The sequence below is a fragment of the Cibotium barometz genome, chromosome 55 (genome assembly GCF_041138505.1).
Source record: "Cibotium barometz isolate CiBa-2024 chromosome 55, ASM4113850v1, whole genome shotgun sequence".
Taxonomy (NCBI): Eukaryota; Viridiplantae; Streptophyta; class Polypodiopsida; order Cyatheales; family Cibotiaceae; genus Cibotium; species Cibotium barometz.
In genome coordinates, this window is record NC_141100.1 from 7,138,986 (window position 1) to 7,211,074 (window position 72,089).

General features: G+C 41.9%; 1 protein-coding gene across 1 annotated transcript; it reads left to right on the plus strand.

The window, feature by feature from the left end:
- Positions 1–17,975: 17,975 nt before the first annotated feature.
- On the plus strand, positions 17,976–54,615 carry LOC147607310 (B3 domain-containing protein Os03g0184500-like). The gene is made up of 8 exons (XM_086790514.1): positions 17,976–18,106; positions 18,920–18,999; positions 19,126–19,182; positions 19,412–19,510; positions 19,627–19,658; positions 19,744–19,903; positions 53,364–53,570; positions 53,745–54,615. Exons 2-8 carry the CDS (start codon positions 18,922–18,924, stop codon positions 54,006–54,008), a joined length of 897 nt encoding a protein of 298 aa, XP_086646640.1. The 5' UTR covers positions 17,976–18,106; positions 18,920–18,921; the 3' UTR covers positions 54,009–54,615.
- Positions 54,616–72,089: the final 17,474 nt, after the last annotated feature.

Below are 72,089 nucleotides of genomic sequence, written 5' to 3' on the forward strand. Positions count from 1 at the left end.
GCTCATGTAATTTGAGTTCCTCCCACGGAGATTGTCACCCTTGGGCTTCGGTGATTGGCCACTCCTAGGACAGTGACTTGCTGCCTCTTGGGCCGTCGCCCACTACTACTAGATGTGGCTTCACCCCTAGTTGCCTTCGGATCCATCCAATGGTGGACCAAGCCTAACAGTTGCTCTCCTATTTCCTGGCTCAAACCACATAACCGAGGAAGGGTGATTTCCACCTTTACTCCTGCCAACTTTTCCTCCCAACTTAAATTACTAACCTTGGGTTGGGTAGACTCCTCATCCGCCTTTGGAGGTGTGGGGGTTGGGGGGATGACCAAGATAGGTGCTGCTTCCTTCTCCATGGGTGGTGTTTGAATGAATTCCTCCACTGCCTCCTTATAAGCTTGGTCCACAATGGATGGGTAGATTGCACCATTAGGGAGAGGAGTTGGTGTCTTTGGGGCTCCTTGGGACCGGGTGACAGCCACCACTATTGGAGTGCCAGTGGTGGGAGGTGGCACCACAACCACTATTGGAGTGTCAACCTTGGGAGATGGCACCACGACTTCCACCATGTTAACCAATGGGGTTCTAGGACAACCTTGGGAGATGGCACCACGGTTTCCACCATGTTAACCAATCCCGGGTGTAGTGGTCTCGGCTCTCCGGGCAATGGAGGCATGGGGGCGAGCCCTTTGGTATAGTTGAGCTTGCATGTGGCCGCTCCCCCCACAATGGTAGCATATAAGAGGTCAGGTGGGGTTGTTGGGAGGATGGCGATTGGAGTACCTTTGGTTAGGCCGAGCCCCATATGTGTTGTTAGCGGCCGGAGGTACTGGAGGGGCTGTCGCATAGACCACTGGAGGTGGGTTTTGATAGACTTGAGGTGTTTGTGGGACAGGCACTGGTGGGAGGTACTGCTGATAGGTTGGGAGAGTGCTTGTGTTGCATGACGAATGAAGATCAATACAAGGATGCAACAAAAAAGACACTTAGGGCTCTTAAAAAGAGTTCCAAGTTGTAGATGAATATGGGAGAGGGCTTGACAATAATCCCACATGGGAACTTTTGGGAGTTCTAGAGTTTTTGTATAAAAGGTGGCCCATTTGAGAGCTAGAGAGGACTCTTTGGTCATTTGGTTGAGAGGCTCATAGAGAGAGCTTGCTCCATAGCTCCTTCTCATGTGCTCTCCCAAGGCTCTCTATCTCCATTCTTGCTTCAATCTTGTACTCTCTATTCTCTACATTTTCAATGAGATGAGGTTATGGTCTACACACTTGCTAATCTAGATTTCTTAATGATGTTTTGATGCTAAAATCTGATTTGTAGAGTGCATGTGATGAAGCTTGTGCATGAAATGATGTGTAGTTGAGGCTTGTGTGATAGCTCTTTGCATGTTAGATTCTTTGCATAAGTTGCATTTTTGTGCTTAAGTGTAGCCTAATCTTGATGCTTTGATTATGTTAGATTGATTGCTTGAGTGTTGAAGAAGGATTGAGTAGGACTAGAAGTCATTAGTGTGTGGTTAACTAATCTTCTCCCATTCGGGATAGCCTCTATGCGGTAACCGGTTTGCATTCACGGATTGACAAAGTGTGTGGGTTGGAGTGTAGCCTCCGCTATGCTATGATGCCCCAAACAATGGCGCCGCTGCCGGGGAACGCACAACTAAGTTAGTGAAGGGTGTTAACCATTACTTCTTACTAAGTGCTCCATTGATTGCAAAATCGTGGATTAGGGTAGATTGGAGTAGAGTTTGCAAGGGCATTGAGTGTGTGATCTCAAGGGCGCCTTGTGTGATTTCTGTTTTTTGATTAAAAGCAAAAAAAAAATTAAAACCCCATTGCGGTTGAGTAATCCTGCCATTAATTAGGATTAAGTGTTTTCTATTTTTGTATTTTTTGGCATACCTTTTGTCACTAATCAACTAACACATTAACATTTGTGTTTTTTGTGTTGCGGTTGGGAGGGCGTAAGAAGAGCGTGGAGAGGTAGCTGGGAAGTGTTGAGGCGCAGCAAAGAAAATATATATATATATATATATATATATTTATATATATACGCTGAAAGCCAAGGCTTTGGAGGTGGAAGAGGTGGAGAAGCCGGCGTGGAGACTGTGTAGAGAGGCCGAAAGAGAAGGGCGGCTGTTGGCGTGGGGAGGCACAGCACTTGTGAAGGCAGCTGCTGCTGCTGCAGGCAGTGTAGGCAGGCCGCCCGTCAGGCTCAAGGCGGTTTTTTTTTAAACGCTGAAGGCGTAGCAGTGGCTGCGCCGGCAGGCAGTGAAGGTGGGCGCAAGCGAGGAAAAGGGTGGCGGCCGTAGAAGAAGGTGAGGCGGCATCGAAAAGAAGCTGCTGGCCAAGGAAGCGGGTAGCTGGTCGCTGACTGGCCGACTGGAGGCGAATGCGAAGAAGAGGCTGGCTGGCAAGAAGGCAGTATTGCGAATGAGGTGAAGTGAAGAGCTGCCAACCGACGAAGGCCAGAGAGTGGCCGACTGCAGTGAGCGAAGGCCAGAGAAAGCGGTGGTGAGAGGCCTGGAGTAGCAAAAGAAAGCGAAGGAGGCAAAGAAGAGTGGCCGGCTAGGAGAAAGGCGGTACTGCAGCTGTGAGGCGGTGAAGAAGCTGGCGGGGGACCAGCCGAGCCCGCCGAAGAGAAGGTAGTGAGGCGATGGAGGCGTGGAGAGGTCGTCGAAGTGGAGGATGTGTGGAGGGCGCCTAAGAGCGAAGGTGCGGAGGATGGTGCTGCGAAGGTGTGAAGGCCGAAGAGGTGTGGTTGCGTGGAGTAGCAGATGAAGGCGGCAGCCAACTAGTGGTGAGGCGAGCGAAGAAGGAGTCGTGCGAAGCATTGAAGGCGACGAGCAGTTGCAGGGAAATCCGGGAACGGCGCGCAGAGACGAAGTAGGCAGAAAGATAAGGTTAGTTCCTTTTTCTTTTTTTAAATTTTTTTCTTTCATGCATTTTTTTAATTTTCATGTTTTTGCATTTTTTTAAAAAAATAATAAAAAATAAATAAAAACAACAAAACAATAAAATATATATATATATATAATTTTAAAAAATAAAAAAAAAAGAGAAAAAGAGATAGAAAGAAAAAAAAAGAAAAAAAACCATAAAACAATAAATTTTTTTTTAAAAAAATGAGAAAAAAAACAATTTTTATTTTTGTATTTTGAGTCCATTGTTCATTTTTTAAATTTTTGTAAAATTTTACATAATTAAAGTAGCTTGTATTTTTTATTTTTATTTTTAATTGCGTGCATAATTAGTAGATTCATATTTTTTGTAATTGGTACGAAATTTATTGGTTTAAAAAAACAAACAAACAAACAAACAAACAAATCAAAAAAAAAACAACAACAAAAGGAGAAGAAAACAAAAGAAAATAAAAGAAAAGAAATAGAAATTTAAAAAAAATAAAAAATTTTCTATAAATTAAGTGTTTTTTAGGAGTCTACTTTTTTGTATATTTTGTAATTTTTTATTTTTTTTAAATTTTTTGCATAATTAGTGTAACTTGCATTTTTTTAATTTTTGTAACTTTGTGCATAATTAGTATTTTTTTAGCGTGATCCATAATTTTTGTAATTTAAAAAAAAAGTAAAAACATAAAATCATTAAAAAAACATTTTAAAAAAAATATAATAATAAAAAATATGATAGATAGTTACACCACACATACTCATTTTAGTTGCATTTAGTGATTAGGTAGGTTAAAATATATATATATATATACATATATATATATACATATACATATATATATATACATATATATATATATATACATATATATATATATATACATATATATATATATATATATATATATATATATATATATAAACAAAAACAAAACAAAACAAAAACACATAAAAAACCAAAAAAAAATTGACCTTATGCACTTGCGGTCGGGGCGTCTTATAGATTCTGCCATAGGGCCTAGGGCACCTTCTAGAGTACCTACGCAAGAAAGTGGGACCCAATCGGTAGGAAATTTGGCAGATATTGCTGAAACCCTTTCTGAATCCCAATCCGATACCCTTTCCTCCAGAACAACTAGTTCATTGTCCATGGACAATCTAGGGCCGACAAATAGTCGGTCCGTAGCCCCAAATAGGACACCCACAAGATCCTTTAATCCATTTGAAGCCGACACCATGGGGTTAACACTCAATGTGAGACTCCAATATGTCTACACAAATGCTCAAGGAGCTGAGATCTTTAGGGATCCACAACAACGGTATCTTGTTAAGATCGCAGACATTTTCTCAGAACTTGATAGAGCACCTCTAGTCAATGACCAGGGTAACATGTACATGGGTGGAGATGGTGTTCGCTACGAAGTCACCTACCATCCAGAAAATGTAGACAAATTAGGGGAGCTCACTAAAACCGAGTTCTTAGACTTATCAAAACTTTCCAGAGCAAGGGAGTCTAGAGATGATTGGCTCATTGAGCCGGACATGCCTGGACCCTCCAATGCCCAGTCCTCAAAACCATCCATAGATGATTTACTTCTTGTAGATCTAAATTTGGAAAGGGATAGGAAAGGCAAGAGCAAAATGGATCAGGGGGCTGAGAACCAATGGGAGTTTGTACGACAAATTCCAGTGACAAAGGTCTTACAGGATGACCCACTTCAAGAGGTCTATAAGGACTCGTTAGAGGGATATTATGCCACAACTAGATTGCCACAGCTAGATCTTCCTCTAGCACTGGTAGTGGTAGTTGAGAAGCTTGCAGGACACATGAACCGAATAATTGATAAATGGGCCAATGAATACCGAACCTTAGATTGGAAAGAGATTCGGGAACTCACGTGGAAAGGACAACCATTATTCATGGAAGTGTTCTCATCAAATACAGCCAAACCAGGAGAGACAGCCTTTCTTGGAGAAACTGTTGCTCCTCCCCTACGAGAGTTCACTAGAGAGGAACCTTCAACATCCAAGTGGACCACTGCTAGTAGCCCAACTCTAGCACCAAGATATCGTCCTACACCAAATGTGCGACCACAGGTCACACCACACCAACATCTTTCTCACTATAACAATCGGAGGGTAGGGGAGCCAACTCGGCCTCCCATAAATGCACCTCCTGAAATGCGGGTGACAAGATCTTTGGAAGGGTTTGGTGAGGCTGGTAATAGGGGACCCACACCAAGTTTGGATGCATGTGGACCATCTTACCAAAGAGAGGAACAATTCCCACTGAGAGTGAGAGGCCGTAGGCCCTATGATGAGTATTCAAGACAAGTAAGGCCATCAACTCTTCAGAAACTGGTAAAGAAGTATGAAGGGTCGGGAGATCCATACGACCATGTAGCAGCATTTAGGCAAGCAGTTCGAGCTGAGCAAGTGGCTGACAAGCATACTCAAATTGAAGGATTTGGACTCACTCTTGAGGGAAAGGCCCTTGCTTGGTTTCAGGCATTAGAGGCTTCAGACAAATCTTCTTTACGAGTTTTGGAAGAGAGATTCATTGCTGCTTTTTCCTTGATGGGAATTCAACATGACACGGTAGCACACATCTACTCTTTCAAGCAAGGTGAGAATGAGAGTGTTAGAGACTGTGTAAATAGAATGAAGCAGTACATTAATCGTTGCCCAGAAGATGAGAAGCCCGCCCAAAGTCGATTAATTTCTCTCTTCTTAAAGGGACTCAAAAATTCAACACTGCATACACATCTCTATGCGAAGAAGCATACAAATTTCAATGAGTGTTGCCATGATGCTATGGATTTCATCGATAACTTCAAATTCCAAGATGGTTCTGGCCCAGAGGTGAAAACTAGAGATCAGTGGGGTGATGACCAAAGTTCAGGGTCTAGCGCGCTAGTAAATCCAGACCAGATAGCTAACCTAGTACTAAGGAGATTGGGACAGACCTATCGTCCACCCATGCAGCCACAACAACAGCAGTAGAGAATGAGGAGTGTACTTCCTACAGGTCCTCATCTTTGTGGAGCATGTGGCGGTAACCATAAAACAGAGGAATGTAATACCTTTTCTCCTCTAGTCACAAACCAACCCACAAAGAAGTGGTGCCAAGCCTGTGCTTGGAACTTTACCCATACCACACAGGAATGTACTCGCATTGCAAGAATGAGACAGGAGCGTGAGCAGCCAAGGGGTGGAGTGGCTCCACAAATGTATCAACAGTATACTAATTTTGAACGTAAACCACCAATGACACAAGAGCAAGCACGACCTGTTCTTGGTGCTCAACCTCCTGCTCCTTGGACTGCTCCTGGAAGGGTTGTGGACTACGACAATTCAAATATGTGTAGAGACTTGGTAAACCCAGGCTATGTGGAGGAGGAATATGCATCATATTCATCCAAAGAAAATATCTTTGAAAGTCCCACATACCCAAGCCCAGCACTGGAGACTCAACTAGGGGAACAAAACTCTTTGATGTTGCTAGGCGGCTACCAACCTAGGACTCCAGGCCCCTCAGGTCAATGGCAGCCAAGGAAAGTAGAGGCCAAACCAATGGGCCCCTGTTATGAGTGCGGAGAACCCCATTGGGCTCGTGATTGTCCACATCGCTCAAGGCAAGCATCTCGATCCAATACAACAGTACAACAGTTTCCACCAATTGAAAGATATTGTCTAGGGTGTTGTGTAGAACACTTCCCAAAGGATTGTTTGCTGAAACCACATGAGGAAGGCACCTCTCAACCAAAGGTCTCACTCAACCTTGTAGGGGCAGTTCCATCACCACCTTCATCAGAGAATGAGGACGTCGTGCCACTTAGAGTCATGACTACATGATTTGTATGCATAAAAGGTTTTTTATATTAAAAGTGAGATTTTCATCATAAATGGATTTTATGCACAAATTAGATGCATAAGAGAAATTCTTTTATTCTAAAAGTGTAATTCCTACTAAATTAGATTTATGCATAGAAAGATGCATAAAGAATTTTATTTTTAATTCAAAAGAGTTATTCTTATCAATTTTGATTTTATGCATAGAAAGATGCCTAAAGAATTTTATTTTTATTTTAAAAGAGTTATTCTTATCAATTTTGATTTTATGCATAGATAGATGCATAAAAGATTTATTTTTATTCTAAAAGTATAAATTTCATTAAGATGGAAATTTATGCATAGAAAGATGTATAAAAGATTTATTTTTATTTCGAAAGTATTATTCTCATTAAATTGGAATTTATGCATAGTAAAATGCATAAAAGGATTATTATAAAAGTGTTATTCCTACTTAAGTTATCTTTATGTCTAATAAGATGCGTATGAGATGTGCTAGGATGTGATAAGATATGTATGAGAAGTGATAGGATGTGATAAGATGCATATGAGATGTGATAAGATGTGATAAGAGGTGTATGAGAAGTGATAAGAGGTGTATGAGATGTGATAGGATGTGATAAGAGGTGTATGAGAAGTGATAGGATGTGATAAGATGTGTATGAGAAGTGATAGGAAGTGATAAGATGCGTATGAGATGTGATAAGATGTGTATGAGATGTGATAGGATGTGATAAGAGGTGTATCAGATGTGATAAGATGTGATAAGAGGTGTATCAGATGTGATAGGATGTGATAAGAGGTGTATCAGATGTGATAGGATGTGATAAGATGCATATGGGTGAGTTAGGATGTGATAAGATGAGTTAAGATGTGATAAGATGTGTATGGGATGAGGTAAGAAGTGTATCTGATGGGATAAGATGTATATGGGTTGTGATAGGGCGAGAACGGATGTGATGTAAAAGAATAAATGTGAAGGCATATGTGGTTATACGAATGGGAATGTAAAAGTAGATGTATGAATGTGGATGTGGATATGGATGTATAAATATGGATGTGTATGTATGGAAGTGGATGTATGAATATAGATATGGACTGTGGATAAGGATATGGATGTAAGAATGTGGTAGAAAGATGCATAAAGAAATTCATTTTTATTTCAAAAGAGTTGTTCTCATTAACTTTGATTTTATGCATAGAAAGATGCATAAAGGAATTTATTTTTATTTCAAAAGTGTTATTTTTCTTAAAATTGAATTTATGCATAAATAGATGTATAAAAGGATTTTTATAAAAGTGTTATTTCCACTGAAGTTGATTTTTATAGAAGAATGGATGGATGGATAGATGTGATGTGAATAGAGGCGATGAGATGTGATGTAAATTGGATAGATATGAATGATATGGGATGTGAATGAATGTGATAACATGTGAATTAGGATGTGAATGAATGATAATGGATGTGAATGAATGTGATAGCCTGTGAATCGGGATGTGAATGAATGATAAGAGATGTGAATGAATGTGATGGCATGTGAATCGGGATGAGAATGAATGGATGTGATGTGATGTGAATCGGGATGAGAAGGAATGGTATGGGATGTGAATGGATGTGATGTGATGTGAATCGGGATGTGAATGAATGAGATGTGATGTGAAATGGATGTGATAAGATGCGATGTAAACTGGATAGATGTTAATGAATGTGATGTGATGAGATGTATGGGTAAATGCGAGTGGATGAGATCTGATGTGATTGGATATGAGATCTGATATGATTGGATATGAGAATGGGAATTTATATGAAATAAATGTGGATTAAGTAATGTTGATTAATGTGGAAAGACGAGAGTTCGTTATAGAAATTATATTTATGGCCTGTTTTTAAATGACTGTTTTATGTCAAGAATGCTGGGGAAGCATTTTGACCGTCTTGTGATTAAGGTCGTGGTGGAGACCTAGCTGATAAAGTTGCAACAGCTGACAGAGAGTCAATGGAGGACGTCTCGCGTAGCAAGGTCGGCCGAGGTCTGACCAGCCTCGGTTTGATGACTTCAGTAAATCACTATGAGATTAGTGAATTGTGCTGACAAAATGTTGCTGTTAACACGACCCAGTGGATCAAGCCAATCCTTAAACTTGTCCTTTCTCAAAACTTTAGACCCAAAAAGATTATGTTCTTGGATGGCTATAATAGACAAATCCTAATCCTTAATCCAGACTCCATAAAGCAACACTCTACTTTTTATCCTTAATTCCCTTAATATTCCACGAACACCCATTAATTTTGATAGAAGAACTCATAAGAGCGCAGTCTCAGGAACCATCTCTACCTCCTCTCTACTACCCCCTTGATCCCCTTCTTTTTGAATCCATTTCCAAGCTTCCTCAACTTGCCAATTAAAATTTTGAATTGATGAAGTCCCACTATCCGCTTCTCCTAATGGGTTACAAGGATTTGAGTACATCACTGGGCTTAAACTTGCAAATTGTTTACCCCCCTGATTATTCCCAACACCAACCCCACTTGCCTTCTTTCTGGCTTCATCTTTAGCCTGCCTCACACTCATTTTCCCCTTTACTGTTTTCCAGCCTCCCTCTCAAACAGAGTCCCTAATGTTCTCTTCAATGTTTTTACCCTTTATCCCTATCACCTTCCTTTTCCCCACTTTTCATCTCTCTCCCCTTGTTTATCCTTGCTTTCAGCCTATGCTCTTACCAGACTCCCTTTAACAGAGTTCCTAGCAATATGCTCAAACCCCCTACATTTGAAACATGCACCAGGAAAAGGTCCAAATTTCAACATCAGCTCCATCTTGCCTAAGTCACCTAAGTCCACCTCTACAGATTTAGGAGTCTCTACAGCTCTATTCCAAGCAATACATACATTGTTACCTTGTTGATTTCCCGCTTCTTCCTAAGGTAAGTATAGCATCGGGCCAATCGCGTAAGCAATCTCCCTCAAAGAAGGACGAAGCCAAGGGGTAGCCCAACAACTTCCACCCACATAGGGCAAGATTCAAACATCTATTAACATCAAATAAGGGATCAAAAGGAATAACATGCATCAGTGTGTGGTCCATGAAAAGGGGGGCTCTCGCAAACAGTTTTGGGATGGCTTGCGCTTCAGTAAACAAGATGTTAAATAAGCCTTTACCTAAATAAAAAACATGAGATACCACACTACCATGAAAAACATCATCATGTAGCCATCTCACTACATCATGTTTGGATGGGATCCTACACCTGAGCAAAACACAATCACACTACACAAAGAAAACAAATCAATCTAGCTTCTCACCAGTTCAGGGGACACTTGCAAACATACCTTCTCTCCTCTAGTTAGGGCTTCTCAACATGCGCAATAAGCCTCTCGGCTACCCTCTCAAGTGAGGACTTCCTGCGGTCCCTTCCCTCATCCTTCATTGCCCGCGACCTCTTCATCTCATCAGATCCTTCATTCCCCAAGTCCCCCCCAACCACTAGCTCCTTCATCTCGGCGATGCTCCTAGAGACAATCCATGCATGCAACCCATCACCCATCACTAGGTATGGGAGCATGCACAAACACATGTGAAGGTGCCCCCCACTCCCCCACGATCGCTGCCACCTAAGACAAGAGTTAATAGCCACTTTTACCTACTCGATCTCTCGCAGGCACTGCCCCTCGACCCTTTCCACCTAAGACAAGAGTTAATAGCCACTTTTACCTACTCGATCTCTCGCAGGCACTCCCCCTCAACCCTTTCCACCTTTATATTTAAAAAGCTTAACAAGCTCTACATTTCAAAGGTTTGCAAAACCTTGCTTTTACCAAGAGCCTATATTAACAACTAGGCTTCATCATTAAAGGACTTCTCGACACTTACAAACAAAAGGATAATCTCAAAGGATTTATCAACAGTTGCTTTTTGGAGATTAAATCAAGGGTTCCAAGTGCAATACATCATCAAGGTTCTCCACCATTCAGGCTTCTTCGAATAAGCAAAAGAAGAATTTCAAAGGTTTTGTTAAGGTTTGTTTTTTATTGATTTCATCAAGGGATACTTTCTACATGATTCAACCATGAAGATGATGACTTCTCTCTCGAGCAAGAGGGTAATTCTAAACATGAAGGTATTTTTAATGATCTAGGTATGCCTAAACCTATTGAAAAGCAAGTGTTACCTCTTATGCTTCTAAAAATGAAACGATAAAAACTAATGAAACTAACCTATAGTTAAGTTAGCTCTTATGCATTTTTCAACATTATTGAAGAAGAACATCTTATGCCCGAGTCTATCATTAACCATGAGACCATCACTACATGCACATGCAACACTTATGTTAAGTATCGTGTGACTTTCAAGAACCATCCTATTCAAAATGCCAAATGAATGCCATAAAAGGTTTTTCGTTCTTACCAAAATCTCATCCACTTATACCATCCATGCAATTGAGGTCAATTATAACCTGAACAAAAGTGAAAGTCATAATCTCTAAGGGGATGCCCATTATTTTATATCGGGATATTTTATTTTGGATACACTTTTTATTTATATCATCTACCATGATTAATATATTTAATCAAATGTGTGCACTGGTACGACATAGTTAGGATAAAAACTAATGAAACTAACCTATGGTTAAGTTAGCTCTTAGATTTTATGCATCTTTCAACAATATTGAAGAAGAACATCTTATGCTTGAGTCTATCATTAACCATGAGACCATCACTACATGCACATGCAACACTTATGTTAAGTATCTTGTGGCTTTCAAGAACCATCCTATTCAAAATCCTAAATGGATGCTGTAAAAGTTTTCTCGTTCTTAGCAAAATCTCATCCACTCATACCATCCATGCAATCGAGTTCAATTGCAACCCGAGCAAGAGAGAATGTTAGTCATAATCTCTATGTGGATGCCCATTATTTTAATTCGAGATATTTTATTTTGGATACGTTTTTTATTTATTATCTACCAAGATTAATATGTTTAATCTTGGTAGGGGATGTCCATTATTTTAATTCGAGATATTTTATTTTGGATACACTTTTTATTTATCATCTACTACCAGGATTAATATGTTTAATCAGATGTGTGCACTGGTATGACATAGTCAGGATTAATGTGTTTAATCAACTATGTGCACTGACTAATATTATTTTAGATGAAGACGATGATTCAATGGTAGATTATGTGTCACAATTGAGGGCAATTGTAGACTCAAGCAAGAAGGAATGTTATGAGAATGCATTTTATGCTCTCTAATAAATATTATTCCACCCTCTTAAATAATTTCACCTCGACTATTTTTGTGTCATGCCAAATTACGTTAATATCATGGTTGATGCCATTATAAATATGAATTCATTTGGTGCATATTGATGTGAGCTTGGGGGCTACAATGTTTGCAACAATTGGTTTATATGGCATAGCGATTCTTGGAGTACTTATGCTTGATGAACATATGTGTGTGGTGATGGTTTGTTTGTCTATGGAATATAGTTAAATTTACCAAATTATTTATTGGATATTTTAAAGTTGAGGGAGGACTTGGAAGATTGAGGCAGATGCACATAAATGATTATTTTGGAAGGCATTCACAATTTTGAGCAAGCTTTGTATATACGTGCAAGGTTGTGCATGTTATTTTATTTATTTTCATAAGATTAGACTCTTAAGCATTGACTTTGGTAATATACTTTTTGATATTTTGCAAAGCTTAAAAGCTTTCCCCTAGCCTCAAGTGATTTGATATAAATAGAACTCTCTATTTTGAGAAAAGAGAGCGTCGTGTGCAAAGTAAAAGCATTTTTGGAGTCTATATTCGGCATTGAATATACATAAATACTCACATGTGGGGATAGGCCACATACTTGAGGGGGGAAGATTATACACATTGCTAGTGTCATATGAGAGTTGCGTATTTTATGTGTTTATTCACAAGTTTGATTTTTGTTGTATATGCAAGTGCTTTATGTTGACCGGTTGATTAAATAATTTGCTTGACAAATTGATTCCACAAATACCTAAATGGAGACTCTGTGTCAGGCTTAGTCATCGCTATCTAATAGACAGGGTCACTCGGATTGCCCCACTAGAAGGGTTAATACACATATGCAATGTTGTCACTACAACTATGCATCGTGAGAAAAGTACATATGAATATGTCCTAAGTACCATTAAAAAAACATAATTATGCTTGCACACATACATGCAACTGTGTAGAGACATTCCTTTAAAATCATAAATTATTATATTTTCTTAATTTTAAATCTTGAAATCATAATTTAAATTAATGCTTTTGATCTCATTCCAAATCATGCTTACGGGTCCTCATTTTAAGGCACGTGGCTCTTAGCTATTCCAATATGTTTCTAGCAAACCTAAGGTCAAAACTTTAGCTTATTAAGTCAAAATCACTTTTTTGTAATGAATCATCATGCCAGTTTCCTAGCACTTTGGAGTAAAGGAGAACTTAATCTCTCAGGCTTTCAACCCTGAAAGATCTTAATTTTCACTCATTTCTACTATTCTAACGATAACAGTGACATAGAAGAATACTGTACTATTGTTACAAACGATAACAGTGACATAGAAGAATACTGTACTATTGTTACAAATACAAAGTTCCACACTGTATACTCCTATGAAGCGTGGTTGATCTAGAATTGCTAAGATGGAGGTTGTATGATGCTAATAGAAATGTGGGAGCAAAACTCGAATTGAAGACTATTGAACTATACGTAGAGAGATTGGTAATGTCTCTAATAGTGGCTTGGATATGTGGGGTGGCCCCATGACTAGAGACTAAAATTGGTCAATTGTCACTATCAATGTCACCATCTGTTCATAGGACCTTTGGTACATGGAGATTTAAATATTTCATAAATTGACAATAATGAAAATACATCAAAATTAAAGCATAGACTTGCATCAAATTGATATGAAAGAGCATACCATAGCACATAAACAAGAGAGAGAGAACAACATCACCATCAAGACAAGATTGGGTGCAATCTCCCCCCTCATGCGTGTAGCTCCACTTCTATGACATGAGTATTTTTGAGAACTGTATTCAATAAATAGACCCAAGGAGCTAACAATAGTTGTGTGTACAAAATTGGGCTTGCTTTTTTCGCTTTTACGAAAAAAGCTCAAACACTAGAGCTTGTTCACACACACTAAGGGTAAATAATCAAAACTCCATGTGCTAACAATATAGCAACGCCACGCACAAGCATGCATAAGTAATATGTACAATCTTTTGGCACGTGGCCAACAACATAATATGAAATAATAATATTCCGTGATGATATAGACAAGATCCTCCTTGTGCGACACACGCACTGCTCTCATCACCTATCTCACAAACATAAGCACATTAGTTGTTTCAATTAATTGTCCTTCTCTGCAATTAATCCCAATAAGAAACATTGATAGGCACAAACACAACATACACTTACTACTTGTTTCAATTAATTATCCTTCTCTACAATTAATCCCAATAAGAAACATTGATAGGCACAAACACAACATACACTTACTACTTGTTTCACTACGATGAGAGTATCATTATACACATCATCTAGCATGGTGTGTATTGCCACTTATTACACTTTTAATTAGAATGGCACATCAATTGTGTAAACCACTTATTACGCTTCGACTATGTCTCGACCATGTGTAATTGTCTAGCATAGTCTACTTGTTTCACTTGACCACAATATAGTTGTCAGGCATGGCACTACTTGTTTCACTTGACCACAATATAGTTGTTAGGCATGGCACTACTTGTTACACCTTAACAACATACACCCGTCAAACCATGGTCTCAAGCTATGCCAATAACACTGGGTAACTAGTATTTAATGTGGGATCACCCACAATACCAATTTACTAGGATGGCACACTACCGTCCGGGCATCCCCATACAACTAAAGGGTGGACATTATGTAACATCCCTCCTACTTGGATAAGCAACTGAACTCATTTGCATGTTTGCTTATTGTGAGCAAGGAGATCAGTTATCATATAATATATAAATTCAAGCATCTTCTCTAATTATAATATATAAATTCAAGCATCTTCTCTAATTATAATAAAAGACATTGTATCAAGGATTTCTATGTGTAATAAATTCTAGTGTCCCATACCACAATAAATTATCCCACACAAATTATCTCTAGATAATTTGTGCATACTTATCTCTAGATAAGTATGCATCAGAATCCTTCACACATGATTAATCTCGTGTCTCATACCACAAGACTAATACATAGTGAAAAAAATTTCATAAAGTATAGTTCAAGATGGAAGGGCCAGTTCCTTCAAAAAGTTCAAACTCTCCTTGAAATTTATAAAAAAAGTCTTAAATAAAATTTATTGTAAGAATAATCAAATGAAGTAAATATGTTTCCTCAAGAGTCGGAGTAATCATCGTGGTATTCTTCTTCTTCTTCATCATCGATCAAATTGAGTCCAAGTGAAATAAACTTTGACTTTCGTGGACAATTTGATGTGATATATCCAATCTCGTTACACCTATAACACTTCTTTGAATCATGTTTATTAGCTTTTTGTGAAACATCTACCTTGGTGTCAATATCTGTATTATGGCCATTAAGAGATGTATCAAATGATTTTGGAGAGGTTTTAGGCTTCAAAAATGTTGATGCCAAGGTTTGGGGTGTCATTGGTTATTAGGAAAACCAATTTTCTTTTCACAATTCAAGGCTAAAGAAATAGCCGAGCTAAGGGAATGCGGTCAAAACATATTCACCTCTGATCGAATTGTAGATTTTAGACCTGTTATGAACTTTCTTCTTTGATCCTTGGTGCAAACCTTCTCGATTACTTGTATTTGTAACAAGGTTTGCCAAACCTATCCATATAAGTTGATATATTCTCTCCATCGAGCTGTTTGAATGTAGACCATCCTTGTCGCGAGCCTTGTGAAGGTAGAAAATCTTTCTTGATGAGTTTCTAAAATCTCTTCCAAGATTTTGGTTTACGCTTGCTGGTTCCAAAGACGTTCCACCATAATGCTACATTGTCCACCAAGTGATTGGTAGCACATTTGATTTTGTCTTTCTTAGAGAATTTCTTCCTTGAAAAGGTTTTCTCCCTTTTGCCTTCTCAAACCAAAGGTTAATAGGTCCCTCAAGTATATGTACTCCTTAAGGTTAATAGATCCCTCAAGTACATGTACTCGTTAAGGTTAATAGATCCCTCAAGTACATGTCCTCCCTCAAGTACATGTCCTCCCTCAAGCTTCCTTGTTCCTATGCAAAAATTTAACAATAGAAGAAAAGCCTTTAAAAATTTGCTCTAAGCCAATAACCTTTGGTAAAAATCAATTTATTGATTTTTCTTCTTCAAACCTCCATGACCCAAATTTAATACTTGAATTTGCCGTGCTCTGATACCCCTGTTACAGGACCTTTGGTACATGGAGATTTAAATTACTCCATAAATTGACAATAATGAAAATACATCAAGATTAAAGCATAGACTTGCATCAAATTGATACGAAAGAGCATAACATAGCATAAACAAGAGATAGAACAACATCACCATCAAGACAAGATTGGGTGTAATCTCCCCCCTTATGCATGTAGTTCCACTTCCACGACATGAGTATTTTTGAGAATTGTATTTAATAAATAGCCCCAAGGAGCTAACAATAGTTGTGCATACAAAATTGGGCTTGCTTTTGCCACTTTTACAAAAATAGCTCAAACACTAGATCTTGTTAACACACTAAGTGTAAATAATCAAAACTCTTATAAAATATGTGCTAACAATATAGCAACACCACGCACAAGGGTGCATAAATAATATGTACAATCTTTTGGCACGTGGCCAACAAAATAATATGAAATAATAATATTCCGTGATGATATAGACAAGATCCTCCATGTGCGACACTATCACTTATCTCACAAATGTACGTACATTACTTGCTTCAATTAATTGCCCTTCTCTACAATTAATCCCAATATGAAACATTGATAGGCACAAATACAACATACACTTACCACTTGTTTCACTACGACGAGAGTATCATTATACACATCATCTAGCATGGTGTGTATTGCCACTTATTAAACTTTCAATTAGCATGGCACATCAATTGCATAAACCACTTATTACGCTTCGACCGTGTGTAGTTGTCAACAACATACACCTGTCAAGCATGGTCTCAAGCTATGCCAATAACAATAGGTAACTATTATTTAATGTGGGGTCACCCACAATACCAATTCACTATAGGATGACACGCTAGCGTCCGGGTGTGCCCGTACAACTAAAGGGTGGACATTATGTAACACCATCTGAGGTATTGAATCAATCAATAAAGAACTAAACACTATTATGCATTAAGCATACCTGCTATGCTAATTCTGGCTCATCCCATTAAGTATACCTCCCATGCCTATCTGGGCTCATCTTGGGTCCCACAAACTCTGGACAAGATACCCAAGAGTAAAGTCTATCTATCCCATGTGTGAACTGTTATGGAATAACAATCCATTCTAGCACGTAGTAGTCTCTCTACCGTATGGCTTCCTAGGCCACCATCCCATGTGAATAAAAGGATGCTGGGTGACCTGTCTACTTCGAATAATGGAGGCCATATAAACATGAGGTAGGTAGTGCTTGGACATTACAATATTAGGGTGGAGCATTGGTATCCAATAATCTAGGCATGCACATATTGTAGATCCAGCATGATGCTTGATAGTAGAGGGAGAGAGAGTGGACGCCTTATAAACATGAGCTAGCCGGTGGAGATCTCCCCACACACATAGACAAGAGAGAGAGAGGGCATATATAGTCAGAAAACATTTGTCGCAAAACAAATCACAAAACTAAGAGCCTTAAACTTTTGAAGGATTTTCTTAAAATTTTACAAATTTTGAGCTAAAATATAACTAGAATGTCTGAAATTTGGCAGGTTTTGAGAGTCCCTAGGTGATGGGTTCAAATCTCTCCCCTGTGCAAGCAATGGCTGTGTGAGTAGTGTACTTTCAAATTTCCAACCAAGCCAAATAAAAAAGAGGAAAGAAAATTAAAAATTGAGAAAATAAAGTTAGAGGTGAACATAAAATGTTGAAGTTTTTGTCACCTAGAGGTAAAGAGAGAAAGGGCTGAATATTACTTTTTTTTTGTTTTTTTTGTGTGGTTCGAGAATCTTACGGTGGAGGGAAAGGACCCCCCGTAATCCAACGGCCAGACTCTTATCGTTCTCTGTGCTAGCGCGCCCTTTTTATGATTTCAAAAACATGTGAGGTTCAAAGCGTTCCTGGGGTGAAGTGGGTTCTCTGCCTCTCGTCCATACTCAGATTGCCATATCAGGTGCAACATCATTCCTTTTCCTCTGCAACAGTTCTCAAATCTAGCTATATGTTGATGGAATTGTATGCCTAGATTACAGAAAGGCTTACATAAAGCATTAGCTAGATGTGGGCACTCAGATGCCATGATCGGTTTTAAGGCTCGAGGGTAGGAGCAGCTTTGGCATATGCTGTCCTCATCCTCATGGTAACTTAGATGATTATAAATTTATATGGAGTCTGGATCATAATCCTACTTATTAAGCTTTCTGCTTCTTTTCAAGCCCTAACCAGGGCTGAAATTTGAAGGACCTTGAATTTGAAGGCCATAAACTAGGTTGAAATAAACCTTCAAAAATTTTAGGTTTATGTCTAAAACTTAGATTTTTTTTCAAAATAGTGGCCTTCTTTTGCAATCTACTTCTAAGAGGCCTTCTCTAGAGAGTTTGAAGCCCTTTGAAGGCTTCAAATTTCAGCACTACAGCCGCCCGCCGCCATTGTCTCTCTCTTCTCTGGCAAACTTGATATATTTGAGCATTAGGGACCTCATGTCAGTGTGTGAAAAGACCATCTTGCTTGCAAGGAGTTTAAACTGAAGATCAAAATTACACTTGATTGACAACTTTCCATCCCAAATACAAAGGGATTTTGTCAACTATTAAACCTTAAGAGTACCTTTAGATCCCCACCTTGTCCTCATTTGGTGTCATGTCCTGAGTCTTCTGATTGGCTTTGTAGTTTTATCATGATTTTGTAGTTGCATACCTGCAAGCATGTAGTGAGCTGAAATCCATGGGGAGAGACCTTATGAGTCTCTTGATTGATGTGTACTTAGGAATGGGACTAGATGATGGCAGTACGGAGTACGAAGAGATCCGCAAGCAACGTCTGGAGGAGAACAAACGACGTATGCAAGTAAGCTCAACTGCTTTCATTCAAGTGCAATGCACCAATTGCAGACTTGAATCCTTCCATAGTCGTGCATTGTTTGTCTAGCTCGGTGATTTTGCTCACAATTCTTATGATTTGACACTTCTTCAGGAGCTCGGGATATCGGAACTTTCCCAAAGCTTGTCAAAGAGCGTACAGACAACTACTGTAATTATTTCAATGGGGGCTTGCTGCCCTTTGATTGCATTAGTCATGATATCAAATTGATTTTTTTGACACGCATATGCATACTCTGCTCCACTTGCAAGCAACTCTTTCAGTTATGCAACAGGTGGTTCGCCATGACATAAATCCATGCATGTACGTGTGCATGCATGTGCCTACACGTTTTCAATTGAATCAAGCAAGTGCTCAGCGGTTGTATTTTTCATCACAGGGTAAAACAAACAAGCCACGGGCCCTGAAGGATGATTTTCCAGTAGAAGTCCGTCGTTCCTCTCGTGTTGTGAGTGGTCCACAGCCTGATTATCGAGAGGTGATGGTCAAAGAAAAGCTCAGATCAATCCTTGCAGCTCATGATCATTTCCTTGACTATTCTTGATTGGCTATAATTAGAATAATAAGAAACTTTCCTTTGGTTTATTTGGGCAGGCTGCTTTTGATTTCCCCTTACTTAGAAGAAGGTAAAGCATGCTGCTTTCTTGTGCTTGCTTGATGTTTGAATCTCATGATTGGGATTTACATGAGTGATGGGAGTGATCTGTGCAGTTATTCGCGCCTTAGTCGCCTTCCTAGACGATATGCATCAGATGTAGAAAGGATAAAGGCTGCCAAGAAAGCACATAAATTACAAGAAGAGCTGCAAACAGGCAATCCTTCATTTGTGAAGTTGATGCTTCAATCTCATGTATCAGGTGGCTTTTGGTTGGTGAGTATCCTGCTCTGTAAATGCCTAACTATCTATCCACGAAAGGAATAAAAAGGATGATGCATGACAAGTAAGATGGAAATGTTTATAAGTCACATGTAAGTTGCATGCTACATGATTGAGCAGTACATCTAGCAACATATTGTTGTGTTCTTCTTGGGGGCTCTCAAATGAGAACAAAGTTTTCTAAATACGAAAAATAATTACATGTTTTGGTTGTGTTTTCCTTTGATTGCCTCCCATAGGACTTTAAAGAACCTGCTCCCACCCTGAGTCTAATGCAATCTTTTGGTGGGGGAACTTTGCTCCTTTCATGACGTGTACCTTTGCTGGATTCTTTGGCAGAATTCCTTGCAACATATCAACATGTGGCCTCCTTTATGACATCCTGTAAGTGGGCCTCATTGAAGAGCGGGATGTGTTACTGATATACTGATATACAACTTCTCAGCCGAGGATACTTCTGGGTAGAGTTTGACTCAACAGTGATTGCATGTGGTGCTCTGAGAGCTGTGGCAGCATTTGTGCAAGCAGCGTGCATCATATCACTCAGGGTCATTGTGTTCAACCCGCAAATGCTCCCTCAGCCTATTTGTTAGCATGTTCGTCCCCAGTTTCTGCCTGGTGTCCCCTTTTGATCCCTTTTATGGCCCTTGGTCATGGGCTGGCCACCCCTATTTTTCTGGTATTTTTCCCAAGTCGGGTGACTTTTCTCCAATCGGCTGTTTGTCCAGTTGGCCAGTAGCTTTGCTCCAATTGGCCAGCCCTCATGACCTATTTATAGGCAGCGGGCTTGCCTCCTCACTTTTTCGTAGCTTAGTCATCTTTTGTATCCCTCATTGATGAGACTAGTTTGTCTCTTGCTCGGGATTGCTTTCATTGCAGTATATTCAGCATAGTTGATTCATATCTCTCTCTCTCTCTCTCTCTCTTGCACTTCTCATGAAACCGGCCTCTGGTAGAAACCAAAGTGCGGTAGACTAGCAGTCACCCTTCCACTTGTAGTCCAGATATAAAAAAAACAAATGTGATTGGAGCTAGAGTGCCCCAAATCTGAAAAGAGAACGACACCTGTTGGCCCCAAAGCTTGGCGCCCCTTTCGGTATTTATTTATTCAATTTCAAAAAGATGTAAAGCTGAGTACAACAAGACCAGCCAGGAGAATACACCTGTATGTCCAATCTGGCAGCCCACAAGACCTCTTAGCACAGAGGATTCACACACAGATCTGTGTCCCACAAAAGCAACACTCTGTGCTTCCCTTTGATCAACCAAGACCATAGCAGGACAGCCTTGAGCACACATCTGGCATATCTCATGTACATGGTTCCACAACTTAGCACAAACATACATTCATTGTCCAGTCTCTGTTTCCACCCTTTCAATCTGCCATACCCCTCCTCTCACAAGGGGCCAGATAGCACAACTCTGCAGAGCAGACATAAGTCAATGGAAAGAAAGATTGATGAACAAGTTCAGAGCTTACCATGTCAGCACGTGGTTCTGCACTCGCGAGGCCAATTGCACCAGTCTGTGCATGCCAGAGACTGTCTGTACTTTTCCTCTTGCAACCACCTGACTTTTGCACCAAATATACTCTGATAGAACACCGCCTGCAGCTGTCCGTACAATCTGTACGTTCAACTACTGCTTGCGTTAGAAGAATTTGCAGCAATTGAATCCATCTGTGTTAGAAAGCTGCTACTGTACCTGCTTGCTCCAGCTAGCAGCGACCGTACTGTTCTGTACAGTATCCACCTGCAGCCCCTATTCCGTACAGGTCAGAACCTGCCAGCAGCTGCCTGAATCTGCAATTGCCTGCTCCGCCTGTTCTTTGATCGCTGGCGCCGCTTGCAACCACAGCTGTCGCTTGCCTTGTACGGCCTGCACTGGCCATGTGGATTGTACGACCAGTTCTGTACGGCCTGGTCTGCTCACAGCAATTTCAACAATCCACCACTATGTAGTCGACTTTGCTCCTCCTCCTCCTCTCCACGCATGAGAACTTCCACGCTTCCCCAAAAAGCTAGAGAGAGATGAGAGAGGCGTGTAACTCCAAAAGTGGAGTTGCCCCCTCTCCAAACTTATCCTAGGGCCCCAACTTTAATAAACATTAAAGTTTCCTAGGAGCCACTAAGGCCTAGGGGCAACCATAAATAAAACATTAAAATATTAATGTTCTAGTTCCCCCCTTCACACCTGGAGATGTCCATACATCATTCTCTCTGTCCGGGTACCCCAAATGTGAATCATTTAATATTTTTGCTCAGCAACCACCATGCCCACACTTGTGCTGTTCCATTTTCACAGGGTCATGACATACCCCCCTCTTGAAAAAAGGCAAGCATCCTCAATTGCATTCTGGTGATACAACAAAATATCCAAAGTGAAATATACAATATGGCAAGATCAGCGTCCCAATCTCTCTAAGCCATGCACATGTAACATCATTCACTGCAAACCAATGGCGTAGTAGTAGTCCAAGTTGTATACCACTGTGAACCATACACAACCACAATATCCAATGTGACTAGTACACATATATCATAGAAGTCCCATAAACAGATGTACTGTCAGCCATCAGTACCTTTGGGTGAGATAAAAACTGTACCAAGCGACCTCTAGATGTCATCTGAGCCTGTCTGTATCAAGGGAGTGGAGGTGCTACCCCCCTCCTGAGCATCAGGTAATGCTCTAGACCCATGCTCTGCTGAACTTGAATGAGCCACAACAAGAGTCGGTTCTAACTCAAAGGCATCGAGATAAAGCTGCAAAACCTGAGGTGAATCTGTTAAGTCACCTTCCTCCATCCACTTCGCATCCATCGGTGAATAGTTCTTGAACTTCACAAGATAGCGACGGGAAACTTTACCTTGTACCTTTCTTTCCTTATGTGCCAGTATCTGCTCTGGAATAAGAACCTCATCAAGTTTCTCAACTTCCAGCTGAGCCTCATCTGATACATCCTCAGGCACATCCCCACGGAAAGCTCTAAGGAGACTCATGTGAAAAGCATTGTGAATCCTCTAGTGATTTGGTAGCTTCAAACGATAGGCTACCTCACCAATCTTTTCCAATATCTGAAAAGGCCCATAATAACGCATGCTCAACTTAGGGAATAAGCGCTCTTTACCCTTTATCTTCTTGAGTCTAGCCTTTTCAAAGCGCAAAAGAACCCAATCACCCAATGCAAACTCTAAAGCACGTCTGTGACGGTCTGCGGCTTTCTTTTGCTTTTGCTGAGTTTTCTGGAGTGCCAACTTAACTCTTCGATAAGCTTTATCCATACTCTCCACATACTGATCAGCCTCAAAAATCTTATCCTTTGTATGCAAAATGGGTGGTACCTTCTTCCCTCCTTCCACAATCTCAAAAGGCGTCTTGCTCGTCGAGGTATGGACAATGTTGTTATATGCAAACTCCACCAAAGGAAGATACTTTTCCCATTGTTGCTTGTGCTCTGACACATAACACTTGAGAAGATCTAACATTGTAGAGTTGGCCTCTTCCGATTGACCATTTGTTTGTGGATGAAATGATGATGAAAACTTGAGAGTTGTACCCATGTTGTCAAACAACTCTCTCCAGAACAAACTCGTCATCCGTGGATCACGGTCACTAATGATAGATGTAGGCAAGCCATGATACTTGAAGATGTTCGCCATGAACAACTTCACCATATGATCCACTTTGATCGTCTTATGCACGGGAATGAAATGAGTCTGCTTATTGAACTTGCATATGATAGTCCAAATGCCATCATTGCCCGTTTGTGTCCGTGGAAGATCAAATATAAAATCCATGGCAATGCTCTCCCAAGGTCTATCTGGAATAGGTAAAGGCTATAGTAACCCTGGTGTCTTTTGACTGTCAAACTTTATCTTTTGACATACGATGCATTACCTAACAAAGGCATCAACATCTCTTCTCAAGGTTGGCCAATAAAAGAAAGTCTCCATTGCTTTTAACGTGGCGTCAATACCTCTATGACCTGCATACGATAAGGCATGACTTTCAATCATAACCTTGACGTGCAATGGCTTGGTAACACACAGTCTGCCATGCATCAATAAAAACCCATCTCTGAGAGTATAATGCTCATGCCGCTGACCCTCAGACATCTGATCATACAACCTTTCAAAGTTCTCATCATGGGCATACTGCTCTTTCATTTCATCAAGCTCATGATGATAAGCAAGTGAAATTGCTCTGAGACCTGTGGCTTGCGTGACAAAGCATCTGCCACTACATTCTTTTTGCCTTCCACATGCACAATTTGGAAGTGAAACATAGACAAAAAGTTTGCCCATCGCATATGCTTCTCTGAAAGCTTAGTTTGCGTGAGGAAATAACGTAAGGTTTGATGATCTGTCTGCACAGTGAAATCAACCCCAAGCAAATAGTGTTTTCATGTAGAAAGAGCATGAATTACAGCCAACATCTCTTTCTCATAAACCTGTAAATGCTTCTCGGCATCTTGCAATATTCTACTCTCATAGGCTATCGCATGTCCCTCCTGCATGAGAACTGCCCAAAGAGGTGCGTGACTATTCTATCAAGACTTGAGTAACGAACATGTCACAGATAATAGAGAATGCTATGACAGCTAATGCGTTACTCACATTGGAGTCTCATCTGGGTTTAAAGGCAGTAAGAACTCGAGCAAGAAAGCTGAAAAATTTGGGCGTGCTTCACGTGATGCTAAAGGGTCTTCAGAGACGCGGTATAAGAAGTTGCCAATGCCCAAGAGAACTTCTGAGGAAAGACAGGCTTTGAGAGATGCTCGGAAATGTTTTTACTGTACAAAAGAGGGACATATGTCATTTAATTGTCCCAAGAGAAAGTCCCAAAAGGACTCTGACAATAAAGGAGAGCCCAAGTCAAAGAAACCAAAACCTTCTGTAGGGTTAGTTCTTGATCTTGTTGGGAAACAACCAGGTGGTGAAGAGACAGAGTTGTGCAGGGCATGGGGCAAAGTGAGAGATCAAAATGCCTTGATATTCTTTGACACAGGGTGCTAGAGCCAACTTCATTTCACCGGATTTGGTTGGCCGATTGGGGATTCGTGTAGAGGAGATGGGGCCGTTATATGAGGCTAACATGGCTTGTCCAGGGTATGCAGAATCCGTTACTCCTATCATTGGGAAGCTCAGGCTTCATTTGCAGGGTTATGTGGACAGCGAAGAGTTTTTCATAATGCCACTTGATGGCTGTGATGTTTTGTTGGGTATGCCATGGTGCCACAGAGTACATGCGGTGGTGGACACATACAATAGAAAGATCACTCTGATTCATAGAGGGAAAGAACATGTTTTGGATGTAAAACTTAAAGGGGAATCTGTTCCTATTGTATCAGCTTCGGCAATTTCATCAGTAATGAAAAAGCATCTTTTCGCGTACTTGATTTATGTAAAGAATGCACAAGATGATGAGTCTAAGTCTAATTTGTCTATGTTAGATAAGGACAGGACTGATTTCTTATGTGGGTTCCAAGATTGTTTTTTTGAGTCATTGCCAGGGAAACTTCCTCCGGAGAGGCCAGAAGATCATGCCATTGATCTAATTCCTGGTAGTACTCCACCAAATAGACCGCCGTACCGTGTTAGTGCAGCTCAACAAGAAGAAATTATGAGTCAGGTACAGGAGCTTTTGAATAAAGGGTTGATACAGCCTAGCTCATCACCCTTTTGCTCACCTGTACTCTTAGTGCAAAAGAAGGATGGTTCTTGGCGCATGTGTATTGACTACAGGGCGTTCAACAAGAATACCATTAAGAATCGATTCCCCATTCCGAGGATCAATGACATTTTGGACCGCTTTACAGGGCTTCACAATCTTTAGTCACATTGACTTGAAAAGCGGGTATCATCAGATACAAATTAGACCCGAGGATGTGCATAAGACAGCATATCGAACCACGTTTGGGTTGTATGAGTTTTTGGTTATGCCCTTTGGTTTGACAAATGCACCTGCCACATTTAACAGAATGATGGACAAGATTTTCAGGCCTCATAGAGCGTTTGTGGGCACATTCTTTGATGATATGATTGTGCATTCACAAACTGAGAAAGAACATAGAAGGCATTTGGCCATTGTGTTTGCAGAACTCAGGAACCATAGGTTGGTTATTAATGGCAAGAAGAGTGAGTTCTTTTTGCAAGAGTGTGCGCTTTTGCCGCACAGGTCGTAGCTGGGGACTTGCCAGACACCGTATGCGAGCCACGAATGGCTGCAAGCATACAACCAGGGAAGGAAGCTCAAACAGAATGCAAAGGGTGTGTCACTCACCGCTCAACTGCCGCCTTGAAGGATTCCCGCGTCGCAGTCGTGAAGGAGGAGCCGCCGTCGCGCCGCTCTACCGCCTCGCCACCGCCGCCGTGCCGCTAGACAGTGCTCGATCGCTCTCTCACTCACTCTCTCTCTCTCTCTCACACACGCAGGAGAAGGAAACGAAGGAGATAAGGCAAGAGCACTCTTGTATTCACAACACATGAGAATGAGGATTTTAGGATTACATTTGGCTCTTATAGGTGACTTGGCCGTTCACACTTGGACGCCCATACATGGCCGGCCGATCCTAACCCTTATCCTACTGATATTCAAGGTGCGCCTCTCATCGACGATCACCCAATTCCTTCATCCTTAACATATGGTGCCGACAAGCCCGGTCCATGACTCAGAATATTTAAATTAATGACGTAAAACATAGTACGTCTGAATGTCCGTCATAGGTTAACATGCCCTCCTTTCTGATGTAGATTCCGTCCTCGGAAGCTATGGTATGGTAAGCTCGATAGGGTTGTTGTGGTGGACCGTCTGTAAAATAGGGAAGTAGAGTGAAAGTATACTGGAATTCAAAAGATATAAAGCGTATAAATTCAAGCATGTTAGACCACAATGGATATTGCTATGAGAACTTAGTTTAAGGGGTCACATGAATGAGCTAGTGTAGCAAATTAACAGGAGTTTAATAATTATTGAAAGTCAATCAAGAGTTAGTAAGGTGTCAAAGGTTAATCAAGGTTTATAACTGGCCTAAGTCAAGGAAAATAACCAAGCTTAATAAATAAACAGATGACCACACGGTGTCTACTCTAAGAACAAGTTAATACCACGAGTCTAGGGACACAAGAAACATTAGAGTTAAAGGAGCCTTTTGCCTTTAAAATAAAAAATAAAAATGCACGTGACAATTTTTACACACAATGGCGACCTTCCTAAGGCAAAACTAACATCGATCCTGGTATCATGTTTAACACAAGGCATTATCCAGGAATCTATTAGTTCACCTTAGGCAAGGCTATCCCCTATCAACCAAGGCATCGGTCTGAAGTAGAATGCTCCTCGCCTACCAAGTATCAATAAGGCGATAGACCAACATTAAAGCATATCATAGACTTGTATTGCCATTTATTGTAGGCTTTTTTTAAAAAAAATCTATTTCTTTTGATCTTCGCTCCTGAACTATAATTTGTCTTGCATCCTTTCGACAAAGGGGTGAAAGCTATGTCCTAGAGGTCAACACACACATGGCCAGGTGTCAAGCATTAAGATGGTTTGACCCTAGACCTAAGACAATCATATTCCAAGGTTAACTAAAGACGTCATGCTGCCTAGGAATATTTCCAATAAAGTTAAGCTCATTAATGATTTACACTAGCATGCAAGCAACTTCAAAAACTAAGTAGTACATTGACAATTTCCATGTGGTCATGCATTATAGTTTATGCAATTGATTGAACAGTAAAAACGAAAGAGAGTGGGCATGGAAGAATTACACCTGAAATTGGAGATCTCCTTGATTTGACGAGACAGCTTGCAATTTGATGTAGATATATTTTGATGAACGTTGCGGCAGTCTCAAGACTTGAAAGCGAACCCACCTCAAACTTTTTAACCTGTACAATCAACTAACAAGCACTATATCTCGAGAGGCACATCAATGTGAAAAATTAAAGACTCGTTTAAGGAATCCAAACTAGAAAAAACTTGAAAACTCTAACCTACCTACCAGTCACCACACTACTACTGAGGATACGGTAAGAGGATGTTGTAGAGTCTTGGCTCTAGCCCTAAGGCTAAGTCTCTATCCGCATCATCCAAATAAATAAAGTCAATTTCAGTAGTGCCATGAGTTTCATCCGTCCATTCATCATTGTCAGATATTTCCGTTTCATTTTCCCATCCACATAAACTCATCAAGAATGTAACCATGCGAGGATAGTCATCTTGTGGAAAAGGAAGGCATTGGGCTATCGGGGATATTTCCTCTACGGAGTAGGGGTCAGTCATGGTCAATAGGCGAATTAGCCATTCTAATTCCTCAACATTTTCCTCTCTGGCTAGTACATCTATATGATCCCATTCAGTTTCAATTACAGGATAGCACATGTGGAATATTTGATAAAGGTATAGATGATACCTCTCACCAAAGGTGGGAGTGGATGAAGTGTATGATGATCGTGCATCTGCCATATCTGCAAACATAGATATAGCATCAGTAGGTTTATGACAGGTCAATCTAGTTCTTGATTGTATATACGAATATTTATTCTCTTTTTGTGCTCTTGCTCTTTTTACTATTTTTTGTTTTTCTTTTCTTTGTTAAAAAAAAAAAATGTATGAAGCTATATATATACATCCCCTTGAATTTGGCAATTACATGGTCAAGGGAGAAGGTTCTGGAGGAAGCAATAGAATGTCGAGCGTGAGTACATGCTCCTCCTTTCCTTGGGTAGATCATATTATTTGCAATGATGTTACAGCCTCTTGGAACCAATTTGTCCAGCGGGTCATAGGTTATGATGTGGGCAGATAGCTTTTTATGACCCTTGTGGCCACATCCAATTGTAGAGATGGTAGTGTACGCTTCCATTGACGAATGGAGGAAATGGTTTCCGACGATACTTTTACAAAGGGAGACGTAGACTCATCGATTTTTTGTTGGGTGTTGACAAGAGTAGGTGTAGAGCATGTAGACACTTCTATATCAATGTGTGCCTGGCATGAGGAGCTAGAAGCTTCATGGGGCTCCCCCCTTCTTGAGCTAGGTGATAATGATCGATATCGTTTGGGAATCCAAACTAACTCTGGAAGAAGTGGTGCGGAGCACTCTGTTACCTTTCCCTTACCATGGTCTTGAATTGTCATTGGGGTGGCAACAATTGGTTTGCAAGGTTTTACAGGTGATGTAGAGGGATTCAGCTTATGTTTAGGGACCCAAATCTGGTCATTCCCCTCGTAGTACCCTTGGGCTACTAATAATTTTTTAGGGATCCATCGCGATGTTACATTGCCCTTTCTCGGGTGGGTAGCTGCTTTCCTTTTACGAGGCTTCTTGGTGGCTGAACGAGATTGAGCAGGGGAAGTAGCTATTAACGAAGCTTTTGGGACCCATTTGTATGTGTTTTTTGGCATAGTAAGCGGAGCTTTAGAGACCACCCTGCATGTTTCCACTCTTGGCGTTGAAGCGTTAGAGGAATGGCAAACAATCAAAGATGGTTTTGCCACTGGACTTTGTGAATTTTCATTATCTAATATTTGAGTGGATGACTTAGGTGCGGGATTTTGAGCGGTCAGACCTAGTGTTGGTTCTTGCGTCGTGACTCGTCTGGTTGCCCAATCGATATTGCATTTGGTGGCCATCATCCATTTGCGCCCTAAGTTTACAGTCCCTTCCATTGTACCAGCAGGCATAACCAAAAAGCTTTGAATTATGGTTCCCTTGTCATAAGCAACCGGAGTGTGCAGAATTCCTCAGACAGGGGTTTTCTTCTTGTTGATTCCTTGAACTTGGATAGAACTCTTGGATAAAGGTGGTTTTCCCAGTTGACACCACACGCCATATGATAGTAAATTGTGTTGAGCTCCTGTATCCAATAATGCATTATACAGCACCTCCCTGTAAGGACTCTGTAACTCAATTGGGTATCTTAGAGGTGGGTTAGATTCCAGTGAATCCTCGTCTGCCTCCTCGAAAAATGCTTATGTAATCCCCAAGTTGGCTTCTCGTTGTCGCCTAGCACGCTGTTGACGTTCTTTGGCTTCGACTCTCGCTTGTATCTTTTTAAGCTCAGCTTGTTCTTTAGCTGCCTTCTTTTGATGGATTGCATGTAACTCCTCCTGGCTCAGGGGGTCATAGTATCTTTTGAATTTACTCCCATTAAGGAATCCAATGGTTTCAACTCCGTCGAGAGTCTCCACTCTGATGGTACCTTGCGGGGTAATTTCACATACTCTATATGGTCCCTTACCAGGATATTTGAGCTTCTTCTTTTCGTTTCGCACTCCATACATCAGGACTTTATCCCCAACCTTGATGTCCTTGTCCTTGAGGTGGCGATCAAACCATTTTTTCCTTCTATCCTTCTCCACAAGGGCATTGTACACAGCCAATTGTCTTTCTTCGTTTAGCCGCTCAAGGATATACAGACGCTCTGCTAAGGGATTACCATCCCAATCCTCTTGAGTAGCAACACGAAGACTAGGAATGACAAATTCCCACGGCATGACTGCTTCTTGGCCATATACCATTTTGAATGGTGTGTAATTAATAGCCACTTTGTACGCAGTACGATAGGCCCATAAAGTTGTCGTAAGCTTTAGATCCCAATCCGTGCGATGAGCTTCAACTGTCTTTGTCAAAATAGAGATTAAAGTCTTGTTGGTACTCTCGGCTTGGCCATTCGCTTGCGGATAGTAAGGAGTAGATTTATGATGGGATATCATGAAATTTGTTGTGAGCTCCTTAATCACTTCATTTATAAAATGCGTACCATTGTCGCTCACAAGTTCAAAAGGACAACCAAATCGTGTGATTATATTTTCAAAGAGGAACTTGGCTGTTGTCCTCGCATCTGCCTTATGTGTCGCTTTCGCTTCAGCCTATTTGGTCATATAGTCAGTGGCCACAATAATATAGCGAGATTGTGTGTTTCGGGCCGTTGGACTAATTGGACCTACAAAGTCTAAACCCCACTTTTCAAATGGTTGGTTTACTTTGATCGGATGTAGGGGCATTTGATCTTTCCTCTGGGGTTTCTTATATCGTTGGCATTCATCGCAACCCTTCACAAAGAGTGATGCGTCTTGGAACATAGTGGGCCACCAATACCTTGATTGTAAGATCTTTCGCGCAGTTAAGTCTCCTGAGAAGTGACCACCGGCTACGTCCATATGTGCCTCTTGCAAAATGTATAGATACTCATCTTCTCGGGCACAACGCCTAAGAACGTCATCCTTTCCTCTTTTATAAAGAGTCCCGGCTATCAGGCAATAGGATTCGCATTCTTTGATTAGCTTTCGAGCTAGATCTTTACGAAGCTCCTTGGGTGGAAAGCCATTAACCAAAAAGTTAACATTGTCTCCACCATGAACAGGGAAGTGTCCGGTAAGTCATCATCAACCCCCGTAGGAGCCTCACCATTAGGGATGCGAGACAAATGATCAGCCATAACATGTTTTTTGCCAGGTCTCACAACAACAGTGAAATCAAACTCAAGAAGAATCAATAGCCATCGTGTGATTCTTCCTGTGGAGCATGGTTTGTTTACCAGATACAACAATGCTTGATGATCTACATAGAAAACAAACTTGGTGGCAAGGAGGTAATAACGACCGTAGTGGTGTAGTTCATCTCAGCATCGTTCAACTGGCGATTGGCAAAGCTAATGGGGTAGTCTAGCTTGTGTTCTCCAGGTTGAGTCAACACACACCCAATAGCAAAGTTTGATGCATCAATATGCACATGGAAGAGTAAATCCCAGTTAGGCATTCTCAAGATTGGAGCACTCGCCAAGGCCTTCTTTAGTAGCTCATAGGCACGGTCACATTCTTCGGTCCAAATAAACTCGATGAGAAGTTTATACAATGGTCGAGCTATCTCGGCGAAGAAGAGAATAAACCTTCGATAATAATCAACGTGGCCCATAAAGCGTTGGACTCTCTTGTAGTTGGTGGGTGGTGGCAGTTCCAGAATGACCTTGATTTTACTCTCGTCCGTGGAAATCCCATTTTTGGACACTATATGCCCTAAGATAACTTCATGTTTAACCCAGAATTGGCATTTGAAGGGATTCAAGGAGATGTGATATAATCTACACCTTTCAAATATTTTTCGTAAACACATCAAGTGCTCGTCCCAAGAGGAATGAACACAAAGATCATCTAAGAAAGCTTCACAGAAGTCCCTTAGATATTCCTTAAAGGCCGTGTTTATCAATCGTTGGAATGTTGCAGGTGCATTGGTCAAGCCAAAAGCCATGACGCGAAAGGCAAACACTCCAAACTCCGTGATAAATGCTGTTTTAGCTTGGTCCTCGACTGCAATTGTGATCTGATTGTAACCCGAGTACCCATCTAAAAAGCTATATGCCTCCTTGCCTGCCACTCTTTCAAGCACATGTTCAGAATATGACAAGGGGTAATGATCCCTTCTGGTGGCTGCATTAACCTTTTTGAGATCAACGCACACTCTGAGTTTCCCATTCTTCTTTGGTACGATGACTATTGGAGAAACCCATTCTGAGTGCTCAATTGGGTATATGAATCCACATTTTACCAGCTTTTCAATTTCCTCTTGTACAATCTTTGCGTACTTAGGATTCATTGGGTAGGGACGTTGCTGGATTGGTTTAGCAGTGCTAATCATTGGAATCGTGTGTTGCACCACCGAGGGTGGAACACCCTTCATATCATGATATGTCCAAGCAAATATATCTTTGAATTCTTTAAGAAGCTTCGTAAGTGCAGCTTCTTCCGCCTTGGTGAGGTCTTGAGCAATAAAAACTGGTTTAGACTCCTCACCCGGATCTGCTAAGTCTATCTCCTTAACTACCGCAGGGCCATTGTAGACACCGCTACTCCCATTGGTAGGCGTTCGTTGGGCTTTTGTGTAGACCACTTTATGTTCCCCTGTGGTGAATGATTTGAAATGCTCGGGTGCGAGGTGTAAGTCTACTGGTTCTTGTTGTGCCAGGCTTTTTTCTTTCAATTCCGCTTCCTTTTGTTGTTGAGCCAACTCTTGGTTTTGCCGCCTTCTTGCAGTACGACTTAGTTTCGGCTTCTCTTCGATTTCTAATTGGGCGATGTCATGAGGTTGCGGAATACACCACATGACACTTTGGAGGTATTGTCCCCAATTATCCGCTAACTTCCGATGAGCATCAATGGCTCCTACATAACTAAGCCATTCTGCAGTGGATCTTTTCTTGTTTATTGCAGTGCGTACATTAGCTCGATAGCGTTGGCGCTTATGTCTCGTTTTCTTCTTACCAAGTTTTTGATTTTTGTTTCTATCAGATTCGGACTCACTTCCTCGATCTTCACTTGTGTCCCCCTCACTTTCGGATGAACTGCAAGAGGTCACTGTCCTAGGCCTTGAGCACCTTGCTTCCACATTTGGGTGAATATTTGATTCATCCCTCCCATTAGGCTCAGAGTCAGTTTCTTCTTGAGATTCATACTCAGAGTTGCATTGGTCAGAGTCTTCGCTGCTTTCAGTGCCAGTGGAGTTTGCCACTTTCTCGCCATCAGGAGTCAAGTGCATAACACCTATCATGTTTATTGGCACTAACGGTGGCATATCTTGCCCCTCAGGTGTTACCCAACTTGTGCCTCTATTTCCCCATGTGTCTATGGTTGCCGCTAGGTGTACCCAATCCACGTTATCCGACTCAGTCATACCCGGTAGGACATCCATATAAGGAGAATCTTTCCCATCATCAGTCTCTTTTTTGCATGTATAGCAATACCTTAATGGGGCGGAGTGAATAGTGGTATCCGATCGATTATCAAAGATAACCTTGCTTCCTAAAGGATGTGCACGACCATTGTCAAGATCAACTCGAATGACAGAGTCCTGGAATTGTAGGTAGACATGGTTTTTCGACCAGTCATGTACCATTTGTGCTTCCCTCATGAAAGGACGTCCTAAGATCATTTGATATGACATAGGATGCTTGGAGAAATCCATTACAATGAAGGTATGTTTTACCTTGTATCCCAGGACCTTGATCTTAAGGTCCCTTAACATTCCAATAGGTTTAGCAATAGTTTCATTTGCCATTTTAACCACTATGTTTGTGACTTCGAGGTGAGGTCTTCCCATAGATAATGCTCATGCCAGCACCACCATCAAGGATTCCCTTTAGAGTTAACCCCTTGGTAGTAATGGGGAGGGTTGCATTAGATTCGTCCCCTTCAAAGTACTGTCCCAACTTGTTAACAGGTATTTCCACGACCGAGTTTTCATCTAGGTTGGGTTGTAGATCCCAATGTTCCTCCTCATCTTGAAGCGTGTCGGCTCTATCCATATTTGTAAATTGTGGTAACCCCGCCTTTAGTTCTCCATTGAGAAATGCCCGAAGAGCTAAGAATAGCTCAGGATCTCCATAGAATTTGGATATGATCGTGGTTCTGATCTCAGAGGACATGAAATCCATTAGCTTGGACACATTTAATGGTACTTTTCGAGACATCGCCCCTTGACTAGGGACTGGTGAAGATGGAATCACTTCCTCTTCGATGGGGTCAGGCATTCCCTCACTAAACATTCTTTCCAGCAAAAAGGGTGTTTGTCCATTTCCTGATGTCCTATCCTCACTTTCTTCCCGAATGATACTAGGTATAGCTAACGGTTTATGGTTTCGGTGAGGCTGAACTTGCGTAGGAAACACTGTGTCTGAATTTTGATTTTTCTCGAGTTTGGCTTCAGTTCTCTTTGTGTTTCTTCCACCAAACCCCTTAAGTGTTGCACTTGTTCAATCTCCTCAACTGGGTTTGGGTAAGTTCCAATCTTTTTCTTGAGGGTTTTTGGCCCACGTGGCTTGTCTTGGGGAGTCTCAGTCAGTTTGGGTGGTCGAGAGGGCATTAACTGACTTGGTTGTGGGGTCGAGGAAGTTTCCTTCTGTTTCCCCTTATTTATGTACTCGCTTGATTTTCCTTCGTTAAGCTCCCGAGTGGGTTCCTCCCTTAAGGTAGTGGCTTTGGTCCCCATGGTTTCTATTGAATCAGAATCATCTTCAGGATCATTCATATACACGGGGTCGTCTCCTGTCCCTATGTTAGTCTTTGAACTGGGCTTGGAGCTCGTGGCATTAAGCGATCTCTTTCGTCGTGTTTTCTTTTTCTCTGAGCGATTGATGCAGTATCCCTCTCTTCAAGAATGTAGTTTTGATTTTGAAGCATTGATCGTGTAACTACATTCGCGGGTACAACAGGTGTGGTTCCTTGTGCTTGGTTGGTGACCTCAACCAAATTCAATGGCGTAATCTTGGGTGCATTAGGATTATGTGGACATTGAGCGATCAAATGATCTATGCCACAACGATTACATGTAAGTACCGGCATTTCCGATGTGCTCCCTTGATTTGGTTGCATTGGAGTAGCGATCTTCTGTAGCCTATTAGGGCACTCCGCTACACGATGCGGTCCACCACACTCATAGCATTGAAGAGGTGGTCTCCTCACCAAGGAATTAAGGTTTTGTCCTCTTGTGGCGAGAGCAGCCACTTGATATACATGCTTAACTTGCCCGAAATGGTCCTCCATGTAGTACTGGGGAATCATTTCAAACGTATCAATCTCGTATGGAGCAGTGGGGTCTATCTCCTCTTCATAATCCCCACATGCACTATGTGACTCACAACCCATCTGGTTTACAGGGGTAATCCTTGGATGTGGAGGTTGTGGTCCTAGCACTGGCGGTGGTAACGGCACAGACTGGACTACATTCGGATTCCTTGGAACTATGTGCTGTGACGGTTGCTCGACAGGTTGTGCAAGCATTAGCGCGGGTACTTGAGGTGTGTTTGACCAGGCTAGTGGTGCATGATTTGCCAACATTCGCTTAAGTACTAGGCAATCTTTAGATTGATGGCCATACTTACCACATGCATTGCAATTTCCATTGAATTTGACTCTGAATGTGGGACATTCACTCGCGCTATGTGATCCTAAGCACACCGAACACCATTGTTGCTCTCTCCTTGGGTACATATGGCTATTCTGAGGAGCTCGATTACCCCTAAAGTATTCTTGGAGAGCCTTAGTAAGGTCGGTCACAGACATTTCAGATATCTTGGGCTCCTTGGCAATAGGTTTTACCGTCATTGGCTTGTGCCCAGATACTTGCGAACTAACGGATTTTGTTTCTGAAGACACCTTTTTACCTGCAATCATCAAGTTGTCTTCTAACTGGATTGCATTGGCAGTGATTGCTTTCCACGTTGTAAGACCTCTAATGACTAGGCCATTGTAAATGTCCTCGTGGCGCAATCCTCGGATGAATCTATCGAGCAGTTGGTTATTATTGAAGCGCTCATCAGGAGTGCAGCGAGAATTTAGATGCTTCAATCGACTTATAAAGTCTCTCACTGACTCTCCTTCCTCGCGTTCAGCTTTTTGGAGTTGAGATGCTACCCCCCAAAGCACACCCTCGCGTATGTATTCTTTCAAGAACAATCTCTTGAGAGTGGGACAGTGAGTGCGCTCTTCAACCCTTAAGGTTCGATACCAATCTCCGGCCTTCCCACTCAAGGTTAAGCCTAAGGCTTTACACTTATGCAGCTCATTGTGCTCTTCCAAAGAATCACACACGTGTTCAAAGACTTCAATGTGCTTCCTAACATCCTCGTTACCACTGAAGTTTTGAGTGAGCTTAGCCACTTGTACTGCCTTGCTTCTAGGTTCTCTCTCAGGCATACCTCGCATGTTTTCCGCAATAGATCGTCCGATCGTCTGAGCAAACGCTGCGAGATCACCTAGGTGAGCAGGCATAGCTGGTGGAGGCACTTCTGGGATAGCCTGGCTGATAGGAGTTGGCGTTGGTCTGAGTATGTTGGCAAACGACGTAGGATATGATATGTGACTAGGCCTAGCTCCCCTTGGATAATGGTTATGATAAGGTGGTCGTGGAGCATACGCCATTGGCATACTAAGAGGCGTAGGAGCTACATGAGCATGAGTAGCGATAGGTACATATGGTTGATAGGCACTGGTACGCACTGCTGTAGGTACTATTCCACTAGGTAGCGGTGTCGTACTAACTACAGCGGTAACAGGTGCATTTTCCGCTATGCTCATCATTGGGGTAGGCATTGTGGATTCCTGAATGGAAAGTTGAGCCAAGGTTGGAAAGCTAAAGTTACTACTCGTGGGCTCAACCTGTATTGAGACTCCAGGCGGAACAACATACGAAGGGTCTATGGGACTCACCGAGGGAGTCTCCAATTGTGATAGGGTTGGTTGTTTGTCCTTGCCCGTATCCAAAAATCTCATAGGGCCAGTGGAAACTAGGTTCACTCCCCTATTTTGCCTCTCAAATTGGATAATTCTATGAATGACCTCACATATCATTTGTTGTTGTTCTTCTAGATTAGTGGCGCTAGATGTAGATCGTAGGACTTCTAACCAACCCACATGGTATGTGTAACCCGTGTATAGGTCCGTTAGAGTCTCTGTGTGTAGATCATATTCCCAATTTTCATTGAGAAATATCCCATCTAGACTTGGTGTGCCAAACGGTTCTCTTGAAGTGGACGCAATGTCACTTCTTATGGATTGGCTTCTAGGGACCTCTACTTTAGGAAGAGCATCGGAATGTGGTAGCTCAGTAGGGCCCTCATTAAACGAAGTGGGTAGAATATCCACATGGACACTCTTTGGGAGGGTAGGGTCTACATGAGATGTGAATGGCGAATCCACTACCCCACCTTCTTCATTTACTTCGCTTGTCGCATGTTCAGAGCGTGTAGCTCTACTAAAGGTCTCTATTAGACGACTAAACATGCTAGATCCGGGTTGTGGGGCCCAACCTGGCATGTTTTGGCTTGTCTCCTCAGGGTTCTTGGTAGGGTGCCCTTCCATGGCTTCTGAGTCAGAGGATGAGTCACTATCCACTATTCGTGGACCTTGGGTTGCACTCCCTTGGGTTCCAGCCGAAGGCCAAGATGTTAACGTGGAGGGATGGTGTGAGCCTGCGTAAACTGAAACACTTTCTAGTGGCTCAGGCTCTAGCACCCGACCAGAACGTAGATGCATGTGACGTGGTTATCCCACGTGCGTTGGTAACTACCCTTGAAGCCCACACAAGTGGTTTCTTGGGTATTTCGCACCCCGTTTTTACTTGTTTTTAGATTGTTTTTAACTCGTTTTTGACCCCCTTACTTACGGTCGAACTTGGACTAGGACGTGTGATAGCTCGAAACGAGCGTATCGTTCAAAGGGTCCTAGTGTGCTTTACAGCACCGTGTTCGGCTCATGTAGTCCTCAAAACAGTCCGTTTCCCTTGGGGGGAAGGGGTAAAAGCCTATTTGCTTGTGGAGGAAAGGGTGAGGGCTTTATTCCACATGCTCACTTTACTCCTTGGGGAGTGGGCTACATATAGGGCACGACTTCTCATAAGCTCTCACTTGAAAGAAAGCTATGGAGACTCACTCTCCTATATATATATATCAAAAGACCGAGATCGAGACCGAGGCCGGGGCCGGGGTCGTGGGTCGTGGGTCAATTGGGGTTCTTTCTTTTCAAAAATTTTTTCTCCAAATGAAAAATCTTTCCTCTCCACACGTTTGGTTTTTTTCTTTTTAAAAAAATTTTAATTTTAATTTTTATTTTTTATTTTTTTCTAAAATTAATTTTTATTTATTCTTTGTTTGGGATAAGTTTTCTAGGGTTTCTATCTAGGGTTCAGCCTTGGCCGCGGTGCAGTTCGCACACAGCACAGGTCTAGGGATTCAGAAATCCCCTCTCACACGCAGAAAACCAGATAACAGAATGCACGCCCACACGCGGAGCAGAAAAATAACAAAAGAAACAGAAATGCAGAAGACAAATTGCAGAAACAGAGATTGAAAACCACAGAAACACCTCAACAGCAGCACAGACGTCTTTCCTACAGTGTAAATTAAACTTCACGCAGCAGCCCGAGCTGCAAACTGGAGCTTGGTGCAGGGCAACTCCCCGGCAGCGGCGCCAAAAATGTGCGCTTTTGCCGCACAGGTCGTAGAGCTGGGGACTTGCTAGACACCGTATGCGAGCCACGAATGGCTGCAAGCATACAACCAGGGAAGGAAGCTCAAACAAAATGCAAAGGGTGTGTCACTCACCGCTCAACTGTCGCCTTGAAGGATTCCCGCGTCGCAGCCGTGAAGGAGGAGCCGCCGTCGCGCCGCCCTACCGCCTTGCCACCGCCGCCGTGCTGCTAGACAGTGCTCGATCGCTCTCTCACTCACTCTCTCTCTCTCTCACACACGCAGGAGAAGGAAACCAAGGAGATAAGGCAAGAGCACTCTTGTATTCACAACACATGAGAATGAGGATTTTAGGGTTACATTTGGCTCTTATAGGTGACTTGGCCGTTCACACTTGGCGTCCATACATGGCCGGCCGATCCTAACCCTTATCCTACTGATATTCAAGGTGCGCCTCTCGTCGGCGATCACCCAATCTCTTCATCCTTAACATATGGTGCCCACAAGTCCGGCCCATGACTCAGAATATTTAAATTAATGACGTAAAACATAGTACGTCTGAATGTCCGTCATAGGTTAACAAAGAGATACATTTCTTGGGGCATATTGTGTCTAAGCATGGAGTCCGTATGGATCCAGCGAAGGTGGAAGCAATTCTTAATTGGCCAGATTTGAGGACTGTGCATGATGTACGCAGCTTTCTAGGATTGAACATCCACCTCAAATGTAGATGTGAGCCATACGGAAGAGAACACCTGTTTAAATTGTACCCAAGTAGTTGGTGCTATGCCTTGCAGAAGAAGGATAGACCACCACTGTAATGCATTGCCTTTGAGAGAAGTCGCAGCTTTTCTCACCTCTGAGGACTCTCTGTGTAATTATCCCCAGAAAAAGCAGCATCAAACTGCTGTAAAAAGGTAAGTGCTTTTAATTTATCTTTGGCTCCACTGAATGTATCAAATTTCACAACAGCTCCCCCTTCCTTATAATCCTTCGCCTTTCCCATAGGCGTTAGATTGTCGTATTGTCACGTGCACACCATTCAGGTGTACAGTGACATGGCATCATTTTAGCATCATTAGCATCATCAGGATTTATCAGGCATTAAAAGCATTTAATTCAGCTTGTACATCATTGTATGGGGCTGGAATGGTACCTGCAACAGTGTACACATCATCTGCATCACATAGTTTAATTTATGATATTTTTAGGCTCATTTATGGGGCAGCCGACAGCAGTTGTGGACATGGCATCTGGCCGACAGCACTTATGCTGGCCGACCAGCAGCATTCTTGCATATATATACAGGCGCCTCTCCATTCAGCAATTCAAGGACCATCATTCAGCATTCAGCCTCAGTCCCTCAGCGTTTCTACTCCAGAAGGGCTGAGAACATCATCGCATATCAGTTCAGCAGCATACAGCAGGGTGTTCTCCAACGCATCTCTTCCAGGAAGCTTTGGGAGCAGCATATTCAGCCAACGCATCAGCATACAGCATTCAGTCCAGCATATTCAGCAAACGCATCTATCTCCTCAGCGTTTCCTTCCCAGGAAACAGGAGAGCATCTGCGTTACATCATCAAGACAGCAGTTCATCCCGCATATCAGTATATTCAGCATATAGGCAGCATATTCAGCTTTATAGATCTATTCAGATCTCATTGTAACCGCATTCATCATCTAATATAGTTGCATTGCATTGACACATATTTGTCTATCTCTTAAACATCATTAAGTGCAGTTTAGTTAGACTAAGGTTGTGATTACTACGGTCTTAAGCTCTCACATGTCACACGTATGGAAGTGGCTTCGCAAGATTGCTGCCCCCAACATTCATGCCCATCATAGGGTCAACATTACCCATTCCCACACCTGGCATGCCATACATTCCAGCCATGTTTCCAAACATTCCATTATGCATACCGGGCTGCATGCCACCATACATATTTGCTTGCATTCCAGGTTGCATGCTCCCAAACATATTTCCTTGCATTCCGGACTGCATACCACCATACATATTCCCCTGCATTCCAGGCTGAAAATTAGCTCCAAAAGTCCCTGGCATACCCATGCCTCCTTGAGGATAACTCCTAGTCATAGATTGGAACACCGAGCCACCACCAAAATAACCTGGATGCATAGTCTGCTGAGGAATAGATGGCTGTCCAAAGAAGGAACTCTGAGAGTTAGCACCATAAGCATGCTGCATGTTCGGAAACTGTCCAAAAGATGGATCCTGTGGGAAGGCACCACTACGACCCTGAGGAAGGTTCTTAGAACGCACCTTCCTCTTCTTCTTTTCAGGCTCTGTACGGGATCTCATAAATTCAGCAAACTTCTCACTTTGTGTGAGCTGCATAAACACATCCATAACACCAGCCAAACGATTTTTAAACTGAGCATCATCTTCCTCTTTACCAAGCACATCTTCTGGCTGTGTTACATCCTCATATTGCTCATCATCTGCAGCCTGTTCTCCTGCAAGATTATCCTCAGATTCATTTCTTTCAGGAGAGGTCTCTTGCTCTTCCTCTTCATGATAAAAGTACTCGTCTTCTGTATCAGACATGTTGCTGAATTTTTCAGAATCCAAAGTGCGTTAGACTAGCAGTCACCCTTCCACTTGTAGTCGAGATATAAAAAAAAAATGTGATTGGAGCTAGAGTGCCCCAAATCTGAAAAGAGAACGACACCTGTTGGTCCCAAAGCTTGGCGCCCCTTTCGGTATTTCTTTATTCAATTTCAAAAAGATGTAAAGCTGAGTACAACAAGACCAGCCAGGAGAATACACCTGTATGTCCAATCTGGCAGCCCACAAGACCTCTTAGCACAGAGGATTCACACACAGATCTGTGTCCCACAAAAGCAACACTCTGTGCTTCCCTCTAATCAGCCAAGACCATTCAGCAGGACAGCCTTGAGCACACATTTGGCATATCTCATGTACATGGTTCCACAACTTAGCACAAACATACATTCACTGTCCAGTCTCTGTTTTCACCCTTTCAATCTGCCATACCCCTCCTCTCACAAGGGGCCAGATAGCACAACTCTGCAGAGCAGACATAAGTCAATGGAAAGAAAGATTGATGAACAAGTTCAGAGCTTACCAAGCCAGCACGTGGTTTTGCACTCGCGAGGCCAATTGCACCAGTCTGTGCATGCCAGAGACTGTTTGTACTTTTCCTCTTGCAACCACTTGACTTTTGCACCAAATATACTCTGATAGAACATCGCCTGTAGCTGTCCGTACAATCTGTACATTCAACTACTGCTTGCGTTAGAAGAATTTGCAGCAACTGAACCCGTCTGTGTCAGAAAGCTGCTACTGTACTGTCCTGCACAGTACCCGCCTGCTCCAGCTAGCAGCGACCGTACTGTTCTGTACAGTATCCACCTGCAGTCCCTATTCCGTACAGGTCAGAACCTGCCAGCAGCCGCCTGAATTTGCAACTGCCTGCTCCGCCTGTTCTCTGATCGCTGGCGCCGCTTGCAACCACAGCTGTCGCCTGTCCTGTACGGCATGTACTGGCCACGTGGACTGTACGGCCAGTTTTGTACGGCCTGGTCTGCTCACAACAATTTCAGCAATCCACCACTATGCAATCGACTCTGCTCCTCCTCCTCTCCACGCATGAGAACTTCCACGCTTCCCCAAAAAGCTAGAGAGAGAGAGATGAGAGAGGCGTGTAACTCCAAAAGTGGAGTTGCCCCCTCTCCAAACTTATCCTAGGGCCCCAACTTTAATAAACATTAAAGTTCCCTAGGGGCCACTAAGGCCTAGGGGCAACCATAAATAAAACATTAAAATATTAATGTTCTAGTTTCCCCCTTCACACCTGGAGATGTCCATACATCATTCTCTCTGTCCGGGCACCCCAAATTGAATCATTTAATATTTTTGCTCAGCAACCACCATGCCCACACTTGTGCTGTTCCATTTTCACAGGGTCATGACATCTCAGATCAGCACACTCTATTACTTATATTCGTTCCGCTCTGTGCACTCTTTCACTATTGTCATCCCATGATTTGACAGTTTTACTCTTTGACCAAAATCAAAATGCACACATGGAAATGGGCAATAAGGAATGTTTTGTTTGTCAGAGCAAATGGGACGTGTTCCAAGACGGCAAGCTTGAAATATTGCAAGAATCCCCACAATGATAACCTCAGACTCAGGAGTGGAGAAAAATAGTGGAGGATGTGGGTTCTTGACTGAGATGTTGATGTGAAGGCTTGCGCTTGGCTTCATGTTCGTGCTTGTTTCGGATTGCCTTTGTCTAGTAGCAGAGGTCTTCATAAATTGGCACCAATCTGATGGATTCTCGGTTAGTATTTCTTAGAGAGTTGATTGGAGTGTAGAGATTGGCTTTACTTGGATTGAGAGAGGTTGCATTATTGACATTTCACTTGTGCAATAGTTTTGCTCCCATGCTCATGTGCATAAAGAAGAAGCCTTCTCATTGGAGTTGGAGGAAGATGGATTTGGCCTCTAGGGCTTTGGTGGTTGACCAAGAGTTGCTTGTGATAGCTTGGTTTATTGCTTCATGTTGGTGCTTTGATTGTGGATTAAAGAGAATGCGGGGGAGAGAGAGAGCTTGAGTTCCTTGGAAGCAAATACACACAAGAGAGATGGATGGTTGAATTTTCTTGTATCTTCTTTTCTTCTCTACAACCATAGAACTAAAAGATAAGAGTATATATATAAAGGAAAAGTACTATCCTATAATAATATAGGAATGGTCGGTCCATAGTGTGAACCCGACTATATGAGTTGGCGCCATAACTCTAGTACTCCAAAGTGGTTGTCACATAGTCTGTCATCCATTGGCGGCATATCAACCATAATCCACCAACCATGCCAGTGACGTAAGTGCGGAAACTATCACCCATGCGGGGTATCAATGTCCGGCGTCGCACTAGTTGAGCTCCATATCTCAACACTTACAACAATTGGTGGATCTGATACAATGTCTGTGTAAGAAAAGCTAAAAACAACTAAATAACTAATTGAAACTGAAACAACTATGAGGAAAAGTACGGTACTAGGAGCTCCTAATGGATAACATCTGGGAGGAAAATTCCAGCAACAAAGGTAAGCATCACACATCACTATCCAAAGATGTCTCTCATCGGTCGATGGCAAATATCCTCAATGTCCTCCATGGTGAGTACTCTGACTGGACGTCTCCCATGCCGTGCCAGTATGGTCCTGAGCCTCTGTTGTAGTCTCCTCCGGTGTCGAGATGGGCCTCTCATCTTGGGGCGCCTGGACCGCCCCAGCTCTATAGCCCGATCAATCAGTGTACCTCTGATGCGGCTATACTCTGGGGCTAGCTGCAATGCCTACTGGCCTGACTGCTCAATCTCTGGTCGAAAGAAGTCTGTAATCTGCCTCTGTAGGTGTCTCTCCCTCTCTGATCCCCTCCCTCTCAAGAGACCCTCTCTATGTCTACGAAGCTCCAGCAAGTATAATCCGAGGCATCTCTGATCCTGGTATCTCATGACTCTAGAAAGTGATCCGAAACCCTCTCTAAACAGGCAGTGAAAACGGCCTCGTATCTCATAATATACTGGACAGTGACATATGTAATGTAACTCTGTCTCTGGCTCCATCTGGCAAAGCTGACAAATCTTGGCCTCAGCTGGTACTCCTCTGAATCTGCTAGTCTCAATCTCTAGTTGGTGTGAGGATGTGCGCATCTGACCAATAGCACACTGTACCCCATGAGAAAGATGAGTATCCATGTAGCTGGGTCTAATCACAAACCCATCCTGCGTGAGAGATGAGAGATGAGAGATGAAATGAAATGAAATGAAAATGTTATATTAACGTCTTCAAAAGGCCAAAGTGACCTATGAGACCAAAGTTACAACCATGTGTAATCTAATACACTGTCTGGAAAAGAAAAGAAAGAACTGAAGGTAAGTATCTAGCCCCACAATACATCAGTAGGGGGCATACGAGGGCGCTACCATTGCCTTTTCAGAGAGGGATTTGGACCACTCGGGCGTCTAGATCTGCCCAATTGGATAGCTCTCTCAACTAGAGTCCCACGGGGTGCCCATTGCTGGGCTGTCGTCGGTTGTGTGTCCTCCCGGGTAGTCCCTCTAAAGAAGTCAGTAATCTAACTCTGTGTGGACTCCTTGCCAGTCAGGCGTCTGCTCTTGATAATGGACTCTCTGAGCATGCGGATCTCCAGGCGATAAAAACCCAAGCATCGCTGATCACAATAGTCCATGACTCTAGCCAGTGGTCCAAATCCCTCTCTGAAAAGGCAATGGTAGCGTCCTCGAATCTCATAAGATGTAGTGCTCCTCCGTCTCTGGCTCTATCCAACAAATCTGACAAATCCTGTCCCCTGGAGGTATGCCTCTAAATCTGCTTGTCTCTATCTCTAACTGATGTGAAGAGGTGCGGATCTGCCCAATGGCGCACCTCAATCCATGAGACAGATGGGTATCCATGTAGCTCGGTCTAAGTATAAAGCCATCCTCAGTGGTGCGGAAAAGATGGTCTCTATAGAATGCCATCTTCCTCCCCAACTCCTGTGAGGGCTCTAGCCATGTCCTCCTAGTGTCCAACTGAATGAGGTCCTGTCTGATGACTCTACTAATCTTAGAATGTGTCAAGGTGAGAGAGGGTGCCTCCAAAGAGTACTGGAAGGGTGGAAGTCTGTCTAAACTGAACCCGTGGAGCTTTATTGATGTATAATTATGCATTGATGATGAGCCATCTTGTCATGATGCACTATAGTGCAGAGTGCATGTGATAAGAAGTCACCTAGTTGGGATGGTCTGACGGTTGCAAGTGGATGTTGCAAAAGCTTTCAATACAATTCAATGGGATTACATAGTTGAGGTCATGGTTGCAATGGGCTTTGGTCATAAAAAGCAACAACCTATTTTTTGGTTAGATCAAGATAGTATTGCCCAATGCGTTTTGGGTCGTGATCTTTCATCAAAGTGGACATTGCAAAAATGTGTACGTCAAGCTCTCTTAGTGCATTACTCTGCGATTGCCACACATCCACTTTTGATGTATATGGATGTCTTGACTACATAGGGGTAATTACATGGTCTACAATTACCCAATGGTTCACTTGTAATGGCCCAGGCCTATGCAGATGATTCTTTGTTCAAGCCCAAAAATGATCCAAATGATCTCAAATGCATCATGAGAACTTTGGAATTATTTGGTAAAGAAGTTGGACTTGATATCAACTTTTCTAAGTCTAAATTGTTTCCGTTGACTTCTTGTGATTGGTATGCATTGCTATGGCCAAGAAAAATTATTCCACTAGATCACCTAGTTAGACATTTTGGATATCCATTGGCATGGTATATGTCTATGCAGGATGCCATTCATTGGGTATTGAACAAATTGAAGGCCAAGCTAGCATATTGGAAGCTTTCTACTTGGCCTTTACATGTGCGTCTTAGAATTGTTCAATCGATCATTATGGCCCGATGTTGATTTGGCATGAAAATGATATTCATACTTTTATGTCTGATGCCTTGGAATTGTTGTGTGGAAAACCAAGGATCATACGAGAGCGTTACGTCTTTTGAGACGATCTTTGGTCTGCACACCTAAAATGCATGGTGGATTATATATTTGTGATGTGCATTATCATCTCTTGGCAAGAAAGGTCACCATGATTTTCACTTTTTTTCAACCTCGGCCAGCCATGGGCCATAATATTTGTAGACATGTGTGCTTTCATCAAGACTAGAGCTTATGGCATTTGACACATTTCTCATTGTGAACCAGTGCTTAGTAAATTTGAAGGAAAAATTTTGGGATGTCCTTATGCCTCTTTGCTCTATCATTGTACCCAGCTCTTACCTTTTTACATTTAGTTCATTTCATTTTTCAGTGTGAACCAGTGCTTAGTAAATTTGAAGGAAAAATTTCGGGATGTCCTTATGCCTCTTTGCTCTATCATTGTACCCAGCTCTTACCTTTTTACATTTAGTTCATTTCATTTTTGTACTATCTAGGATGAGATGTCATGGAAACATTGTAACACTTTGGTCTCATAGGCCAATTTGGCCTTTTGTATAATGAGATTTCATGGACACTATGTACACATCATTTTGGTCTCATAGACCCTCTGGGTCTTTTGAAGACGCTAATATAATACTTTGGTCTCATAGGCCGTTTTTTGGCCTTTAGAAGACTTTAATAAAATCTTTCTTTTCTCTCACAGCGATCGAGCTATGTAGAGCCCGACGCCCCTGCCCATGCTTGCGTCTCACCACAAGAGGATGAGAGCCATTATTTCCCACCACCACAAGACTTCTCCCACCGACTCAGTTCTACTACATTGGGTACCATGATGCAACGCGATGTGACAGCTCGACGCTCCTTGTATTGGCATTAGCTTTGGCATTTCAGCTCTTGTTCCTTTCTTTTATTTTTAGTACCCATGATGTAATCTTTTGGTCTCATAGGTCATTTTGGCCTTTTTGTAGAGGACGATAATACATTCTTCTTCTTCTTCTTCTCTCTCTCTCCACGATGAGATATGCCATGGCCATCATTGTATCACTTTGGGCTCATAGGCCCATTGGGTCTTTAATTGATGCTTCATATATGTTTCTCTCTTTCAAAAAAAAGCACACACCTTGGTACATAGCCCCATTCGGGCAGACGAGGTCAGTGCCAAGCTCTCTCTTCATACTTGCCCCCCAACCCTTTCATACTCGCCTAGGCGCCCTCTCTCTTTATTTCAGTTTTGGCAACAATATTCATACTTGTCCCTCTCGTCATACTCACCCCTCCCCAAATGGTCACTTTTGTACTTGCCTCCCATACTATTTTTCACCTCTCTATGTGCCAGTTTTCATCCTCGCCTCCATCAGCCCTTGGAAAATCTTCATGTTCACCCCCCCAAATGCCCTTTCATACTCTCCTCCCCCTTTACTACTTGCCCCCCCATTTACTACTTGCCTCCCTCATGTCCTTTCATCATGCTTGCCTCCCACATGATATTGTATCCCCTCACTGTACTCCACTCACCTCCATAGCGTACCCCCCCCCCCCCCACTATATTCACACCCTATAAGGGTTTCTGTTTACCTTCCAGTTCCAGTTTCATTTTCTAGGTGCCAGTAGTATCATCTTTATTTTTCATTTTCTGGTTTTTTATCCAGACATTGTATCAGATCCACCATGATGTAACTTTTTGGTCTCATAGGTCATTATGGCCTTTTGAAGACGTTAATATAACATTTCATTTCATTTCATTTCCTACTGCCTCACTATAGCGGCCCACCACAGCTCAACAATGGCGCACTCAACAAATAACAACAGCACGTAAGAGAGCATCTAAAAGTGGTAGTTAGCGTCATTTATCACGCTCTCACTTTTTTTCTATACTCGCCCCTTTCCAACTTCAAGTGTCCTTGATCTATGCAACTTTTGCACTGCCTTTCGTCTCCGCCCACTACACGAGGCATTTCATTCTGTACTGCCTTTCCAACATCTCCTTTATGAATCCATCCACCTCCGTTGTTGCCGATTCTAGGCTTCACTCAACAAGCTTGAAATCGTCTCATTCACTTGGCCTTCTGCTTGCTTCCTCTTGCTTCCTCACCTACCTTCTGTAGCAGCCCCCCATTCCACTTACCTCCCTGCCACCCCGCCAGCCTCATCATTCACCCCCCGCGGCGTCCCACATCCGACCTCGGGTGCTAAAGGATCTTCCCGCCTCATCCTGCCGTTGCAGCACTCCTCTCGCAACCCCCATGGTTAGGCCCTCTTCCGTTGTCGGCACAGCTTCACCCATGATCCTCGCGAGCAATAGGTTCCATCCACTTCCCTATCTCGCCACCTGGCCACAACACCCTCACCACTTCCCCGCCGTCGTCATCCTGATCCCCTCCAACCAGTCCTCCTACTACTGTGGTGATCACCTCCCTCCTTGTAGTTACATCGACCATCGCTTGAGAGCCCTCTCTACCCCCACTTACCTTGGGTTCTCCACATGCAGCCACCTTTCATGTTGATGGGGGTGACAACACGGAGTGCATCAAGCTTCTAGACTCTCCATTTTCTTACAGCTCTCTCCAGATATTTTTGTGGGTGATCTCCCTTGCTTGCGGTTCCTAGATGCTCCAGAGCAGCTATCATTGCCTCATCCTCGCTCCTCGAGCTTGCCTCATCCTCGCTTCTCGAGCTTGCCGCATAGTCTTTGTTGATCTCCACATCTTCTCCACCTACCTCATCGATATCTTTGAACTCTCCGTGATTGCCGTTGCCAAAGGGATCCCACTTGACAGGCCAAGGACACCATTTGAGGTCTTTAGACTCAAGTATTCACTCTTGAGCAACACCCATCAAGAAGCACAATCGCTGCTCACTCACCTCCGCACATCATCTTCCCACAGCACAGAAGAGGTGCTTGAGACCAGGGAGCTCGTCTCTTTACGAGCCCAAGTAGCGGGCTTGGATGCCCTTCTAGAGTCTCTCTGTCCTCTCACTGGTTCTTGAACCTCTTCATCCACTAGGGTACCAAGCACGACTCTCGCCAGCACTTGAGTTTTCCCTAGCACAAAGAGGGCCTTAGTTTTTTAAAAAAAAAATTATTGTATATACTATCGTTCATGATGTCACCGATTCTATCATTGTACATATCATCCTTCATGATGTATTTATTGTATTGACATTATGATTATAGTGCATATTTTCATTCTATAACAAATTCTCAGTTCATGGTGTTTTCTTCTATTTTACTCATCAAGGACGGTGAGCACTTTAGTGGTGGGCGACTTGTAGCCACTAAGGATGCCCACATTGGACTGTTTCGGCCGGACCATCCTAGGGTGCCACACTGGACGTTGGACTGTTCCACTGGACCATCCCAAGGTGCTACACTGGATCACCTTGACACTAGACTGTTTCATTGGATCATCCCGGAGCATTCGGTGGACCATCTAGAAATGGAGCAATAGATACATGAGAGGTACACACACCAGCATTAAAGGCACCGCACGATCACTCCAATGGGCACTACCAAAGATAGGAGATTCCACCAAGGGCACTGTCACTCAGATGGGCATCTACCAGACATGGGAGATGCCACTAACTCCACCAGGTCTTGGAGGAATCATTTAAATGGCGCTCACCTCATCCTCGAGAACATCCTTTATCCATCCTTGGGGACATCCTTTTCTGTCTAGTCCAGGGAACTTTCTTTTCCATCTAGTCTCAGGGATATCCTTTCCCATCTAGTTTTGTTCATTGAATCTTATTTATGGAGTGCTGTAGTCACTTGTCGTTGTCATTTGTATGTCGTCCTACTCACTATGATGACCACTGTGTAGTAAAGGGCACGGTATAGTAAAGGGCATGTAATAGCCTCTTGGGAGTAATACAAGTAATGTATACAATGTGCGTGGTACAGACTTACAGTAAAGGGCATGCAACAGCTTCTTGGGAGTAACGCAAATAATGTTGACATTGTTCTTGTCATTGTGCTATGCTCTCATTATAATCTGTCTTGGTCTGTTCATCTATACATTGTGTCATGAGTATTGAGGACTCCGGACATACTGTCCAGAGGAGAACCACCACTTTAGTGTGCCAGGCGACCAACTCTGCTATACCTTCCTCTCTTGAGAGGTAGGCAATTGTGTCATATCTGCAAACTCCGAGTCAAGTAGCTTCTTCTGTGATCTAATGGGGGGGGTGGAGACCTTGGAGTCCTTTCTCTTGTGTGGAGAGAAAGCTGCACATCGCCTCCGTTACGAAGAGGAAGAGGAAAGGGGTGAGGGGACATCCTTGTTTGACTGATTTGGAGATCTGAAACTTTTTCTCCTTGGCTCCTTGGATGAGGACTTGCTATGAGCTGTAGAACATAGGGCAGAGACCTGGGAGAATCACAAGCGGATTGAGTAGATTGATGCAACTATCCCTCATGTGCAGCTCACCAGCACATTTCATGAGTATCACCCCAGATGGTTGGGTGTTTTTTCCAGGACATGTGTATTGTCACAGGTATTAGCCAATGCCGAACCAGGACTAGGAGGGAGATTGCATATTCTATACTATCGTGTCTGGAGAGTGATGAGATGTGACACCCAGGACTTCATCCTCACACCAATCCTCCGCTCACGGAGAGTTGCGGGTTGCTGAGGGAGACATCCGTCTATTGACCCTCCCCTCGAGTGACTCAAGGTTTTTGGTGCCTATGGCTTTATGGTGGATGCCCCATTAAACATCTCCCATGGGATCCCCTGGCAATTGGGAATGGATTGATGCAGCCACTCCGTTCAAAAGTTTGCCTTTCTTTAGTTACACTGGGAGGAATGTCAAACTATTACTACTTGGACAGATTTAGAGGATTCCTGCCCTTAGGCCACACTAGGAAAGTTTTGGGATTACTCCATTGATTCAGAAGATATTTTGGTGTTGGCTTTGGCACTCTTACATAAGGAGCCAGATATTTGATTTTTTCTGGTTATTGCTACATGGTGGTCTCCTTGTTAATCAGTGGAGAGCTATCTTTGGTGCAGATCTAGATTGTCCTAGATGCTCGATGGCCTTTGAGACTTTACAACATTGTCTTTGGGGTTGCAGGGTTTCCTAGAGGAATATGTAGCTTCATAGATTGTGGAGAGTTACTATATACATCACTTGCCTGGCTCACTAAGGTTGGACAACGTGTTTTCTTTGACGGTGAGTGAAAGAACGTGGAACAATAGAGTACCATGCACAGAGTGGAGGCATAGCACGCGGACGAAGGCCAACAACCGACCCACCTCCACTTGAAGATCTCGTGAAACCACCATAAAGGTGGGGGATAAGGGGAGAGCAAGGGCTATTTAGCCCTATATAGAGGAGTCAATTAGACCCCAACCCACCATGTGGGGTAATACATTGCCACATGGCAGCGTGAGAGCAAGAGGGCAAGAATTCATTCCAACACTCCCCTTGGATGCGAAGCCCGATGCTGAGCAAGAGTTGACGAGGCTTAGATGGGAAGCCCGATGCTGAGCAGGAGCCGACGAGGCTCTGATACCATGAAAGAACGCGGAACAACAGAGTATCATGCATAGAGTGGAGGTGCAGCATGTGGACGAAGGCCAACAGCCGGCTGGGTCCCCCCCCCCCCACACACACACAGAAACACACGCAAAGATCCCATGAAACCATCATAAAGGTGGGGATAAGGGGAGACCAGCCCTATATAGAGGAGTAGTGTACTTTGATTGACAAATTTTTCTATCATGGCACTCGTGTACTTTGATTGCTTGGTTAGGGTGGAGCCCTAGTTTCTAGGAGTGAAGAAGTTGAGTTTGGGAAAAGTCAGATTTGGGTTCTCTCAGCATGTATGTGAGTTGGTTGCTTGCTTGGGAATTGAGATGCATGGTGTGCTTCCTTGCTCGACCCACCCTTCTTGTGTTTGAAGGGTTGTTGCCCTTGCCATCTCTCTTTGATCACTAGTTACTTGTTCGCATGGACACAAAAAGTTGACAGTCGACATTAGGGATATTCGCAAGTGAAACATGGGTGCTTGCAAAAGCGTGTTTCTGAGTGATTGACTGTGATATCAGAGACTTAAAACCTATGCACAACAAACTGCTTCTTCTTTATGCACAATACACAATAGAAAGAGATGACCTAATCTACCATGTATTACTAACATGAAGTATGTCTTCCACCCTACTTTTCAGCTCCATTTGGATGGGCCTTGTTTACATGTTCTGAAGTCCACATCTCCTTTTAAATGGGTTGAGATGCCCTTTTGTAGGAAAAAATTTGAGAAGTATCTGTTTGTGCTTCATGACTTGGCCATTGTGTAGTTACAACTATCCTCTTATCTGTGAATTCTTATGTATGAAAAGTGCCAATAATATATGCTCACTATATCAATGATTCTCAGAAGAGGACCCAATCCTTCTGTGAAGCGGCAATTGAACCAACAGTATGCTAGACAATTAATGACGGCAAGCTCCCTTGTCTCAACCTTGTTTGTGTGGCTCAGAGCTCCCTTTGCTGATGCATGTTCATGCAAGAGACCATTATGGCTGAGATACTATTGCTGGGTTGTTGGAGTCTCATCTATTTTCCAACATTATATGGAACGTCAGCAATGCATTTGGTATATTTAGTCAGCTCTCTAATTAGCCTCAAGAGAACTACTAGAGAGAAAAGATGTGAGCTTTCAGGTATACATGGTTTTAGTACCTTACCTTGATGGGCTATTCTGACCCAGACTGGGCAAGCCCGCCAGATAAGTGATGCTCTGTCAAACCTGCTGCTTCATGCTTGGATCTTCTCTCATCAATTCTTATCACATGCTTGTTAATGAATCACAATTAGAGTCGTGAGAAGCTGCGCTTCATCTTTCAACTTGATTACATTTTGTGCTTCACATTTTTGTGTTAAACAGATAGTAAACCTCTTTTTCTATCCTTGCCGAAAAAAACACTGGCCTTCTGAGGTTTTTTTCCTTCATGCTTTTGACTTTGTAGGGGCTGCCACTTCATTTCTGTAAAAAGCATCTGCCAGGAAAGGATGAAATCATTGTTCTGCAAGATCAGAAGGATGGTGAATGGGACTCTATATATCTTGCACATAGGACTGGCTTAAGTGGAGGTTGGAGAGGGTTTGCAATGGATCATGACTTGGAAGATGGAGATGCCATCATCTTTGAGCTGATTCAGCCAAAAAGGTTCAAGGTCAGAACTGATAGCTTAATTATCAGGGTGTCTTAAATTCAGATGATCTTGTTATGCATTGATATGACTATTCTCGTGCCATATATTAGTACTAGAAACTTCACTTAGAGCTTGCATTGACCCCAGCTGCATTAGTCTTCCAGGTTGGTAATGATGCTGGGTTTTTTTCTTCAGATACACATTGTAAGAGCCTCTGAAGTGGTGGGTGAAGATGGCGAAGGTGCACAGGAACATGACAAAGAGAATGTAAACAAATCAAAAGGAGGCCGTAAAAGGAAGCCAGGGGAACAAAGCAAGAACCTAGAAGAACCAGATAAACTTCAGTCTGGTAAAGCTGGTTTACAAGTCAAGAAGGGGAGGAAGGGACAGCCCCCTGCATTGTCAAACAATGCTTACAAGGGCAAGGGCAAGGGCAAGGGGAAGGGCAAACCGAAGTGAGTTGTGAGGAAGGCGAAACGTGAGATGGCAGCAGGTACAAATTTTGAGAGAAAGTCCGGGCATCCAAGGACAGTAGCTTGGAAGGCAGTAAGAATAGCCAACACTAGTGCATAATATGTACAAGTCTAGCGACTGTCTTATCTTGCATATGGTCTCTGAGACTCAGTTCCATGCAGCTAGATCTTTAGATAGTTGCTTGGGACAGCACCAAATATCTTTTTGATCTGTGAACATTTCAGCATCAGTAGTCCTTGGTGTGTGGTCAACTCAGGTGTACAGAAAGAGACCTTGAATTCTTCACCTTCTCTATAGTTCATACGTTGAAGTCATCAGAATGGTGTTTGCAGGTTTGAGTGCTTGCTTTGTCATGCGCTTCCTGACTTCACTAGGCGGCCTGTTTGCCTCGTTTGATAATGAACCCAAAAAGTGGAAAATATGTCATTGTTGCACGTTTTGTATTGCTCTGGATTGAGAGGATTGGTAAGGGAAATATACACACGAGTGTATTCTTGTGCACTTCAATTTGAAAATTGAAAATAGATTCTCACGAGGTGGGGTTCCATCTCCTAAAGAAAAACCAAGAAAACTGCAAGAAGAAATTTCCATGGTCTTGTTGGCTGCGAGAGGGAGAGACGGATCTTGTTGGTTGTGGGAGATGAGAGAGACGTGCAGCATGTTGAAGAGAGATGGAAGGAGGAGAGATTGGTTGCGGTCTTGGAGCCCTACAGGTAAGGAAAAAACGTGATGACGCCGATCATAGGGAAGTGAAGTGTTGTAAAACACAGCACTAACTCTCTTGTATTTCTTTTGATCAGCCATTATAATCAAATAGTGCGTCTTACTACGAGATTGAATGGTGGCTACATCTCTGTACTGCTAAAATAGGCCAATAAAGTGTTAGTACCTTAATATGGTTACTCAGGAAGACTGCAGTCCCCTCTCCATGTCTGTACTGCTAATATAAGCCAATAAAGTGTAGTACCTTAATGTTTTAATATGGTCATACAGGAAGACTTCAGTCCCCTCTCCAAGTGAAAGCCATTGTAGGGAGTCAAAGGGCTGCCTGTTGTTTGGTGGGCTGGGATGTGTTGTGCAATCTTTTTATCTTCTTCAAGGATTTCCAAGGATTAAATTGGACATGATTTTAAAAGTCCTTTATGCAAAGTGCAAACAATTCCTTCCTTTTAATTGAGCTAATGATTTCTAATCGAATTGCATTACTTGGGTTTTTCTTTTCCTACTCATTTTCGGATCCATTGGTTGAGCCTAGCTCCATGGATCTAGCCGCCCACCAAACCATTCAAACTACGGATCCTTGACATTTCAATTTGAGGGTTTGGGTTGTGCTCAGGTATAAGGAAGTTCTTCTCCAAGTCCCAAGCCAACACTAGGTATTGATGATTCATGCAGTCATTAAAAACACACATTTCATAAAACCAAATGTTCTTTTGAAAACAATACCTTTTACCTTTGTTTCTCATTATTATATCCATCATTTTCCCATCACCATCACCACATGTCAACATAAAACCATTACTTTCTTATGCAAAAGTCAATATCCTCGTTCTAGGCAAACCCTTGACGAGGAGTTTGAGATTCTAGCTAGCAGGACACCTGGTGTAAGAAAGGCTAGCCTTGTCTTGTTTCAGATTTATAAGGGGCAATTCATAGAGGCAACATCATCATATATCTCCTTCCAGGCACATTTGGGCTCATAGAATTTTATGCGAGCTTGTCCACCAATGAGAGTTGCTATGAATGGCTGATCATCTCTAATCTTGACCCTCAGAGTCCGCATTGACGCCCTTTTTTCTTGAGATGCTACTAATGGTTAGATCTCCACTAATGCCGACCACTTAAAGTTCACTTCATCGCTCCTCACCTAATCGTGCTCGAGAGCACACCCTTAGCGACATTGAGGAGGGTCACTAGCTCGATATATGGCTCCATATGGGGCATCGCTTGGAAGACATCCACATGGTAATCTTATTTTTTTGGAGAAAAAGATCCTTCTATTAGTTCATGAAAAAATAGCCATGAAGGGCTACATACAACCACGAAGTTTTAGATACAAACTCGCCTCCATGTATGGGGCGATGATGATCAAAGGATGAAAGGTGGAGAAAGGTGCACTTCTCCTCGTGTTGGCCTTCGTATGAGGAGAAGGTTGTCTCATACTAGGGGAGGGGGGGAATAACCACATAGGTGGTCCATAATGCTAAGGGGGATCACCACCTCTACTTGTGAGAAAAGGACCAAGCCGCCAAAGCCTCAAGAAAGCTTCTTGCTGCTTTTGCATGCGGTCAGTGCCACCCTACAACTTCTCTCACTATTCGCGAAGGGTATGAATGATGTTTAGCCAAATGCTCCTGATGACTCCGCAGGCGGAGTGTGGGTACCCTCGATGGCCTCGTTGCATCGAGCTCTCCATATGTGTGAGGTTGCAATGTTGCTACAAATCTCTCATCTTTGGCACGAGCTCGAAGTCAATGTGATTAGTAGATGGGGTTGGGATTGGTATTGTCGATATGCGAAGGTGAGAGACATGAAGGGCTAGCCGCCGACCTTCCTCCTCAAAAGCCATGACAACCTCAACCTCTGTGGCCCAAGTGATAGCACCCCATGAAATGATACGGGTCGTGGTCTTGTCCATTGTGAAAATGCGGAGAATCCGTTGCCAAACTTGCTAAGCCTTCGGGCAATCCCAAAGACAATGTCGCTAAGAGGGTGCTCGAACCTTGGACAACCAATGGCCAACCACATGCAGATCAGGGGTTGTCAAAGATGCTCCTTCCAGGCTATCGGAGATGACTCCTGGAGGGCCGACGTGCGGTGATCCCAAGCTCGGAGTAAGCTGGCTACAAATCTCTCCTCAAAGGTTAAGCCAAAGCTGCGGGCCCGCATCTCTGTGAAGATCCATCTAGTGCTCTACAGCCAGGGCCCCCCCAAGCTTGGAGTATGGGTTGAAATCTGAGCCAAGTGGAAGTCCTTCCAAGGATCACGACTTCGAAGAAGTCTTAACAATTAACTTGCATAGTAGGGCACATCTGTGAATGGTGGCGTCAATGATGCCAAGGCTCCCTCTGTGTCGTGTGGTGAATGGGTCACTTTCTAGGTCACCTTGGCCTGGGTAGGCCTCCCATCACTGTCAACCAACAAGAAGTTACAGTTACACAACTTGTGCAGATTGATCTATGCTCCTGATGTGCAACAAAAAGATTTCAATTGCCTCTGTAAATCTCTGGAGATTCCCCACATCTCCATATAAGTATGCTGTTGTGTCATCTGCAAAATTTGAGTCTAGTAGCTCCTCCTGAGTATGGATGGGGAGATGCAATCCTTGGAGTCCCATATCCTAACTTGAGAGAAAACTGGTCGTGGCCTTAGCGAAACGACAAATAGGAAGAGGATTGGTGCCATTAGATAGCCATGCCGGACCGAGCGAGAAAGGGGAAATATGCCACCTTGGGTGCCTTGAATGAGAACATGAATGTGAGAGGCCCAAAACACCATGGATCCACTCCAATAGGAATCCCATAGGTACATCGTGCCCAAAACACCATGGATTCACTCCAATAGGAATCCCATTTGGTACATCGTGCCCTCTAGAAAGCTCCACATGGCAATTTTCATCAGTGCATTGGCTATTCATCATCATAAACATTGGGGTGTTGATGAAGCATTCACAATTTGGGCCACACTCGCAACACTCACCAAGTAATTGAACGAATATTTCTTTTTACAACTAATTAGGGAAACATACTTTTGAATCAAACAGCATCATATAATCAAGACCTTAAATCTAAATCGAGTCATTTTTAACTACTTTTGTTTGATAAAAAAATGAATTAAAATTAAGTAAAAGAATCAACCTCGTCTTAGGGTAAGTCGGTGATTGTTGATCAGGCATCCTTGAGCTTGGTCTTGCTTAATGGACATGTACCCGAGAGTGCATCTCTAATCTTGTCACACAAGATCCTAATCAATGAGCATTAAAACCATTCTTTAAGCCTTTCGAGATTGTAGGAATAAGCGCAACACTGATTCTAGTTACCTAAGAGGCTTGTATGCAATATATCTTAGGAGTATTAATGATGGTTTTAGGGTCATTATCTTTTTGGAACAATCTTGACTTGAACAAAGATTCTAGCAACTACTTCCCTATCTCAAAAAGTCACCTCTAAGTCTTATAAAGAAATATTTTAAACCTTGAGGGTTTCTTCGTCTATCAAAATTAAATAACCTTGGGTTATCTCTTGTGGGATTCAATATCCTATATTGCCTCTGGCCCTTGATATTACTTCTACTCTTAAGGATATTACTTCTACTCTTAAGGATGTTACTTCTACTCTTAGGCTTCCCTCTTCTATTAGCTTCTTCTTCCCTTGCTTCGAAGGATCATCTCTTCTTGTTTCCATCTAGGCATTGAGAGGTCTCCCTTCATCCCTTTGGCAAGGCTCACTCCAATGTAACAAACTGACTAAGGATGCATGGACGCGAGCTAGCGTATCCACATAGGAAGTTGCAATTGTGCGGCTCAAAGGTAAGACCGAACAACACATGCTTCGGTAAGGCTAGGGTAAGCTCTTGACTTGAACATATTTGGTGCCTCTTTGCCTGGGACTACCCTTGGACTTAGCTCTATTTTTAAATTTGTTCTAAGCTATTCTGATCACCCAATATTACTCAGTGTTAGTTACGAGGTCACACTTAGAAAAACATACGGTTTTGGAGCCTTGGATGTGTTTGGTTTTGATTTGAAGTTTATTTTACATTAGGACATTCGATTTCATCTATTGGTAGATAATAGTGATAGAGCTACTAGATATGATCTCACTTAGATGTATTTACTTTCAATAATGTTCTTACACCAGTAGTAGCTATAGATGTAATCTAGATAGAGCTACTAGATATGATCTCACTCAGATGTATTTACTTTCAATAATGTTCTTACACCAGTAGTAGTTATAGATGTAGTCTAGATAGTTGAATATAGTTTTGTTTAGAACTTCCTAAGCCACCTTAGTGATGTAGCCCCAGCTCTAGGATGTTGCTATACACTCAGCTTGTGTTGACCGAGGTGATTGATGTAATATGAAACTAGTGCAATCAATTGGGTCAAATGGGTGATTAATATGTAAAGGCCATGTACCTACTAAAAACGATAAGCTAATTGTGATGATGTGGAGAGATCCACAAGAATAAAGGTGACGAAAAAGGAAAGAAGGAATTGGAGTTCGAGGATACCGGGCGACTAATTCCTTTTTGGAGGAAGGAAGATAGAATAGTCTTCTTTTGGGTTTTATATAGAAAGAGGGTTTTTGGCTGAGGGACGGGTGTTGTAAAAAAAGAGAGAAGGGGAAAGAGAGAGAGAGAGAGAGAGAGAGAGAGAGAGAGAGAGAGAGAGAGAGAGAGAGAGAGAGAGAGAGAGAGAGAGAGAGAGAGAGAGTGGTGAGAGGTTCTGGTTTTGTAAAAAAATTATATATGCTTTGTGGAGTTTATGGTTTTGGGAGGTTTGATCAATGAAGGGTTTGAAGAAGATGCAATAGTTGTTGCAGAATTAGAAAACGCTAAGTTGTGGTCTCTCATCCTCTTTTCTTTCATCGTGTGTGTGTGTGTGTGTGTGTGTGTGTGTGAGACATAGGGTCATCACAATCAATTTAGCAATGAAAGAGCTTACCTATTTATCTCGTTTACTAATTGATGAATATTGAGCACCTTCATGTTTCCTGAGTTTCTATGAGAATCTTTTTGGTTTCATGCTGAATATTGCCTCTTAGTCATCAGAAGGTCGTGCTTGAGTGAGTTGCTTGTTAGTTGTTGAATTTCTATGAGACAAGGCCTATTGGATCAGGGAGGACTCACCTACATGTGGTTCTTAATTGGTTATCTTAATGAGTGTAGTGTGAGTTGAGAGGTAAGAGTAGAGATATTCAGTGTGAGAATAGAGTCTAGAGGGTAAAATTCTTGGAGGTGCAAGGCTTATTTATTAGTAAGAGTGTGTGAACACAGAGGATTCAATCATGGTGTCTTTTGCTAGTTTAGCCTCATCCAATCCTCTTGTAGTGTTAACTACATGCAACTTCACATGCTCTAATAGATTGGTCAAATAAGGAGTTGCCGGAGATCAAGAAAGAGTTAGATTAAGACTGGTCAGATTAAGAGCTATTGGAGTAGAGTAAGACTGGTCCGATGAGGAGTTGATGGATCATGAAAGAGTCAGATTAAGACTGGTGGTATCAGGAGCTCCTGGAGCTATCAAAGTAGAGTAAGACTGGTCAGATCAGGAGCTGATGGATTAGAAGTGTCTGGAGCAGGAGCTGTCTGGATCAGGACTGATCGAAGTAGGACTGGTCGAAGTAGGACTGATCAGATCAGGAGCTAATGGATCAGAAGTGTCAGGAGCCGGAGCTGTCTGGATGGTCGGATCAGGAAGGAGTCAGATTAAGAGCTATTAAACTAGGAGCTATTAGATTAAGAGCTGTTAGATTAGGAGCTAGTCGGATCAGGAATGTGTGGAGCAAGATTTGTCGAATCAAGAAAATGTCAGATTACGAGTTGATCAGATCACGAGTTGTCAAAGTAGAGTAAGATTGGTCAGATCAAGAGCTATTCAGAGTAGGATTGGTTGGACCATGAAGTGAGAGTTTTGTAAGGATTTTCATAGAGCAAGTTCTGTGTTTGATTGGACTACTTATAACCTACATTTTTTTCCAAGGAGAGCATTTCCTTCTTTTTTGCAATCTTTTGCATAGTGGTCTTTTTTGGTACACTTGAAAACATGCATTCCTTGTATTGTGACTGCTTTCTTTTTGAAGACTCTTTAGAATGGTTTTCTTTTAGAAAACCTTTTGTATTCTTTAGAAGATTTGTGTTTTTCCTTTTTAGTCTTCTTACATAACCAACTTTCTCCAAATTTGCATCAATAATTTTTGGATTCGTTCCAGGCATCATAGAGTTCACCTAGGAGGTTTGCTCTTTCATTGTAGCTTTTCTTCATCCTCAAAGGATATGCCTAAGCACTTTTGCAAACATCATGTTCTAGAGCTACTGGAGGCCTTTGCTTCCTGCTTCCTTTTTTGTAGCTTGAAGGTCTTTAATGACCTTTTCTGAAAATTACTTAGCATAAGAATTTATGTATAAACGTTTAGCTGAGGAATCATTTCATAGATACCCTTGAATATTATCACAAATTCATGTTTTATCACAACACTTCATGCTCCAAAATTGGTTTCTGTAGTGTTTCTTCTCACATTAACCGATTCTCCAAAGAAGTGCTTGAGAAGAAGCTTTCCAAGAGAAGCTATCCCTTTACCCATTTCTATGGTCTGAGTTTCTGAAGGGAGTCTTTACTACCATGTTCTTAAATTTTTTTTTAAATAAATTGAGCAAGGTGAGAATTGTGTGGTTGGGATCTTCCCAATCAATGGATGTCTTTTTGAAGAACAATGTAGCAAGCTAGAGAAGTCCTTGGTAGAATGACTGCATTGATTGATTGTAGTTCTGCTTTGTTTAGTAATTTCGTTGTTGCTGATGGCTCTGCCTTACAATGCAACAAGCTAGATGGCCTTATACTGCAATAAGTTAGAGTTGTTCTTGATAGAATGACTACATTGATTTATTGTTGTTAGTTCTTCTTTGTTTATTAGTAATTTCATTGATGTTGATGGCTCTATCTTTTCAAAGGGGACTACTTTCATGTTTACCTTTCCATTGTTCCTGATGAGTTTGTGGCCTTAGCAAGCCATGTATTATAGTCAGAGAATTTTTGAGAGTCATCAACTTCTTTCTCCCGATTAAATGTAAATGATTTTCCTTCTCCTATGTCTTCATCATCTTCTACCCATCCAACTAACAAGGTTGGATGGTCAGCCCGTCGGGACGTGAGGATATCTTCTTGTGATGTCATTTATGTCTTCTTCTTGAGGAACTTTCTACCATTTGTACATTCATGAGAGATGCATTCTCTCTATTCAATACCTGGTTCTAAGAATTAATTGCAGAAGAAGGAACTTCTTGCATTATAGATATTGCAAACTTTGTGTCTTCTTCCATACATTCTGGTGCTTCTGCATCCTCAAATGTGTACAATTCTTCAACTATTTCAAAATCAGGTTTTGCATTCAAACTTGATACTTTAGCTTCATTGGCTCTTTTGGAAAACTTCATTTTTTTGAACATCTCCATCACATCCTCCCATTTTCCTTCTATTGCTTTAATGCTAGATTTTTGCTTCCAAATGTCATCTTTCCTGTAAGGCTATATTGCTAGCACCATTTCTATAGTGAGAGAGGGTTTCGTTGGTTGGCAAAAATGACTCACAAATTTGTTGCTATTGTTAAGGATAGTTTTCTTAAGGAGCCTTATTGATCATTGCTAGGTTTTCTACAAGTCACGACATGCTTTAAATTAAGTGTGGTTTGAATGCACTCTAGACTTGATCTAGCTGTCTTTCATTTGCTTAAAAAATAGTTTTGCCTATTTTGGATTGCTTTTTCATCGATTCCTAAGAGAGACTTGGAGTGCTAATTGAAAATAGAGAGAGAAGTATTTAGTGCTTGGTCAGCTAGTTGGTCTCCATAGGGTGCATATACCAATAGGTATCCTTGCTTTATACCTTGTTGGTCAATGACAATTGAGTTTGGATTGAACGCACTCTAGAGTCAATCTAGCCAAGTATTTCATTTTCTTACAAAACAGCTTACCTATTTTGGAATTTGAAATAGAGAGAGCAATAGTGCTTGGTTAGCTAGTTGGTCTCCATAGGGTGTATATACCATATTTATCCTTGCTTTATACCTTGTTGGTCAGTTGACCTGCTGTGAAATTATGGGTGAGGGAATATATTTTCTATGTCACTTTGCTATGCCAACAGGCCTTACCCACTTTGCTTCTTGCTCTAACCCACCATGCATCCATAAGCTGTGCAAAGCTCTGTATCATCACTGTCGTTAGAGTTTGGGTGTGATCTCAAACATCAAGACTCATTGTCCCCAACTTTTGAGACATCTGCAAGAGGTTGTTTTCTCTCAACCATAGACACACAGAGGCTGACTTGTTTTTAAGCTTTAGGAGCTTCTTATATGGTTTGGAATTTGATTATAGTAGGGAGTACTTTGGGTAGTTGCTCTATGTCAAAGGTCCATTCTTTTGGGATCTTCAGATCTGACCACCTTGTAACCATGGGCATTATGGTGGTAGATCTTTTATCTAGCTTCATGAACATAGTTATGCTTTGATTTGCATCTTTCACCTTGTGACCATGGGCATTATGCTGCTAGATCTTTTATCTAGCTTCATGAACATAGTTATGCTTTGATCTGTATCTTGTCATGTTCATGTAACCAATCTTCTTCTTTTCCTTCTCTACTATATGCTTTAGCAAAGGTATGCCAATATTTATGTACCTACAACTGCACATTCTCCATTATAAACATAATTTTTGTGAAGTTCATGAAGTCTTCTGTGTCGAGACTTACCATAATTGCAAAGGATTTTAGATAATGAGGATCTCTGATGTGAGAGATAGAAGGTAGTCTAGAAAGACTATGGAAAATAAAAGAGCTAGAGAGAGAGGAGTGTCCCAAGAAACAATTATAGACTTCTACATATCTTTGACTTCTAGAGAGAGAGGAGTGTCCCAAGCAACAATTATAGACTTCTACATATCTTTGACTCATGTGTCCATAAGGGAAACTAGAACTCTAATATGCATACCAACTATGTAGTGGTATAGTGCCCAGTTATATGACACCTTGATACACAGTTGTATCCTAGATCTAGGGAATTCTTAAGATCATCTTCTCTATTTAATGGAGAGAAGTAACGAGTTTTGTTGGAACCAAACCCTATGTCAATATTAAACTAAAAAATAGAGAATCCACTAGAAGATTGGAGGAGTTTTCTATGCTCCATCATGTTGCATGCGAATTGATTATAGTGCCTCAAGGTTTGAATAACTCAATGCCTTAACATAACGTGGTGACTCTTGGAAAATCATTTGTCTTCAATCATGGAGCTTTGGGAATAAAATCTCTCCATGATTGTTGAGTGAGAAGAAGAGAAAGAAGAGGAAGCTTGAGCACACAAGAGAGAGCAAATTGGGCAAATACAAGATGATTGTACTCTAATGAGACGAGATGAATAAACCACCAAGTACAATACCCTTTCATAGGCAGCAAACCCTAACTAAGAGGTAGTTCACACCTAGAGTGTTCACACCAAGTTGGCTATAGACCTAATGAACCATATGCCTATATCCCCAATGTCACATTGTATTCTGGTGTATTATTTTAACACTTTCCCTCACAACAAAATATCTATGGCTACTATGATGTCAATGCTAGCTCTAGTTATCGTTTAAAACATTGTTTATGATGATCATCCAAGAGCTTGTAGGTCTTACTCTTGGTGGTTTACCATAACAGTTACGATGACAAATATGCTAGACATCTAGTTATGATTACATTTCACTTACGAGATAGAGGGGTGGCCATAGGTGCCTTGGCTGGTCTAGGAAGCCACCTATACCTTTTATAGCATCAAGGTGATACAAAAATTCCAAAAAGTCCAAAAGATTTAGATTTTGGGGGATGACCCGGCCAGAGAACCCTTGACCCAACATATAAACTGAATTTAGAAATAAAGGGAGAATCCCCCCTCGATGATCAAAATGCTAATGAAGATCTTTTTGATGTCAATGTTGCTATTGATCTTCTTTATATTGATGTAGATGTAGCCCTTCGTCTTCTTTATCCTTGATTTTATTGTGTAATGAAATCCATGTAGGCAAAGATGGGTCATGTTCTCAATGTGTTCATGAAGCCTGACATGATGATGATGTATATCCCTTTCAGATGATAATGCATTAAATATTTTTAAGGGGGTCTTAGCCTTATCAATGACCAATGTCTTGCCCTGGTAGAATCAATTTATGAGCATGATTGCTGAGTTACATGAAGCATTCAAGCTAAAAATCCCACTGTCCCAAATGGTGCTAATACATATTTATATCCGATTTTGGATTAACAAATCGACCACTCAAATCAAGGGGAAAATCTGATTTGATGCTTTACAAAGGTTTAGCAACACTTGAATGTGAGATATGAACCATTAATGGCCCTAGAAACCTTAGATGATTAGGAGACCGCCTCGTTGATATGGGGCTCTCGAGTGGTTCTACTGATGATGACAAGGCGCTGCAGCTGCTGCAGACGTAAAGAAGGTGTAGCCGCCTGGTGCTTGGAGGCCTTGGTGATATAGTGGGAGCCGTGTGTGAAGCGCCGGGGCGAGTACTGTTGTAGCCAGAGGGAGGCGAGTTGAGAGGCAAGGCAAGGTTGCCTCCTGTGAGATGCAGAGGCTCTCTGTTGGCACTAGCTGGAGGCGCCCGGGTGATCGAGCGAAGGAAGAGGTGAGCAGAGGAGCCGCCTTGTGAGCAGTGGCCTGGAGCGAAGGCTGTGCAGGGTGAGAAGGCTGACGTGGTGAGTAGTCACCTGGCTTTGTGCTTGTGCAGACAGACGCAGAGAGAAGAAGGCCGCCTTGGGTCGAGTTGCTGGGGCTCTGGAGAGCAGCTGCAAGTGCAAGGAGAGGCCATCTTGAAGTGGTAACTGTAGACTGGCGCGAGGGGGTGACTTTGGCGAGAGGAGAGCGTGAAGAGAGCTGGCCATCGTGTGTACAGGGAGACAGAGGCTAGCGAGTTTGAGGGCTGCTCTGCTGTTGGTAGTGACTGAAGTGGTGGGCGATGTGGCTTGGGCTGGATACAAGAGAAAGAGGGAGCTGCAGTGTGAAGAGCGAGAGGAGCTGACGAGATGCAAGGCTCTGGTGGTTGGCAAAGCTGCTGGTCACGACACACAGAGTGGGAGCTGCTGAGTTGAGGGTTAGCTGGTGTGGGCGCCTTCTGAAGAGTGCAGTGGCTGGTTTTGTGTGGGAGACGATTGCAGGCAGAGAATGGATGCTGACCAGAGAAAGAGCCTTGGTTTTTTGTGTGTGTTGGCTACAGTAGAGGTGCTAATGTGTGGGCTGGAGATAGTGGGACTCGCCTACGACACTTGGCAGGTAGCAGCAGACAGAGAGTAGCCGGGCTACATAGGAAGTGAAGAAGGGTTGCTGGTGGGGTGCCCTCTGGAGAGTGCAGAGACTGGGAGACAGAGGCTTGGTTGTCAGACGTAAGGGTGAACTCCCTTGGCAGTAAATCCTGGCCAGAGTCCTGGTTTTTGGTGTATTTGCTGAATTTGTTGAAGTGTGAATGGTGTTGTGTATGTATTTTGCTGGATAATGAACTGTCTATCGGGGTTTTGAGCTGTCTTTATGGTGTGGGTGGGTGGTGAACCGTGAGAGAGAGTTCCAGCCACCGGTGGCTGGTGGTGCCCCATTCGTGTGTTGTGTCCAAGTTTGGGAGGTGAAGGGCTATAGAGGCGTGGTTCTTTTTTCTTTTTTTCACCTCACACTTGGTAATTGTGCTATAAAGATTAACCACGGTATCCCATGAATCCTTAGGTGCCGTTGTATTTTTTATATAACTAATCATAACATTTGGCATGCTCTAATAGATTGTTAATATATCACTTTACCAGCTCTTTTATGCCATGACTTGAAAGCCTATGCCTGCTAAGGAGTGGCATTTTCTTCCAATAGCTTCGGCTCCTTCTCATCACCTGAAATAAACTCCCAACAAGAAGTTTCTCATCTTGAACTTCCATTATTGGAAGCTATTCTTATCCAACTTCTCACTTAATTTGGGATAAACTATCAAACACAATTACCTACAACAACTACCAAACATTTTTTGTAAAAATGTCTACACAAACCCATAATCTACAACACAGTCATCTCTACTCTAAACCTGTTATATATTATAATTGTATATAGAACATTCACACAAGCATACATCCACCAACACCTTGCATTTCTCATATTCTTTACACAGGTTGTCTAGCCAAATTTCTACCACAACTTTGCACCAAACCAAAAATTGGGCATACATAATCAAAATTGACATGTTTATAGAGTGTCTACCCGAAAAACTTTCTGAGCTAAAATGGTGTCTAAATAGCCTCGAATTAAAATTTTGAAATCACTAAGGTCCTAGGGACCTCACCCATGCACACAATATAATGTCCCTTTGTTTTGCCACAAAGGGTGGCTCTAGGTGTAATAATGCACCTTACTGTTATGCCTACCTGTTGTAGCTAGCTACCAAGATTCCTTTGTTTGCATCTTGCTTGCCTCTTGAGCTCTTGACACAAGCTGATGCTTTAATACCATGAGAAGAATGTGGGGGAGAGGGTGAGCTTGAGCTCCTTGCAAGCAAACACCCATATATAAGAGTAGACAAGTATATATAAGAGAGATGGATGGCTATTTTTTTTTTAAATTCTTTTCTCTTATCTACAACCATAATATGAAGATAAGAGAACATACTATAAGGGAAATTAGTCTCCTACTATAACATACAAAGGTTGTTTTATAGGGAAACTACTCTCTTAAATGAAGAAGGGCTAAAATTTGAACCTTGCCTTGGACTTCAAAATTAATTAGTGCTATAGCTATGCCTTAACTCTACTGAACCAAAATGGTTATCACACAATCTGTAAACCACTCATTGCATATCATCCATAATCTTACCAACCATGCCAATGGTGTAAGTGCGGAGCCTTCATCTTAGCGTGTCACCCATATCCGCACTAGTAGATGAGCTTGATATCTCAACACCATGGCCATGTGAGGAATCAAAAAATGACTTTTTTGGGAATTGTAGCCATATATGAAAGTAATAATTTTATTGATGCGTAGATTTTAAAACATAGGAACATGCATTCCTATGAGGAATGCACATTTGCAGGTCAAGTCGAGCATGTACATAGCTCGGCTAGAGAGAAATTTTTATTGTTTTAGCAAAAAAACCAAGTTTTTCTCTCTAATAATGGTGCATATTTTTGAATTTCTTTTAATATGATGATTTTGTTATTGCTTACCTTTTTAATTTACATAAATATTAATGTTTTGAATAAATCTTAATCGCCTAAAAATAACAAAAATTACAACAATGGAAGAAAAAGCAGCTAACAATGCATATTTTTTAATTTTATTTTAATAGAATGACTTATCTTTTCGTAACCTTCTTAATTTACACAAAGATTAATGGCTTGAATAAATCTTAAATGGCTAAAAACTAAAAAATGCAACAATAGAAGACAAGTAAGCTTGAATCGAAAGGGAAGAAGTTGAACACCTATCTACACACTTGAATCTCATTGTTGAAAGGAATGCTCCAAATTCTCCATGCTCCATAGCTCCATCAAACCATAAAAATAGTAAAAGCAACAAGGTAGATCAAACAAACTGGTAGCTTTACATTCCAACCAAGTAATGATAAAACACCAAATACTAAGTATCGTGGTGGGAAGAAAGCAGAGCATGGAATTAGCGAGGTGTTGAATAGATGAGAATTGATGAGGGGGACTCTTAGATGGTGATGAAAGGAACAATATATTCCAACAAGAAAAATATTGGAGGTTAAAGAGCCTAAGGATGCACATGATGTGTAAGAAAGAAGAGAATATATGGGGCAAAAACCTTTGCAAGCAAGAAGCAACATAGAAGACCGTTTTGGTAAGAACGAATAGAAGAAGGAAGTTGATACGAGGGATGATCTAAAAGATCTAAAGAGAATATCATGCTCGATTTGTTTTGTTAGCACTAGTTCCCAAGTACAAGCAAAAGTTCTTAAGGAAGCTAGTGGATATGAGCTAATTTTAGTGGAAGACGCACGTTCATTTGACTTAGAGAGTAAGAAATAGATTGCAAATATGTGAAAGCAAAGAAGGTGCATAAAGTTAACACAACTGTCCCTATAGTGACAATGAGCATTCGTGGATGTGCCCGAAGTGTTGTTGGATGGAGGATCCAAAGTAAATATACTATCAAAGTCTATGGCCAAGGAGTTGGGCATCAAAGCACTGTAACAAGCTCCCTTTGTAGTAAAAATGGTTGATCAAAGAAGAGTGAAGCCTTTAGGTATTTTTAAAGGAGAAAACATAAGCATTGCGGTGTGCAAGTTCCTGAGAGTTTTTATAGTGCTTCAAATGGAGCAAACAACAGGAGCATATCCGATGTTACTTGAAAGACCATGGCTAAGGCATGGCAAAATCAAACAAATTTGGCATAGGGATCATGATCCACAGAGGTAAGAAAAAGATCATAGTATCAGCAAACCTAAGGAAAACAATTGACTCATCTACCCGACCATTATCTGCAAAAGGGATGAACTTGCTGGATGGAGTGGGGGATGATGAGGAAGACATAATTCTCAAGGGTAGAATTGGTGTCATTCCTTTGAGATGGATGTTGAGAAGATAGTGTCAAGATACACACTTGAAGTGCTAGAAATAGTGCTGATGCACATATGACAAAGGTTGAATCTTTAGTGGAAGAGCTTTAAGCATGGATGGAAGTAGAGAAAACTCATGAAAAAATAGCTCAGGAAAGTGTCAGAGTGTAAGAAGCTAAGCTAACAGATCTAAACCTCATAGATGAGGAAGCACTTCAAATTGTGAAGATAAGTATACAATTGAATAAAGAGTTCCAAAAGCTGGAAAAGCTATTATAGTCATATCAGGATGTGTTTACATGAATTACATTGATGGAAGGCATTGATCCAAATTTTTGCAACCATAAGATAAATATGAAGGAAGATACCATCAATCTGACATTATAGGTACACGGTATGAATACGAACTATGCTAAGCAACAGAAAGATAAGATATATAAAATATTGGTGGTAGGTTTCATCTATCAAAATAAAAAGGCAATTATCACCTATTATGATTGTGCCTAAGATTACATGTCATGAGATGTATTACTTTACTGAGTATAGGTCATGAGATGTATTCCTTCCTTGATTATGAGTCATGATATTCATTTCTTCCTTGGTGGATTCAATGGCTACAATTAAGTCTAAATGGCACCCAAAGATAGGGAGAAAACAATTCTCATAATAGAGTTGGGTTCCTTGCATCAAATGTGATGACCTTTGGTCTGAGAAATGTGCCTCCCACATTTCAGTGGATGGTGCGAAAGAAATATTTTGTGAATACATGTGATGATGCATTCATGAGAAATGACTTTAGTGAAAGAAGTTTGAGCATCTACGTCACATTAGTGAAAGAGATATTTTGTGAACACATATGACAACATTCATGAGGCATTCATGAGAAATGACTTTAGTGAAGAAGTCGGAGCATCTGTCACTTGCTCCTATACTTGGAGAGGTGGAGACAAACACAACTAAAGTGATTCCAAACAAGTGTACATTTGATGCCTGTGACTAGTGGAAAGTTGTTGCTTATACACATAATAGTGTCTAAGGATGGATTGGCAAAACCAATTCAAAGAAAATAATGGTCATCAAAAATCTCAAACCACCATGCAACATTAAAGACATGGGCATAATTTTGGGGTAGATCACTAACAAAGCAAGATGTGATGTTGTTTGTATGGTTAGAAAAATGTCAACAAGCATTTCAAAATCTAAAGAAGATGCTCATGGGAGCACCTATTCTACAACAAGAACCAGATTAGGATAGAATTTTCCAGGTCTTTGTAGATGCATTCATGGAAGCACTTTAATGCAAGAATCAAATGATGGACCCATGTGCTATGCTAGTATAATGTTATCCATGGCAGAGATGAATTATAGTACTATAGAAAGAGAAGCCCTAGGACTGATTTACTCCAGTCAATCAGTTTTGACTCTATCTGGTTGGAAATTTATTTGAAAGAGAATCCCTAGGATTGATTTACTCCATTATCTGATTTGTCTTTCATGTCAATCATCAACCATTATTACAAATCATCAATAAACCTAATCTAATTAGCAAATTGGCAACATGGATGTTATTATTGTAGGAGTTTAATTTTACTATGGTACACATCCTACAAAAATGATCATGTAGTAGTTGACTTCTTATCTCAAATAGATTTTGATGAGTAACCCACTTGAGTACCCTAATGGAGATTAAGAAACTGCTGGATGATAAATCCAATAGGGTTCAAGATTAATTGCTGGATGCAAAATCATACCCGACCTAGTAGAAGGAGATTGGTATTATGATATGCTTACTTTCATTATATTCAACTCAAAGATGTATGAGGAAAATGAAGCTAAGATAGATCAGACCATATAGGATTGTTGATAAACTAAGCACATGTACATTTCAGCTTGCCATGCTGGATAGAACGATGATGGCGTTATGTGTTGCCACATCAACACACAAACATTAGAGAAACTGACAAATATAAACATAAGAGAAATTGACAAACACAAACATTAGAGAAATTGATAAGTTTGGTAAAGTTATAGTGAGTGCATATTATATCGATGTGCGTGACTTGCATAAGTTTCCTGAATCACCATGTGTCATGTATAAGTTCACGCGTCTTTTGTTATTTTTGAATTGTTTATTTAGGGAAGGGTAAAATTTGAATTACAAGTAAGGATTTGTGCCCTCATTTCTATTGCCTATGTTTATTGTGAGTCCATGGTTACAGATCTTTCTGATTCTTTTGCAATCATGTTCCCTCTTCATCTATGGTAAAATTGGCACATAGGCCTATGTGTGCAAAGATCAATGTTGCTAATAAGGCAGTCCACATATCCACTAGAACAATGGTGCTAAAATAAGTAGTCCACTCACACATATCCACTAGAAAAATGGTGCTAATAGGTAGTCCACTCACACAAAATTGACACATTGGCATATGTGCGCAAAGATTAATGGCACTACTAGGCAGTCCACTCACACATATCCACTAGAACAAGCATCTACGAAGTCCGCACTCGCCTTATCGAGCCTTAACTTGGTGCAAATTACACTTAGTCATAGAGAGAAAGATGCCACTGAAAAGAGTCCGCTTAGATAAGAGAAAGTAATCAGTGGAACAGCCTTGGTAGCATTCATGATTATGCATTTGGAGGACTACTAAAGGACATGCCCAAATAAACGCCCAAAGAAATGGAATTTGGGTTCAACAAAAAATCGGGCTATATGTTCTTGACCAACCCCCTCACATAGGCGACAACTT

Bases quoted from the DNA above. Each gene is read 5' to 3' on its own strand.
- LOC147607310 (XM_086790514.1), top strand. From the start codon at position 18,922: ATGGGACTAGATGATGGCAGTACGGAGTACGAAGAGATCCGCAAGCAA. The intron at 19,000-19,125 runs GTAAGCTCAACT...ACACTTCTTCAG, and splicing joins AGAACAAACGACGTATGCAA to GAGCTCGGGATATCGGAACT. The intron at 19,659-19,743 runs GTAAAGCATGCT...TGATCTGTGCAG, and splicing joins TTCCCCTTACTTAGAAGAAG to TTATTCGCGCCTTAGTCGCC.